The following is a 72,089-nucleotide window of genomic DNA, read 5'->3' as shown; positions in this document are numbered from 1 at the left end:
TGGGGCCCTGGGCTCTCGGCTTCTCTGGACTGGAGACTAGGAGGCCGCCATTTTCATTCCTGTCCTCCTGAACTCTACGGAAAGCGTTCAGGGAACAGAAGCTCCCAAAAGCAAACTCAAGCAGATTACTTAGTCCGGCCCCCGGTAAGGGCAGTGCAATTCCACCTCTGGCAAAGACACTTGAGAGTCACTACAACAGGCCGCTCCCCCAGAAGATCAATAAAAAATCCAGCCAGGATGAAGTTCATCTACCAAGGAAAGCAGGTTCAATACCTAGGACAGCAGTGGAATTCCAGAGGAGGAGAAAGCAAAGCACGGAACGCATGGCTTTCTCCCTGTGATTCTTTAGATTTGTGGTTAATTTAATTTTCTTTTCAATTTTTTTTTCTTTCTCTTTTCATCTTCGGCTAAATTATTTTTAGCTTTTACCCTTTTCTTTTTTAACGTTTTTTAACTAGTTTATCTAATATATATATTTTTTCTTTCTTTTTTATATTTTTTCTTTATTTGTTTTATTTTTAAACTTTTTCTTTTTTTTTCCTGAACCTCTTTTTATCCCCTTCCCCCCCCCCACAATTTGGGATCTCTTCTGATATGGTTAAAGCGCATTTTTCTGGGGTCTTTGCCACCTTTTTAGTATTTTATTTGATTCTTCATATCCTCTTATCTGGACAAAATGACAAGGCGGAAAAAATCACCACAAACAAAAGAACAAGAGGCAGTACCAATGGCTAGGGACCTAATCAACACAGACATCGGTAATATGTCAGATCAAGAGTTCAGAATGACGATTCTGAACGTTCTAGCCAGGCTTGAAAAAGGTATGGAAGATATTAGAGAAACCCTCTCTGGAGAGATAAAAGCCCTTTCTGGAGAAATTAAAGAACTAAAATCTAACCAAGTTGAAATCAAAAAAGCTATTAATGAGGTGCAATCAAAATGGAGGCTCTCACTGCTAGGATCAATGAGGCAGAAGAAAGAATTAGTGATATAGAAGACCAAATGACAGAGAATAAGGAAGCCGAGCAAAAGAGGGACAAACAGCTACTGGACCATGAGGGGAGAATTCGAGAGATAAGTGACACCATAAGACGAAACAACATTAGAATAATTGGGATTCCAGAAGAAGAAGAAACAGAGAGGGGAGCAGAAGCTCTATTGGAGAGAATTATTGGAGAGAATTTCCCTAATATGGCAAAGGGAACAAGCATCAAAATCTAGGAGGTGCAGAGAACCCGCCTCAAAGTCAACAAGAATAGGTCCACACCGTGTCACCTCATAGTAAAATTTACAAGTCTTAGTGACAAAGAGAAAATCCTGAAAGCAGCCCGGGAAAAGAAGTCTGTAACATACAATGGTAAAAATATTAGATTGGCAGCAGACTTATCCACAGAGACCTGGCAGGCCAGAAAGAGCTGGCATGATATATTCAGAGCACCAAACGAGAAAAACATGCAGCCAAGAATACTCTCTCCAGCTAGGCTATCATTGAAGATAGAAGGAGAGATAAAAAGCTTCCAAGACAAACAAAAACTGAAAGAATTTGCAAACACCAAACCAGCTCTACAGGAAATATTGAAAGGGGTCCTCTAAGCGAAGAGAGAGCCTAAAAGTAGTAGATCAGAAAGGTACAGAGACAATATACAGTAACAGTCACCTTACAGGCTAATAATGGCACTAAATTCATATCTCTCAATAGTTACCCTGAATGTTAATGGGCTAAATGCCCCAATCAAAAGACACAGGATATCAAAATGGGTAAAAAAACAAAACCCATCTATATGTTGCCTACAAGAAACTCATTTTAGACACGAAGACACCTCCAGGTTTAAAGTGTGGGGGTGGAAAACAATTTACCATGCTAATGGGCATCAGAAGAAAGCTGGAGTGGCAATCCTTATATCAGATCAATTAGATTTTAAGCCAAAGACTATAATAAGAGATGAGGAAGGACACTATATCATACTCAAAGTGTCTGTCCAAGATGAAGATCTAACAATTTTAAATATCTATGCCCCTAACGTGGGAGCAGCCAACTATATCAACCAATTAATAACAAAATCAAAGAAACACATCAATAATAATACAATAATAGTAGGGGACTTGAACACTCCCCTCACTGAAATGGACAGATCATCCAAGCAAAAGATCAACAAGGAAATAAAGGCCCTAAATGACACACTGGACCAGATGGACATCACAGATATATTCAGAACATTTCATCCCAAAGCAACAGAATACACATTCTTCTCTAGTGCACATGGAACCTTCTCCAGAATAGATCACATCCTGGGTCACAAATCAGGTCTCAACCGGTATCAAAAGATGAGGATCATTCCCTGCATATTTTCAGAACACAATGCTCTGAAGCTAGAACTCAATCACAAGAGGAAATTTGGAATGAACCCAAATACATGGAGACTAAAGAGCATCCTTCTAAAGAATGAATGGGTCAACCAGGAAATTAAAGAAGAATTGAAAAAATTCATGGAAACAAATGATAATGAAAACACAACAGTTCAAAATCTGTGGGACACAGCAAAGGCAGTCCTGAGAGGAAAATATATAGCGGTACAAGCCTTTCTCAAGAAACAAGAAAGGTCTCAAGTACACAACCTAACCCTACACCTAAAGGATCTGGAGAAAGAACAAGAAAGAAACCCTAAACCCAGCAGGAGAAGAGTAATCCTAAAGAGCAGAGCAGAAATCAATGAAATAGAAACCAAAAAACAATAGAAAAAATCAACGAAACTAGGAGCTGGTTCTTTGAAAGAATCAATAAGATTGATAAACCCCTGGCCAGACTCATCAAAAAGAAAAGAGAAAGGACCCAAATAAATAAAATCATGAATGAAAGAGGAGAGATCACAACTAACACCAAAGAAATACAGACAATTATAAGAACATACTATGAGCAACTCTACGCCAACAAATTCGACAATCTGGAAGAAATGGATGCATTTCTAGAGACATATAAACTACTACAACTGAACCAGGAAGAAATAGAAAACCTGAACAGGCCCATAACCAGTAAGAAACAGTCATCAAAAGCTCCAAACAAACAAAAGCCCAGGGCCAGACGGCTTCCCAGGGGAATTCTACCAAACATTTAAAGAAGAACTAATTCCTATTCTCCTGAAAGTGTTCCAAAAAATAGAAATGGAAGGAAAACTTCCAAACTCATTTGATGAGGCCAGCATCACCTTGATCCCAAAACCAGACAAGGATCCCACCAAAAAAGAGAACTACAGAACAATATCCTTGATGAACACAGATGCAAAAATTCTCACCAAAATACTAGCCAATAGGATTCAACAGTACATTAGAAGGATTATTCACCACCATCAAGTGGGATTTATTCCAGGGCTGCAAGGTTGATTCAACATCCACAAATCAATCAATGTGATAGAACACATTAATGAAAGAAAGAACAAGAACCATATGATACTCTCAATAGATGCCGAAAAAGCATTTGACAAAGTACAGCATCCCTTCCTGATCAGAACTCTTCAAAGTGTAGGGATAGAGGGCACATACCTCAATATTATCAAAGCCATCTATGAAAAACCCACCGCAAATATCATTCTCAATGGAGAAAAACTGAAAGCTTTTCCGTTAAGGTCAGGAACACGGCAGGGATGTCCATTATCACCACTGCTATTCAACATAGTACTAGAAGTCCTAGCCTCAGCAATCAGACAACAAAAAGAAATTAAAGGCATCCAAATTGGCAAAGAAGAAGTCAAACTATCACTCTTCGCAGATGATATGATACTATATATGGAAAACTCAAAAGACTCCACTCCAAAACTGCTAGAACTTGTACAGGAATTCAGTAAAGTGTCAGGATATAAAATCAATGCACAGAAATCAGTTGCATTTCTCTACACCAACAACAAGACAGAAGAAAGAGAAATTAAGGAGACAATCTCATTTACAATTGCACCCAAAACTATGAGATACCTAGGAATAAACCTAACCAAAGAGGCTAAGAATCTATATGCAGAAAACTATAAAGTACTCATGAAAGAAATTGAGGAAGACACAAAGAAATGGAAAAATGTTCCATGCTCCTGGATTGGAAGAATAATATTGTGAAAATGTCTATGCTACCTAAAGCAATCTACACATTTAATGCAATCCCTATCAAAATCCCATCCATTTTCTTTTCAAAGAAATGGAACAAATAATCCTCAAATTTATATGGAACCAGAAAAGACCTTGAATAGCCAACGGAATATTGAAAAAGAAAGCCAAAGTTGGTGATATCACAATTCCAGACTTCAAGCTCTATTACAAAGCTGTGATCATCAAGACAGCATGGTACTGGCACAAAAACAGACACATAGATCAATGGAACAGAATAGAGAGCCCAGAAATAGACACTCAATTCTATGGTCAACTAATCTTTGACAAAGCAGGAAAGAATATCCAATGGAAAAAAGACAGCCTCTTCAATGAATGGTGTTGGGAAAATTGGACAGCCACATGCAGAAAAATGAAATTGGACCACTTCCTTACACCACACACAAAAATAGACTCAAAATGGATGAAGGACCTCAATATGAGAAAGGAATCCATCAAAATCCTTGAGGAGAACACAGGCAGCAACCTCTTCGACCTCAGCTGTAGCAACATCTTCCAAGGAACATCGGCAAAGACGATGGAAGCAAGGGCAAAAATGAACTATTGGGATTTCATCAAGATCAAAAGCTTTTGCACAGCAAAGGAAACAGTTCACAAAACCAAAAGACAACTGACAGAATGGGAGAAAATATTTGCAAATGACATATCAGATAAGGGGCTAGTATTCAAAATCTATAAGGAACTTAGCAAACTCAACACCCAAAGAACAAACAATCCAATCAAGAAATGGGCAGAGGACATGAACAGACATTTCTGCAAAGAAGACATCCAGATGGCCAACAGACACATGAAAAAGTGCTCCACTTCACTCGATATCAGGGAAATACAAATCAAAACCACAATGAGATATCACCTCACACCAGTCAGAATGGCTAAAATTAACAAGTCAGGAAATGACAGATGCTGGCGAGGATGCAGATAAAGGGAAACCCTCCTCCACTGTTGGTGGGAATGCAAGCTGGTGCAACCACTCTGGAAAACAGCATGGAGGTTCCTCAAAATGTTGAAAATAGAACTCCTATGACCCAGCAATCGCACTACTGGGTATTTACCCTAAAGATGCAAACATAGTGATCCGAAGGGGCTCGTGTGCCCGAATGTTTATAGCAGCAATGTCTACAAGAGCCAAACTATGGAAAGAACCTAGATGTCCATCAACAGATGAATGGATAAAGAAGAGTGGTATATATACACAATGGAATACTATGCAGCCATCAAAAGAAATGAAATCTTGCCATTTGCAATGATGTGGATGGAACTAGAGGGTATCATGCTTAGTGAAATAAGTCAATCAGAGAAAGACAACTACCATATGATCTCCCTGACATGAGGACTTGGAGATGCAACATGGGGGGCTAGGGGGATAGGAGAAGAATAAATGAAACAAGATGGTATTGGGAGGGAGACAAAGCATAAATGACTCTTAATCTCACAAAACAAACTGGGGGTTGCTGGAGGGAGGTAGGGTTTGGAGAGGGGGAGGGGGTTATGGACATTGGGGAGGGTATGTGCTATGGTGAGTGCTGTGAAGTGTGTAAACCTGGTGATTCACAGACCTGTACCCCTGGGGATAAAAATACATTATATGCTTATAAAAAAAAAAAAAAGAAAGGATGAATACCCAACTTTTGTAGCAACATGGACGGGACTGGAAGTGATTATGCTGAGTGAAATAAGTCAAGCAGAGAGAGTCAATTATCATATGGTTTCACTTATTTGTGGAGTATAACAAATGACATGGAGGACATTGGGAGATGGAGAGGAGAAGGAAGTTGAGGGAAATTGGAAGGGGAGGCAAACCATAAAAGACTATGGACTCTGAAAGACAACCTGAGAGTGGGAGGTTGGGGGAACCAGGTGGTGGGTAATAGGGAGGGCACGTCTTGCATGGAGCACTGGGTGTTGTGAAAAAACAATGAATACTGTTATGCTGAAAAAAATAAATAAGTTAATTAATGTACTGTTGGATCCTATTGGCTAGTATCTTGGTGAGAATTCTTGCATCCATGTTTATCAGGGATTTAGTCTAATTCTTTATGATTAATGGTGAGGTCTTTGTTTGGTTTGGGGATCAAGGTAACATTGGCCTCATAGAAAGAGTTTGGATGTTTTCCTTCTATTTATATTTTTTGGTAACAGCTTCAAAAGAATAGATATTAGTTCTTATTTAAATGTTTGGTAAAATTACCCTAGGAGGTCATCAGCCCTAGACTCTTGTTTTTTGGTAAATTTTTGATTACTGTTTCAGTTTCCTTGCTGGTTATGGGCCTATTCAGGTTTTCTATTTCTTCCTGTTTCAATTTTGCTAGTTTATGCATCATATGTTCCAGCTTAAGGTAGCCATCCCAGCAGGTTATAAGAACTAGATAAAAATACCCCTATGAGAACATAAATTTTAAGTTATGTGTAAGGCCCCCATATCAATATAAATTAATTGTCTCTTATCAGTCTTATGTCTCATCTATCCTTACAGCACATAACTCCATAGATGATATTCCAGTTACTGCCAAGCCCCATAGTTTTGTTTTGTTTTGTTTTACCACATAAGCTATTACCTCTCAAAACAAATGCTATTCATCTCTATTTAGATTATGCTTTTGTCATGTGGAAGTCATCATCTGGACACAAAGACAGTAAGGGGAAGACTCATTCTGTGAGGTACCTGCTTAAGGTAAGATCATTAAATGATTTTCAGTTGTAGGAAGATTATTATTCTCTGGCAAAGGATAAAGAAACATTATCATTTTGAGGGCAGAGAGGAATTTTGGAATCTAAGATTTGCAGACTCATCTGACCAAATATTCCTATGTCAGGTCTCTGGAACATATTTTTTTTTAGTCAAGGTTGATATTTACTTACAGATGCACATGACTTTTATAATTGAATTATAAAAAGTGCATCTGGGTGGCTCAGTGGGTTAAAGCCTCTGCCTTCAGCTCAGGTAATGATCCCAGGGTCCTGGGATCAAGCCCCACATCGGGTTCTCTGCTCATCGGGGAGCCTGCTTCCCTTCCTCTTTCTCTGCCTGCCTCTCTGCCTACTTGTGATCTCTGTCTGTCAAATAAATAAATAAAATCTTTATTTTGCACATGACTTTTTTTTCCATTTTATTTATTTTTTCAGCGTAACAGTATTCATTGTTTTTGCACAACACCCAGTGCTCCATGCAAAACGTGCCCTCCCTATTACCCACCACCTGTTCCCCCAACCTCCGACCCCTGACCCTTCAAAACCCTCAGGTTGTTTTTCAGAGTCCATAGTCTCTTATGGTTCGCCTCCCCTTCCAAATTTTTTTTTTTAATAAACATATAATGTATTTTTATCCCCAGGGGTACAGGTCTGTGAATCGCCAGGTTTACACACTTCACAGCACTCACGATAGCACATACCCTCCCCAATGTCCATAGCCCCCTCCCCCTCTCCCAATCCTACCTCCCCCCAGCAACCCCCAGTTTGTTTTGTGAGATTAAGAGTCATTTATGGTTTGTCTCCCTCCCAATCCCATCTTGTTTCATTTATTCTTCTCCTATCCCCCTAACCCCCCATGTTGCTTCTCCATGTCCTCATACCAGGGAGATCATATGATAGTTGTCTTTCTCCGATTGACTTATTTCACTAAGCATGATACGCTCTAGTTCCATCCACGTCGTCGCAAATGGCTTTTATAATTGGATTTTGGGACAGATTCTTATCACACTCTACCCTGAAGATCCAAAACATGCAAATTTTCATAAGCTGCCTTAGAAACATTCCAAATTTCATGTAATTCATTCAATTTTCAGCTAGTGACCAGACTTTCATTTTCTTTTACTAAGTTTTCTATTAGCCAGCCCTTACTACAATGCCTATGATTACTCCATACCAATGAAGGACCACACTATCATATAAACTCTACCTTCCCTGCACTCAGAGAAATTGATTACAAGTGAATACTTTAATATTTTGTTAATCCATGTACCAAGGGTCAATACTGTTTTATCTGCTTCTAGTGATGGAGTGCCCACTGTCCTCAGCCTAACTGACAAAATCCCATTCAGAAAATCTACTTCTTGAAGCCACTCAGTTACCAGTTTTTCTAGGAAGTGTGGTTCTTAGAAAATAAAGCCTGAGTGTAAGGCATTGAATGCTTTTTGCAGAAATGCAACACAGGGAAACAGGAATGAGTTAAAAGGGAATGAGATAGGAAAGAAGAAAGAGTAAATGTAAGTTGAGCATTACTCAATATCAAGGATGACTTTTTATCTCACAGAATCATCTTTAGAAAAGTCATTTAGATTACTTTGTCTCGGGAGCAAGAGCAGAACAAGGGAGAAAAACTTATCCATTGCTCTAGTCCTTACTTTGGTAAAAAGCTTACTCTACATGGCACTACTTTCACATTTGTGCATTGTGCATGAGTGTACACACATGAAAATGACTCTTTCAGTGGCAACTGGTAAGTGATAGGCTGTAAGGTGAGAAGCACATAGTAAGGTCATGAAAAAAGTTTATATCAGCCTTCCTTTGAATTGGTTGTCTTAACAATTAGCTTAAATAATTGTCCAAAATCCTTGAAAGAGGTATAGCCACAATGGTCTGAAGTGGTTCTCAAGATATGATCATTAACAAAACAATTACAGTGAATGTACTATAATTCCTTGCATCTCTAGATGATGGGACTGCAGAAGATCTGTGGGTACCAAGGCAAATCCATTGTATTGGAGTATTAGTCTACCTTATAAAACATAGTGTTGCCTCATTCAGTATGATAAAGTGTCAATGTAATTAATCTCCCACCAGGCTACTCAGCTGTCCCCTCCCTGATTTGGTGTTTTTTCTGAGACTTATATTCAGCCTCTGTATTTGGCAGGTTAGGCATTAATTAATTCCATTTATCCTTGGGTAGTAGAACTAGCATATCAAGCAACTACTTAGTCCACCCCATTTCTAGGAGTCAAGTCCAAAATCAACTACCCATTGTCACAATCAAAACTCTGATTACCAGTAAGTTCCTTTGGCTTATTGCAGAAATTGAATTCACTTGACCTTTAAAACCAGTGATATCAGAAATCTGATTCCACTGTAGCAACTTCCACTACATCTCTATAGAGAACAGTCATCACAATAGGCCATCACCAATTGACTTTGACGATGCATTCTTAAGGTTTTATTATAAAGCATGCCCTCTGGGCCCTCTGGGGAAATATGGTTAAAATGTGGTTGAGTAATTCGCACAGATTAGATTCATTTCAGCATAACCATTTCTCTGAGCCTTAAGAGTCTATCCATACCTTGTGCTATAGAATTTTCAATGTTTAGGGGCACCTGGGTGGCTCAGTGGGTTAAAACCTCTGCCTTCGGCTCAGGTAATGATCCCAGGGTCCTGGGATCGAGCCCCACATAGGGCTCTCTGCTCATCGGGGAGCCTGCTTCCCTTCCTCTTTCTCTGCCTGCCTCTTTGCCTACTTGTGATCTCTGTCTGTCAAATAAATAAATAAAATCTTTAAAAAAAAAGAATTTTCAATGTTTAAGCATCATTAACTATATCCAGGTTTTTGGTAGCCAAGCTAGATAATCATTAACTCACCTCCTAGATGATGAAGCAAACATTAGTCCTAATCCAATGTCAAAAAATTAATCTTTGCCAACTCATCTATTTTATCCCATTGCAATGACATTCTTAGAATTCACCCTAATATATGGTCTCATGTTCTTACCAATACAGATTAGCTAATCACATGATCCTATTTCTTAAACAAATTATTCTTTTCTCCTCTCTATCCAGGCTATGTTGATATCTAATTCTCTAACTATGATTCTGATCGTAGTAGGAGTTGATGGATTTGAATGTTGAGATAGCTCAGAGATATCCAGTTGAGAGATACTTTGATTTGAACATGTCTACAACTCATACCATAGTTTTTACCCCAAATTTAAGCTGTATCCAGTGTTTTCTACTCAATTAATCATAACATCCTGTCAATTTAATCCCTTGCACATTTCCCTAGTCAATTCACAACTGCCCATCTTAAAAGCTCTCATTTTAGTGCAACCTCCATTTTGGTCAATGTATAATTTATTTCATCATGGCATTTGGTCTACTTTTGCCCTGTCCTCTAGTTGACCCATGCAAGACAAAGACAGTAACTTTCTACTAAATGTTATGTGAAATCAATGTGATGACAAAGAAAAGAGAATAAAAAATAAAGTATTGAAAATTTTTACCTTTTACAAAATTCATATCACCTACGAATAAGTTAATAGAAGAAAGTCTTTATTCTCCCCAGAAATGTTATAAATATACTCCCACTGAAATTGAAGTTTTACTCACATCCATGCCAAATTATCACTTTACTTTTACAGGCCCATTTTTAGTCTTATTGATAAGCTGTTTTATTATACACTTTACATTTCTTGGATTTCCTTTGACATCTTTGGATACATTTATTGATTATATTTCTTTCATTATCTGGGTAAACTATTGATTCCTTTATTTTTTTCCCAAGTTTATTGAGTGATAGTAAAGTTTATTGAGCAATAGTACAAAGACCCAAAGAGAGAGGGGACCTGAGAGGGCTGCTCTATTTTTTGTTGTTGTTGTTGTTCATTTTTTACTAACTTCTTAATGATCATTTTGCTATACATGTTCATCATATATTAATTTAGTCCATGCATGCCAACAAAAAATAATATGAAGAAACAGTGAAAGGATAGCCATCAGCAAGCAAGGAAGAGTGGTTTCATCAGTTTATCAATTCTCTGGTGCTTTGATCTTGGACCTCCAGACTCTAAAACTGTGAGAACATTTATTTCTATTATTTAAGTCACCCAGCCAGTGGTACTTTGAAACAGCACCCTGAGACAATCAATGTAAGTCCCTTTGGGATTGGATTGAGGGAATCATTTTGATTTATGCTAGCCATGTGATCTTCTTTCTGAAGACTTGCCTTTTCCTTTAATAACTGGGTCAAAAAACAGGCTCAGGCAGAAGTAGGATGAGGTAATAATTTATAACTTTGGGGGAGTGGTTTTACTTAGTCTACTGATCATCCATTTTTGGTTTATTTCTGTTGTAGGTGTTGAGCAGAACCCGGTGGTATGTTTGCAAGATTTGACTATTAAATTTTCAGGACTTTGTGAGCCAATCATTGAACACAGTTATTGTTAAAAATTACATTATCTAAACCTAAAATTAAATAAATTATATTAAAAACAAAGGTCATAAATACTTGGCATAACTCAGTTTCTGGTTATTTTTTTTTTAGAATTTACCATTATCTTCACGTGAAGTGTTTTTTTACATCTACTATATCCATATGATAGAAATACTATATAATCATCCACTATTTCTCATCTCTTTTCAACTCTGGCATTTAGTGATGTCACATTGGTAACTTGAAATCAGCTATGGTGAAAGTGATTACATCACAGGAATCAGATTTAGAATATAAACTAAGGTTTTGGCGGTTGTTCTCTTTTTCTCTGTTGCACCAGGTTAAAGACTAGCACGTAAGTAAAATATCCTTTTCAGCTATCTATCCTTTACCTCAGAGACATTAAGATTTCTGTAACTTTCTCTTGGTCAGGAATCTAGATGCTGCTCCAAATTCAGCCGTTATTACAGGATTTGTTAACCTGTTTCAGAGTTGAGTGGTGCCGCGGTTTAACCTCTGCTACTCCACGATCCTGTCAGTCTCAATGCTATCTGTAAATCCAATTCTGTGAAGGCATCTCCTTTTGTAAATCTTGGTCTAGAGAGGAAATCTGCAGTAAGCTTCTCAGTGATGCTTATGTTCTCCTGTCACTGCATACTTTATTTCTTTCCTCATAGGGTGACCATCATACCATCCCACTACCATATCATGCTCTTATCCATAAGAGTATACCCACTACAGAATGCCAAGTGCTGTGAGTACTTTTGCATTTTTATCTTCTTTTTATCTTCCACAGCAATTCTGGTATTTTACTCTGCTTAGCATAGGCTATTACATTCTTCAATCTTCTTGGAGTTATTTTAACAGTTTATCAGCACCTCTCACAACGTTTTGCCAAGTTATTAATTGTTATGCCGTAAGAGAGTACTCCAATGTTGATAAAATCTCTCTTATCCAGCTCTGTGTTTCTCTCTTAATCTAAGGCCCTTGGAATCTGATCACACTGTATACTCTGTAGGTTGCCGTTACATGTTGGTCAGATTAGAATTGCTCCTGAGTATTAAGATTAATAGCTAATCTTAGTTACTGGCTTTATGATCAGGAGGGGAAGGAAGGGATAATCGTAAGGAGGGTGTGTAGTTTCTTTGATGGCAGAGGATTCAGCATCATCTTTAAGCAAGGATAAATGTTAGACTTTAACAATGGGGAATATGCCACTTTCAAAAGTCTAGAGAGCTCGACATTTAGAGGGTTCTAGATTTCTGAGGGTTTTGAGAAAGCTTTTAGGAAAAGACACTCTACAAATGGTAGAAAATATTTGTAATATATATATCTGACAAAGGAATTGTTTCCATATTGTTTATATATTAGTTTACAACTCATTATATATATTTTTATAGGATGATTTGTCTTCTTTTCAAAGAGTTGTAAGACATATACATAAACATAACCACATATAACAAATATAAGATATGTATCTTACAACCCATTAAAAAGAAGACAAATCATCCTATAAAAATTGGCAAAATATCTGAATAGAGAGTTCACCAAGAAGGATATATTGGGGTGCCTGGGTGGCTCAGTCTGTTAAGCGTATGCCTTCACCTCAGATCATAATCCCAGGGTCCAGGGATCTAACCCCACATTGGGCTCCCTGCTCAGAGGGGAGCCTGCTTCTCCCTCTGCCTGCTGCTCCCACTGCTGGTGTGCCCTCTCCCTAACAAATAAATAGAATCTTTAGAGAAAAAGATATACTAATTGCCATAAGCACATGAGACAATACTCAACAGATTCTTAGAGATTAAAACTACATTTAGATGCCACCACATACCTACTAGAATGGTGAAAATTAAAAAGACTGACCCTATCAGATGCTGCTGTTGACATGAAGGAAATGCAACTGTTCTACTTGGAAGAACAATATCCTTGGAAGATATATTGTGTTTATAAAATTAAAACATCTATTTTCTTTTTAAAAAAACAGCTTTATTGAGGTATAATTGATATACAAAAAAACTACACATACTTAATGTGTACAATCTGATGTGTTTTGACATATGCAAACACCTACGGTACCATTACCACAATTGAGATAATAGACATATCCATCATCTCCCAGATCACATGTTGAGTGCTCTTATCACAAAAAATACAAACATATTTTCTATTTGACCTAGCAATTCCCCTACTATGTATTTCCTCAAAAGATTAGAAAATAAATGTCCACAGAAAGGCTAACAGAAATATTGATGCTGATTTTATGATAGTCAAAAATTGGAAACAACCGAATGCAGTAATGGATAAGCAAATTATTATATAGTCACACAATGAGATTCTACTCAACAACAAAAAGGAATGAACTACTGGTCTATGTCACAATCTGGATGAAACTCCAAAACATTTTACTGTGCAAAAGATACCAGATCCACAAGGGTGAATGACTCCATTTAAATAAAATTCTAAACCCAGCAAAACTCATCTCTGTTGATATTAGATAAGTGGCTGCCTGGTTCCTGGGATGAACTGCAAAAGTTCATCAGAAAACACTTTGAGGGCGCCTGGGTGGCTCAGTGGATTAAGCCGCTGCCTTCGGCTCAGGTCATGATTTCAGGGTCCTGGGATCAAGCCCCGCATCAGGCTCTCTGCTCCGCAGGGAGCCTGCATCCTCCTCTCTCTGCCTGCCTCTCTACCTACTTGTGATCTCTCTCTCTGTCAAATAAATAAATAAAATCTTTAAAAAAAAAAAACACTTTGAGTTGATGGAAGTGTTGTATATTTTTCATGAAATTTCATATATTAATTGCTGCTCCTTAGAAACAAAACTAAATTTCATTCAACTATGATAGTGGAATCCCTAGAATATTTTGCTGATGACATAGAAGGATAGGTTCATTTCCGCCCAAACTTTTAGTCTTCTTTCTGTTCCAAAATGGAACAATTTTGTTATCGGTATTTTATCTCACGTAATTTTGTTTTGCGTGATGATAAAAGTGACCAGAGCTGTATATTCGAGGCCGTCTGGAAGAGTTTAATCCTGTATTAAATGGGACTATTCTCTTGACATTTTTTTCCTTTTCATTTCGTTGCCTTCTACTTTCCTCTCCATTCTCATTTCCTTTTCCCTTTACAGAGTCCTTGTCAGAACAAATATGGTGTTAATCCTGAAGGAACTTGTAGGACATCAGCTGCATCTCTGTAGAATCTGAATATATTTACTGAAAGAGCATATGAAATCATTTGAAAATTCTGATGAAGAGAGATTTGAAAAGGAAATTTTTTTCCTGATAATCTAACACTAGCTTCATAGTATTACCATCTTGAATATTGATAATATTTTGAGTACCTTTTATCTTTAGTTTCCTTTTTCTTTGTTTTCTTTTTGTGTAGGACTGTGGGTGTGCGTGCCCCCGTGATAGCTTTCCTTTTTCTCTTTCTGCTTTCTGTTTGTGTAGGAGTGTGAGGGTGTGCACGTCGCTGTGATAGCATCTGAGAAAGAGAGAAAATTGTTTATATTCTTGTTTCAGTAGCCAGCTTGAAACATAGCTTTCTCATAATTGATTTCATCACCTTTAAAATTGTCTTTCTAAACATGATTGCTGTGTCTGAGCACATGTCTAAACACACGTCTTAAATCATGACTTTTAATTAGTTAATGTTCTTATCTCCTATGGCCCTGGAAGGACACTAGTTATATACTACTCTTGAAACAATCGAAAAAACAGCCTCTTGAATATTTTTTTTTTTGTTCGACGGGGCTCCCCTATAGAGAAAATAAGAATCTACAAGCTTGTTATTTCCTACGTTTTAGGGAACTTCCCCTTTCTTCTGCACATTTTTTGTTTTGTTTTGTTTTGTTTTACAGGAGGAAATTGTGTTTAGGCAGTAATTTCATTCGATCAGACAAAATTGCTTTCATTTTGAGAAATACTGCTTAACATTATTCTGTTTTTCTAAGGTAGAATAACTCTAGTTTGGAGTTGTTTTTAAAGAGACTAATAACATTTTTACATTTAATTTGCAAATTTGAAGAGAAGTTTTTGAAAAGATGACACAAAGCCCCCTGATACTTACCCAGACTGATCACAAGAATCAAGGAACCGATGAAAAGAAACAAGGTAAGGACATTTATAGTTGTTAAGAATGAAAGATATTGATGGAAATTATGACATTATGTTAAAAGCCTTCCAAGGTATGGGACAGGTTTTGTTGGTTTTTTTTTTTTTCATCAAACAGAAAAATCCTTTTTTGAATTAACATCTCCATAAAATGAAAATTGTGGCAATAAAATTCAGATTTGGAATTGGCTATTTTGTCTTATGAATGGAGATTATCTTAACTGATGGTGGAGAGAGGTTAACCACAGCTTAAAACTGTTCAAGATTTAATTTCATTTTTTACAAAGTGTTTAATAAAACGAATACTGGAGAAGATGTTAAATTTGCTCCACATATTCATTCAAGGCCCAGAATGCAGACAAAGTATAAAAAATTTGGCCAATATTTCTAATGTTTTAAAAGGTTGTTTACGGACAGTGAGTGGAATCAAAATAAGCCAGACTTTGGGAGTACATAATAGCAGAAAGATTATCTCCCTATCTTCCTCTTATCTAAAGAATCATAAGTACTCTGATGTCTTGAGGATGTTTCTGTCAACCTCAAGAAGGATAAGAAAAGAAAATGCACTTTAAAATTAAAACTAGAAACTAGACGGGGTGCCTGGGTGGCTCAGTGGGTTAAATCCTCTGTCTTCAGCTCAGGTCATGATCCCAGGGTTCTGGGATGGAGCCCTGCATCTGGTTCTCTGCTCAGCATGGAGCCTGCTTCCCTTCCTCTCTCTCTGCCTGCCTCTCTGCTTGCTTGTGATCTCTGTCTGTCAAATAAATAAATAAAATCTTTAAAAAAAAAAACAACTAGAAACTAGAAAACAGCTCAGTAGCTTTAGACCTACCAACTAGCAAGTTCAGAATATGTATGATCCAAATTCTAAATCAAGCAGAAAAATCTTTCAAAGTTATTTCAACAGGGGTCTTCTTAATCAAAATATAGTGAAGAAGAGAGGCTAAAATGCATTAAATACAATGATTGATTTAGGGACTCTGGTGAATTTTAGACATTTGCCATTTAATTCTTTTCAATTTATTAGTGCATGCAACAGTTAAAAGTTTTTGTTACTACAGTTCGTATTAGAACACATAGATACTTATTCCTCATTTTTTGACAATTAATAATTCTGTCTAAGGTTAGATCAAAAGGTTTCAGGACAGTGGGATCAAATATTTTATTTAGTTTTAAATTCATTGGTCACCCTGGATTTTTCTTCTTATCTCTCTTTGGAGATGATTGTCAATTTTAGTATATGTGCTGCGGAATCAAGCACGGAGATCAGAGCCAGAAACGGAGAGAAATTACTTGAGTCAGCTTTTCTATCGGGAAAGTAATTGGAATCCTTAGCTGTCTAGATTATCACAGGGATGAGTTTAGAACCATTTTAGTTACATTATTAATTAAATAGACTTTTATTGAGCTACCCAGGGATGTTATCTGTTTTTACATTCCTTTGTTGAACACAGTACGAGGCTTGAGCAACTTCTTTGAAATTCATCTCTCACTAATTCACAGTGGGAAAACAACAGGTTCTGTTCTTTTTGTTTTTTGGATAATTTTGCAATGTACAAGTGTTGATCATTGAGTATGGAGTAAAGAGAAGGAACTTATAAAGTGGAAGCTATTTATATTGAATGTAGAAAAGTAGATTTTAGGGCTCAGGACAGATTAGAGAATGAATATGTCGCATGCTTAAATGTGTATCTGCGTATCAGAAATGCAGTAAATGTCCAATTCATTAGTGTCCTGTATCAAACTAAATGTCACTCCAAGTCTGCATCCCACTGAGCTGACAGGACATTGAATCTTTGCTGTTTGGTGATATTGAGAGTGTGGGGGAGGGGGTTCTTCCGGGTTGTATGACATTTCCTAGCTTTATTGTGCCATCGAAACATCGAGAGAGTCTTAGTCATCTCTTTTCTCTGATTATTTGTGAAAACATACATCCCAACATCAGTTAGCCTTTCGGTTCTAGTCCCGCTATGTCTGTGCTACAGTTATAACAACAGCCACACTGTTTCTTCGCCCCACCAAGGGCAGATGCATCTTTTTGAGTCTGGTGTTGGATGCATACAGGATCTAGCATTCTCAACTGCACCACGGAATTAAGTGACCTAATATCTTGTCCACTTTGCCATGGAAAGGACTCGCTGTTTCTGTAATGCAAGGGAGCGTTTCTCACATTGTCAGGAGGTAAGCATCTTTCCTCTTGTTGATTTTGGAGGCATTTCCTCTTTTTAAAACACCTCCACGATTCTTAGAATCATCCCTTTAATAAGCTATTTTTTTTTTTAATAAAGGGTCATTGATTCTAAGCAGTTTTGGGTTTTCTTTCAATAATCATCCTGGAGGAAAGGATTACAAAGAGGCTCATTATATACTTAAAATAATAAATAGAAACATTACATTTAAAAAATTCCACTTAATATTACAGTAAATGATCTTCATGTTCCCTTCCCCCCGCACACACACACACAATAATTAAAATATGGAAAGATGGGAGAGCTATAACACAAGAAAAAACAATAGCATAAGCTTTCTTTTATTTAATTACTGTTATATGCCAGAACTTCTGAAAACATAGCACATATATATTCTCTAATTTCAAAAAAAAAGAGATGGGGAGGGGGCCTGGGGATTCAGCCCTTTAAGTGTCTGACATCCTCCCATCCTGATCTCAAGGTCCTGGGATGAACCTTGAGTCAGGCTCCACGCTGAGCAATGAGTCTACTTGAGGTTCTCTCCCTGTCCCTCCTGTCACTTGCATGCTCCCTCTCTCTCAAAATAATTAAAATTTAAAAAATGTAAAAGAGAGAATGTTATTTAGTGGATGAAGAGATTAACAGGGTCAAAAGAGGTAAGAGAATGAAGTTAAACACTATAAAAATATGATCAAGATTTTGACCTGTAATATTTGTAACAATAATGTTCTTTTGTTCACACTGCCAATTCACGGACAAATAGAATGTCATAATAACACATTGGCTTGAATGATGCTATAGAAAAAGAAGGAATGTGCTTGTGTTCTTGATACCTGATATTTGAAGAAACTAATAGGGAATTAGAGAAATTAATATGATGACACTTGAAAAGTGATTAAAACCCCACTAGAAAGAGCATGAACTGAAGTTTGGAACCAAGGCATATACAGAACCAAAAGGCTGAAAAGACAGGTGTATGCTTTGTTTCTCCTCTTTTTGACTTTTGCTGTGTTGGAGGAAGTGTCATTTCTCTTACATAGGAATACCCCTTCCTTTTGTACTTCAGACCACATCCCCTGTAGCCAGTACAAGAATTCTTCTTCTTAATTTAATTATTCTCTCCCTCTTTTGCCTGTATTGGCAATCTATACCTTCCATATTAAATCATCCCCAAATGAACAAAAGAAACTATGTGTTAAATGTTTAAAAAGAGAACCTCATGATAACCACTCCTCTCATTTTAACTACCTCTTTGCTTGCCTCAATACACACAGCACAAGGTTCTCTGAAATGCTGATTTTACTTCCTTATTCCAACAATGTACCCTTATTCTGTGTGACTGAAGGCACTCTATCAAGGATACCAGTGCCCTCCAAGTGCTCCACTTGATTTTTCTATCTCCACCCCTACCACCCTTGTTTACGAGATCCCCATAATTAGATTTAATTAGAGTTATAGCTCCCTAAATGACCTCTCCACTCACTAGTCACAAGGAACTTTTAAAAGCACAAATTTGGCAGTAGCAAACACCCACCTAAAACAATTCAGTGGCTTCCCGTTATACTTTGAAGAAAGTCAAGTTGTTTCCCGGGGCCTTCAAAGTTTAGCATCATTTTGTTCCTAACTAGTCACTATTCCCTGCTACTTTTGACCGAATCAAACTCCTTCTACTTCGCCATGTTCTTTTCCATTCTTTCCTGATTTGGCACTTGAAGTTGCTCTTCTCTTTGCTTAAAATTATTTCTCTGGTTTATTTCACATAAATGGCTACTGCTCATATTTTAGGTTTGGTTTTAATGTCAGTTCCATAGAATTCCACCTCCCACCCACAATCTTTTCTGGTTATTTGCCTTTATCAATCGCACAGCTTATTGCCTTCCAGCTCTTGTTGCAATCTGTAATTTTTAAATTTTTTTCAGGTGACTGTGTCTTCTCCACCAAATATAAGTACCAGGAAAGCTTTTGCTTATTATTATGTTTATGGGAACTAGCACATAGTAGATGATTAGTAAATATTTGTCAAAGAATGAACAAATAAACACGATGCTGGCTCACAAGTGAAGCACTGTAGCTCATGATTATTATGTAGCTTTGAAATTCCAGATGGTTAGAAGAAACGTACAACTAATGACAGGACTTTTCAGAAATTTGGCAGAAACACGCAGGTTAGACATGATTTCTAATTATATTTATAAAATAACTGAAATAACCATCTGGTGGCTCAAAAACAATGCTAGTTTTCTCTAGATGCATTCCCTCTCCCTCTTTATGGTACTTTTGAACAATTTTATGAATTTTTATAAGTAGGAATGTTTTCATATGTTGTGCATGATAGTGTAGATTGCTACCATACTTTTGGAAGAATATCTATTTGATATATGCCAATTTATTTATTTTTGAGATTTTTTTTCTTAAGAAGATAATTAGACAAGTATGCAAGACATTTAAACTATAATTCTATAAACTTCATTTAAACTATCACTTCATTTAAACTATAATTCATTTAAACTATAATTCTAATTATGGTTAAAACTCAAAAGGGTGGGACAGCCTAAATACCCATTAGAAGAGGACTTTTTTTTTAATCTGTCATTCAAATTCTTATGTCAAATTATTCTTCTACATGATGTGTAAATTTACCTGTTTCTCTGAATGAACAACCACCTCCAAATTTTAGTGGCTATTGCTTATGGTTCTAAGGTTTAGGGATAAGGACAGATTCAGTAGGAATGGCTCATGTCTCCTCTGTTATGTGGGGCTCAAAAACAGTGAAAGTAGGAATTACAAAGTCTCTTAAGGCTTGGGCTCTAAAGTTTCAGTGTCACATCTGCCACAGTCTCCTGGCTAAAGCAAGGCATAAGTCAGTTCATATTCACGTGTTGGGGAATACAGTGTATCTCTTGATGGGAGGAGGAAGAGGATCATGTGTCAAAAGGGTGTTGGATGTAGCAGGGGGCATGATTCACTGGGGGTCATTCTTAACAGTCAACCAAACATGAGAAGAACAAATTGTTAACTGAAAACATTAGAATATAAAATAGTGGGTACTTGATGATTGCACTGATTTAAAATCATGTGTATTTGTAGGGGAGGTTATATGTGTGAAAAAAGGATTAGAGATATATGGATGGAAGGATGTTAACCCAAATGATAATGCTGGTAAGGTTGAAGGAGCAGAAATTTAGACGTGTTTTAAATTTAATACCTTCCGTACATCCACAACGGAAAAACATTTATTCAACAAAAGAATAGCTTTTCACCAGGAAAAAGATAGGAATGATAAATGCCCTCAATAAGTTTACTGTCTATCTTAAAGTATCATAAAATTTTACAATAAGGATGTTTATAATCACATAAAATAACAAAATTGTTGAGGGAGTTGAGGGAAACTGGAAGGGGAGATGAACCATGAGAGACTATGGACTCTGAAAAACAACCAGAGGGTTTTGAAGGGGCGGGGGGGGTGGGAGGTTGAGGAAACAGGTGGTGGGTAATAGGGAGGGCACGTACTGCATGGAGCACTGGGTGTGATGCCAAAACAATGAACACTGTTATGCTGTAAATAAACAAATAAACAAATAAAAAAAATTAAAAAAAACACACACAAAAAATTGTTTTATTTCAAAAAAACTTATGTTCAAAAAAACTTACAGGGAAAAAATTTTTTCCCCAAATGGGCACTAATTTTTCTGTTCTGCTGACTTTGTAGATGAAGAACTACCATGCCAGGAAAAAAAAATTGTAGTGTCTTGTTCAAGTTCCTTTGCTCATTTGCAGCAAAAATTTCAATTCCAAATCTTTAAATTATTTATGAATTTTCAAATATGCTATGCTATCTATCCTTTAAAACAAACTTCTCATTAATTAAAAAGTAGATTATCTTAGGGGAGCCTGGGTGGCTCAGTGGGTTAAAGCCTCTGCCTTCGGCTCAGGTCATGATCCCAGGGTCCTGGGATTGAGCCCCGCATCGGGCTCTCTGCTCCGCAGGGAGCCTGCTTCCTCCTCTCTCCCTGCCTGCCTCTCTGCCTAGTTGTGATTTCTCTCTGTCAAATAAATAAAATATTTTTTTAAAAAAGTAGATTATCTTAGAAATATTCAAGGAGTGTTAAGATGTGCTGATATTGTACCATAGAAGTGGTATGGGAGTGGCTCCAGATCTTAAGAAATTCTACCCTAAAGAATTATACATATTTGATTCCTTGGACTATGACAGCAAGATCAATGGTAACACTAGATTGAAGGTAAGGATAAACTGAGAAATTTCCCAAAAAAGCAAGTTTTTTTTTCCATATAATGAACAGAAATCGTACGTTTGTGTTATCTGATGAAATATTGGAATAAATTGCTAAAAGGAGTTTGTTAGTTATGTTATGAATGCAAATTTAGTCTTTTACCTGTTTCTAAATTTAATTTTTTTCAGGTATTAAGAACAACCATAAGATGATTATCAAATGTATTTTGCTTGCAATATCTATCACTGTCATTAATAGCCTAATTATTGGAATAGGTGAGTAAATTACATTTTTTATTTCTTTACTTATTATTTTTTACTTTTCTATGGCCTCCATTGAATGATAATTTTCTTTTCTGCCTCAATCATGATCTTTTCTTATTATTTTCACTCTTTTCTCATTATCCATGATCTATTTAATGGGTATCAATGAATGGATTATTATTAATTACATGACCTATGTAAAGCATTGGGAGATGCAAAAATGATTAAGACAAAATCATTCACCCTAATAATCTCACATTCCACCATCATTCGCATACCAATGGCAATCACTATTTTGATTTCTGTTGAATAGTTTAGTTTTGCCCATTTAAAAATTTTTCCATAAATAAGATTATACAATTTTTATTTATTCTTTGCATCTTGTCTTTTTTGTTCCACATCATGTTTGTGTGATTCTTCCACATCATAACATGTAGCAAAATTTCATTGAGTCATTTTTGAAAGGGGTTGGAAAAATTTTTATGCAAAGAGCCAGGTAATAAATAAATTTATCTTTGTTAGCCACGCAATTTGTGTTGTAAGTACTCCATTCTGCATTTGTAGTGAAAAAACAGCCACGTGTGATATGTAAACAATCGTGCTTGCTGTGTTTCACTGAAATTAAACATGGAAATTTGAATATTTTCATGTGTCACAAAATATTACTGCTCTTTTAATTGTTTTGATTTTCTGTTATTTATTATTTTATTGATGATTTTTAAATTGTAAAAACATTTTAGCTCTGATTTTGGCCTCAGGCTGTAGTTTGCAGATCCTCGCTATAGAATATCTCATGCTATATATTAATTTATTAATCACTCTACTCATGATGGACATTTGGATAGTGCCACATTTTTACTACTGCAAATTATGCTGTTTTGAACATCCTTATGCTTTTAGACTTTTAGTGAATAGTGGGTATCATTTGGGATACACTTATGAGAAAAATTATTAAACCATGCAGTATGTATATGTCAACTTTAGTAAATAATTCCATAGATTGTAGATAACCCAGCCCAAAATTTATGACATATTGGTTGTTTAACATACTGGTCAACACTTTATTGTCAGTTTTACCCATTTTTGCTATTCTGATGAGTGTGCGTTACTTGTCACCACTTTATAGTGACTTTAATTGACATTTTCTTGATGACCAACACTGTTAAGCTCCTTGTCATATTTAACTTAGCTCACTTAGTTACAGTATTTTGTGATGGGTATATTCAAATACTTGGTCCATATTTTTATTGAGTTAGCTCTTTGTTTTTTGTTAGATTCATAGGCATTCTTTAATATAATTGATAAAAATGTTTTGTATTTCTGTTGTAAATATCTTCTGATATTTAAATATAAGTATACTAAAAATCCTTCTGAAGTTTACATTTATTTTCTGTAATGTTTTTCAATGAAAGGAAGTTCTTAATTTTTAGATAGTTTGAATTTTTTAAATTTTTTTCTCTATTTTTACTATGTTTTACATTCTTTTTAGGAAATTTGCTGTACTCCACCTGCATGAAGATACTACTCTAGAGTTTCCATTGTAGCATTCATTATATTTCTATTAATTTCACATCCAGAACTATAACGCTTTTGAAATTGATTGTTTTAAGTGTTTGGGTATAATGTCAAGTGTGTTTTTCTTCATTAACAGTCTTCTGATCTGAAGCAATTTATTGAAAAGTACATAGTTTACTTTACAGTTCATTCCTGGTTTTGTGCATTCTGAATTTGGAAAAATGTATAATGACATGTATCCTTCATTCTGTTATCCTACAGAGCATCTTCACTGCCCCCCTAATCTTCTATGCCCCACATATTCATCTCTTCTCAAACTCCAGCCACTGGCAATCACTAATCTTTTTACTGTCTCCGTTGTTTTGACTTTTCCAGAATGTCATACAGTTAGAATTATATAGTACATAGTCATTTAAGATGGGCTTTTTTCACTTAGTAATATGTATCTAAGGATCCTCTGTGTCTTATGGTTTGAGAGGTTTTTGTTTGTTTGCGCTGAATAATATTCCACTGTTGGATGTATCACAGCTTATTTATCTATGCACTTAATGAAGGCCATCTTGGTTGCTTAAAAACCATGTGTAGGTTTTTGTGTGGACAAAAGTTTTCATCTCCTTTGGGTAAATACCAAGGAGTGCAATTGTTGGATTTTTGGTAAGAGTGTTTAGTTTTGTGGGAAACCTCCAAACTACATTTCAAAGTGCCTTACCATTTTGCATTCCTACTGGCAATGAATGGAAGTTCCTGTTGCTCCACATCCTCACCAGCATTTGGTATTGTCAGTGTCCTGGATTTTGGCCATTCTAACAGGTGTGTAGTATCCCATTGTTGTTTACATTTGCATTTTTCTGATGACATATGATGTGGAGCATATTTTCTTATATTTATTTGCCATCTATATGTCTTCTTGCTGAGGTGTCTGTTCAGGTTTTAGGTTGTTTCTTTTCTCATTGTTGAATTTTAAGTGTTCTTTATATGTTTGGATAATAGTCCTTCATCAGATGAGTCTTTTGTAAGTATTTTCTCCTGGTCAGTGGTTTGTTTTCTCATTTTCTTGACATTGTTTTTCACAGAACAAAAATGTTTAATTTTAATGAAGTGCAAGGAAATCCTGCTCTATGCCTCAATATGGTTGACCCTGGAGGGGATTACACTAAGTGAAATAAGCCAATCACAAAAAGGATAAATACTGCATGATTCCACTTACATGGGGTACCTAGAGTAGTCAAACTCACAGAGACAGAAAGGAAATGGTAATTGCCAGGGGCTGAGGGGTGGGGCTAGGCATCAGGGCGCTGCTATTGAATGGATATAGAATTTCAGTTTAGAAAGTTAAAAAAGTTCTGGAGATTGGTTGCACAACAATGTAAATAAACTCAACACTGTTCAACTGTACTTAGAACTGTTAAGATGGTTAATTTAACATTATGTGCTTTTTGCCACAATTAAAAACTTTTTTTTTTTCCATTGTTTTTTGTTTTATTCGTTTTTTTTTTTTTTTTGGTTTTTTTTTTTTGTTTTGTTTTGTTTTGTTTTTTAAATTAATTTATTTATTTTTATTTGCTTATTTACAGCATAACAGTGTTCATTGTTTTGGCATCACACCCAGTGCTCCATGCAGTATGTGCCCTCCCTATTACCCACCACCTGGTTCCTCAACCTCCCACCCCACCCCACCCCCTCCTGCCGCCCCTTCATAACCCTCTGGTTGTTTTTCAGAGTCCATAGTCTCTCATGGTTCATCTCCCCTTCCAGTTTCCCTCAACTCCCTCTCCTCTCCATCTCCCCATGTCCTCCATGTTATTTGTTATGCTCCGCAAGTAAGTGAGACCATATGATACTTGACTCTCTCTGCTTGACTTATTTCGCTCAGCATAATTTCTTCCAGTCCTGTCCATGTTGCTACAAAAGTTGGGTATTCGTCCTTTCTGATGGAGGCATAATACTCCATTGTGTATATGGACCACATCTTCCTTATCCATTCATCCGTTGAAGGGCATCTTGGTTCTTTCCACAGTTTGGCGACCGTAGACATTGCTGCAATAAACATTGGGGTACAAATGGCCCTTCTTTTCACTACATCTGTATCTTTGGGGTAAATACCCAGCAGTGCAATTGCAGGGTCATAGGGAAGCTCTATTTTTAATTTCTTCAGGAATCTCCACACTGTTCTCCAAAGTGGCTGCACTAACTTGCATTCTCAAAATGGATAAAAGACCTCAACGTGAGACAGGAATCTATCAGAATCCTAGAGGAGAACATAGGCAGTAACCTCTTCGATATCAGCCACAGCAACTTCTTTCAAGATAAGTCTCCAAAGGCCAAGGAAACAAAAGCAAAAATGAACTTTTGGGACTTCATCAAGATCAAAAGCTTCTGAACAGCAAAGGAAACAGTCAACAAAACAAAGAGGCAACCCACGGAATGGGAGAAGATATTTGTAAATGACAGTACAGACAAAAGGTTGATATCCAGGATCTACAAAGAACTTCTCAAACTCAACACACACAAAACAGATAATCATATCAAAAAATGGGCAGAAGATATGAATAGACACTTCTCCAACGAAGACATACAAATGGCTATCAGACACATGAAAAAATGTTCATCATCACTAGCCATCAGGGAGATTCAAATTAAAACAACATTGAGATACCACCTAACACCAGTTAGAATGGCCAAAATTAGCAAGACAGGAAACAACGTGTGCTGGAGAGGATGTGGAGAAAGGGGAACCCTCTTACACTGTTGGTGGGAATGCAAGTTAGTGCAGCCACTTTGGAGAACAGTGTGGAGATTCCTGAAGAAATTAAAAACTTTTTAATTAAAAAAAATGTAGTGCTCGCTTCGGCAGCACATATACTAAAATTGGAACTATACAGAGAAGATTAGCATGGCCCCTGAGCAAGGATGATACGCAAATTCGTGAAGCGTTCCACATTTTTGGGCCCCTGGGTGGCCCAGTGGGCTAAACCCTCTGCCTTCAGCTAAACCCTCTGCCTTCAGCTCAGGTCATGATCCCAGGGTTCTGGGATTGAGCCCTGCATCCGGCATTCTGCTCAGCAGGGAGACTGCTTCCCTTCCTCCCTCTCTGCCTGCCTCTCTGCCTACTTGTGATCTCTGTCTGTCAAATAAATAAATAAAATCTTTAAAAAAATGTAATGAAGTACAGCTTATCAATTATTGCTTTCATAGACTGTGATTTTGGTATTGTATCTAAAAAGTCATCACCATAGCCATGATCATTAAGGTTTTCTCCTATGAAATCTTACAGAATTTTTTTTAGTTTTGTGTTTACATTTAGGTCTTTGATATGTTTTGAGTTAATTTTTATGAAGGATGGAAAGTCTATGTTTAGATTCATTTTTTTGTATGTGAATGTCTAGTTGTTTTAGCACCATTAGTTGAAAAGACTATCTTAACTCCATTATATTGTCTTTGCTCCTTTGTTCAAGTTCAGGTGACTACATTTATGTAAGTCTATCTTTGATCTTCCTTCTCTATTACATTGGTTTATTTGTCTATTCTTTCATCAATACTACACTGTCTTAGAGATTACTGTAGTTTTATAGAAAGTCTTGATGTTGGGTAGTGTTAGTCCCCCAATTTTGTTCTTCTTCCAAATTGAGTTGGTTATTCTTTACATTTTGCTTCTCAATATAAATGTTAGAATGAATTTGTTGGTATTCGTAGATAACCTGACTAGATTTTGATTGGGATTTCAACAAATCTATAGCTTAAGTTGGGAAAGAACTAACATGTCGACAATATTGTGTCTTCCTAATTATGAACATAGAATGTATCTCTAAAGAGTCTTTTGTTCTTTGATTTTGTTCATCAGAATTTTGTACTTTTCCTCGTATAGATAATATTATATATATTTTATTAGATTTATATGTAAGTATTCAATTTTGGAGGGTTCTAATGTAAGTCATTGTTTTATTTTTAATTTCAAATTACACATCTTTATTTCTGTTACAAGGGAAAACAATTGACTTTTGCATGTTAACCCGTATCCCCCAAACTTGCCAGGATTATTTATTAGTTCGAGGAATTTTTTTGGGTTTTTTTTTTTTTTTTTTTTTTTTTTTTACTTCTTTCAGATTTCCTACAGAAGTGACCATGTAATTTCTGAACAAAGGAATTGGGTTTTGTTCGTTTTGGGTTTTTTTAGGTTTGTTTTTTTTTCAGATTTTCTATAGAACGATCATGTCATCTCTGAACATCTCTCCTTTCCAATACGTATGCCTGTCATTTTCTTATCTTGCATTCTTGCATTACATGGAACTTTTAGTATGATAATAAAAAGTAGTGTTGAGAAGGGAAAGCTCATTTCAGTAGGGAAGCCTCCAGTTTCTCACCATTAAGTATTATATTATCTGTAGGGTATTTTTGTAAATAGTCTTTTTAAAAAAATATTTTATTTATTTATTTGACAGAGATCACAAGTAGGCAGATAGGCATGCAGAGGTGGAGTGGGGGAAGCAGGCTCCCTGCTGAGCAGAGAACCTGGTGTGGGCCTTGATCCAGGACCCTGGGATTATGACCTGAGCCAAAAGCAGAGGCTTTAACCCACTGAGCCACCCAGGCACCCCTGTAAATAGTCTTTATCAAGTTGAGGAAGTGCCCCTTCTCTTCCTAGATTATTGAGAGTTTGTGTCGCAAGTGTTAGATTTTTGTCAAATGCTTTTATTCATACGATTGTGTATCACGTCACTTTTCTCTTTTAGCCTGTTGATATGATATATGACATTAATTGATTTTCAAATGCTGAACCAGCTTTACAGATATGAGATAAATCCCACTTTGTCAAGGTGTATACCTCTTTTTATATATTGTTGGATTGAATTTGTTAATATTTTGTTGAGGATTTTTGTGTCTATGTTCATGAGATATATGTAAGAAAAGTTTCCTTTTTTTATCTTTGTCTGGTTTTGGTATTAGGGTAATGCTTGCCTCATAGATTGAGTTAGGAAGTATTCCATCTACTTCTATCCTCTGAAAAAGATTGTAGAGGACTGGTATAATTTCTTCCTTAAATGTTTGGTAGAATTCACCAGTGAATCCATCTGGGTCTGGTGAACAGAAGTTTTGAGATATTACTAATTATTCATTCAATTTCTTTAATAGATATAGGCCTATTCATATCGTTTCTTCTCATTTGAGTTTTGGAAGATTGTGTTATTCAAGGAATTGGTCCATTTCATTTAGGTTAGCAAGTATTGGGTCATTAAGTTATTCATAGTATTTCTTTATTATATTTTGATTTCCATTGATCTGTAGTGATGTCTTCTCTTTCATTTCTGATATTATTAATCTGCATCCTTTCTCTCTTTCTCAATCTTTTTTTTTTTTTTTTTTGCATAGTTAACCTGGGTAGAAGTTAGCTGATTTTGTTTTTCCTCAAAGAACAAACTTTTGATTTTTTTTAATTTTCTTTGTTAATTTCCCACTTTCAATTTCACTGATTTTTGTTGTATTTCTTATTATTTCTTCTCCTCTGTTTACTTGGGTTTATTTTCTTTTATTAGTTTTTTAAGATGAAAACTTAGATGATTGATTTTAGATCTTTTTCTTTTCTTTTTTCTTAATTTTATTTAATCATTTGACAGAGGGAGAGAGAGATCACAAGTAGGCAGCGAGGCAGACAAAGAGAGAGGGGGAAGCAGGTTCCCTGCTGAACAGAGAGCCTGATGCGGGTCTCTATTCCAGGACCCTGAGATGATGACCTGAGCCGAAGGCAAAGGCTTAACCCACTGAGCCACACAGGTGCCCCAGATATTTTTCTTTTCTAAAGTATGTTTTCAATACCATATATTTTCCTGTAAGCATTGCTTTTGCTGCATCCCACAAGTTTTTATAAGTTGTGTCTTTATTTTTCCTTTGTTCAAAACATTTTAAAATTTCTCTTGAGATTTCTTCTTTGGTCCATGTGCTATTTAGACCTGTGTTGTTTCATCGACATGGTTTGGGAAATCTTTCAGCTATCTTTCTGTTATTGACTTCTGGTGTAATTGCAGTGTGATCTGAAAGCAGAAATTCCATTGTGATTAATGTGATTAATTCCATTGTGATCGGAAAGAAAGATTTCTTTTCTTCTCAATTTGTTAATGTGTGTTTTATGTTGATTATTAATTTAAATAACTATCAGTCTTCATCTGGAAGTTTATGTAAGCATTCAGATTATCAGCAAATAGAAATGTTTTTATTTATTCTTTTGAAATCTTTATACCTTTCAGTGTATTGCCTTCTTTTACTGGCTTGAACTTCCAGTACAGGGTTGAAGAAAAATAGGGTTGCATTATTACCTCATTCTTAAATCCATGAGAAAGTTTTAAAATATTTCTCCATTAAGCATGGTACTTTTAGGGGCACTTGGCTGGCTCAGTCAGTTGAGCAGCCAACTCTTGGTTTCAGCTCAGGTCGTGATCTTGGGTCGTGAGATTGAACCCCACATCGGGGCTACACACTCAGCATGGAGTATGCTTCTCTTTCTCCCTCCACCGCTTCCCCTGCTCATGCTCTCTCTCTCTCTCTCTCTCTCTGTATCTCTCTGTCTCAAATGAATAAATAAAATCTTTTTTTTTCTTCCCATTTTATTTATTTTTTCAGCGTAACAGTATTCATTCTTTTTGCACAACACCCAGTGCTCCATGCAAAACGTGCCCTCCCCATTACCCACCACCTGTTCCCCCAACCTCCCACCCCTGACCCTTCAAAACCCTCAGGTTGTTTTTCAGAGTCCATAGTCTCTTATGGTTCGCCTCCCCTCCCCAATGTCCATAGCCCGCTCCCCCTCTCCCAATCCCACCTCCCCCCAGCAACCCCCAGTTTGTTTTGTGAGATTAAGAGTCATTTATGGTTTGTCTCCCTCCCAATCTCATCTTGTTTCATTTATTCTTCTCCTATCCCCCTACCCCCCCATGTTGCTTCTCCATGTCCTCATATCAGGGAGATCATATGATAGTTGTCTTTCTCCAATTGACTTAAAAGAAAAAGTGTTAAACTACATCAAAATAAAAAGCATCTGCACAGTGAAGAAAATAACAAAACTAAAAGGCAAACTATGGAATGAGACAAGGTATTTTGCAAATGACATATTCCATTAAAAGTTAGTATCCAAAATATATAAAGAACTTATAAATCTCAACACCCAAAAGACAAATAATCTAATTTAAAAATGGGCAGAAGACATGAACAGACATTTCTCCAAAGAAGACATACATATAGCCAACACACACATAAAAAGACGTTCAGTATCACTTATCAAGGAAGTATATATCAAAACTATAATGAGATATGCCCTCACACCTGTCAGAATGACTAAAATCCACAACACAAGAAACAACAGGTGTTGGTGAGGATGTGGAGAGAAAGGAATTTTCATGCATTGTTGGTGGAAATGCAAACAATGCAGCCACTTTGGAAACAGTATGGAGGTTCCTTAAAAATTTAAAAATCAAACTACCTTATGATCCAGCAATCATGCTCCTCGTATTTACCCAAGGAATATGAAAACATTAATTCAGAGGGGTATATGCACCCTTATGTTTATAGCAACGTTATTTTTAATAACCAAGGTATGGAAGTCGCCCACGAGTCCATCAGTATACGACTGGGTAAAAGAGATGTGATATATATTTACAGTGAAATATAATTTGGCATGACAAAGAATGAAACCTCACCATTTGTAATGAAGTGGATGGAACTAGAGAGTATAATGCTAAGTGAAATAAGTCAGTCAGAGATAGACAAATACCATACGGTTTCACTCACATGTGGAATTTAAGAAACAAAACAAGCAAAGGGGGAAAAAAGAGAGACAAATAAGGAAACAAACTTAATTACAGAGAACAAACTGATGATTTTTTTTAAAGATTTTATTTCTTTGACAGAGACACAGTGAGAGAGAGAACACAAGCAATGGGAGAGGGAGAAGCAGGTTTCCCCAGGAGCAGGGAGCCCAATGTGGAGCTCAATCCCTGGACCCTGGGATTATGACCTGAGCTGAAGGCAGACGCTTAACAGACTGAGCCACCCAGGCACCCCACTAACAAACTGATGATTATCAGAGGGGAGGGAGGTGGGAGATGGGTTAAGTAGGTGACGAGGATGAAAGAGGGCACTTGTGGTGAGCTCAGGGGATATATGGAAGTGGTGAATCATGATATTTACACCTGAAACCAGTATAACAATGTATGTTAACTAACTGGAATTAAATTTAAAAAAAAAAGAAAAAGAAAAAAGTGGGCCTCCTGGGTGGTTCAGTCATTAAGCATCTGATCAGGTCATGATCCAAGGGTCCTGGGTTTGAGCCCCTGAATCTGGCTGCCTGTTCAGTGAGAAGTCTGCTTATCCCTCTCCCACTCCCCCTGCTCGTGTTCCCTCTCTCACTCTGTCAAATAAGTAAATAAAATCTTTTTTAAGAAAGAAAAAAAAGAAAAAGAAAAGGGTGTTAAAGGCTTTACCTTCTATAGGTACTTGGTATCAGGTTTACTGATAATTTGTTTTATGTTCATATACCATATATCACCAGCATCCCATTTATGACTGGTGTTTGAATCAATGCCTTTAAAGTGAATCATGTGGACAATCAATACCATAGCTCATCCTTAAGGTTTTGCTCCTTAGACCCACTTTTGGTACCCAGAACTGATTCATTCTGGGTGCCTTCAGGAAAACAGACACTGAAAATGTTACAAGAATAGGACTTTAATATGGGAATTAGGAATAACATGACTGTGGAAGGAGCTGAGGAGTATTGGTCTGAAAGCTGTGTAGCTGGAGGAGAAATAGTCACTAATGATTTTGGCTTAAAGCACTAATGAGTTTGGAGAACCTAAAGATTAAAGTCTAAAAAGACATCAAGCTGCCAAGACTACCAAGAGCAAACTCATTAAAGGCCTGTGAATTCCCTATGCCCTAGGACTCTAAGAATAAAAGTTTTGGCTTTACTTCCACCTTCAAAAATCTCATTTGGGTTCTTTTCAGTGGCTAACTCAGAGCCATACAATGATGGTGGTACCTAGCTGACAATAAACAAACACACATATTGTTAATTATATATTCCATTTTATTCTTTTCATTGCTTCCTTAGAAATTAAAATATGTGTTCTAGATTATAACAGCCTAACATAAATTAGTATTTTTTTACCCCCAGATAATGCTAGGATTTTGTTATGTTTCACTTACCCAAACATGGTATAGGTGACTTAACTCAAGTAAAAATCACACTGGTAGCCCGATGACGGATGATGGACCACTGGGGTTTGAGTTGAAAAGAATATCAGCATCCTATCAAATCCTGAACTGCTGTCTTTTAATATAACATGAAATTTGTCTTTCAATTTGTTGCATGACAGATATGCAATTCTGGTCATAATCAAAATCTTACATCACAATCTTGTCTTTCCCCATTGATCTCAAAATACAGTGGCATATTATTTCTACTGGCCTTTAATAAATGTGTTTGTCTCATTTCCAGGTTTAGTATGTAAGAGTACTCAGGATTCCTGCCCGAATGATTGGATTGGTTTCCAAAACAAATGTTATTATTTCTCTAAAGAAGAACAAGATTGGAATTCAAGTAGACACAACTGTGTCACTCAACATGCTGACCTAACTATGATTGACACTGAGGAGGAAATGGTGATTTGATACACAATTCTTATGCAATTTCTTCAGTAGAGGCATTGGAAATATTCAAATGATATTATGATTTTAAAATTTTTTCACACATGCCTGTCTTTGCCAAATACTTTTAGAGCTTGCCATGTGAGATACAGTTGAAAAACTTGGTAATGTTTGGTTTGAATAGTGTAAGACTTATATCAAGGAGTAGACTTCACAGATATTTTTGTATTTTAAGTATAAATCAAAGAACTTGATATTATTTGGAATCCCTTTAAAAGTCAGTACTATAGGAAAACAACTGTTTTAGGAAGGATGGGATTCTCCACTCCAATCTACTCTCTTTGAAGAAACTTCCTCTGACTTCTCAGTCTTGCTTTGCTCTCTCTGAGATCCCATCACGGCTTCCATCAGAGCACTCACTACCAGTAGCAGAATAGGTATGTAACTGAAAGTCTTCTTAGACTGAAGCATGAGCTTCCACTGAACACACACTATGTCTTATTTAAATTGTTGCACTTGCTGTACCATAAAGGGCAGGTACAAATTAAAAGCTTAATGGACCATTTTAAAATAAATATTGATTTACATGGCAAAATCCTATGAATAAAGGAAATCTCCTAGAATTTTAACAGAGAATTTTGCACTACATACTTCTGCACTTGTGAAATTTGTTCTTTCCCTCAATCATTTATGTGATAACTTATGTTTTTACTTTTATTTTATTTTATTTTATATTTATGCGATAACTTATGTTTTTACTTTTTTTACGAAAACTTATGTTTTAACAGAAGTAAAACTTATGTTTTTACTTCTGTCTAGTCTCTTTAAAAGTTAAGGGTCAGGGACGCCTGGATGGCTCAGTGGGTTAAAGCCTCTGCCTTCAGCTCAGGTCATGATCCCAGGGTCCTGCGATCGAGTCCCACATTGGGTTCCTTGCTCATGCGATCGAGTCCCACATTGGGCTCCTTGCTCAGTAGGGAGCCTGCTTCTCCCTCTGCCTGCTACTCTGTCTGCCTGTGCTCACTCTCTCTGACAAAAAATAATAATAATAATAATAAAATAAAAGTTAAGGGTCAAGATATGGTTTACTCAAGTATGGTCTCAAAAAAAAAAAAATGAATAAACAAACAAAAAGCAGAATCAGACCTAGAAATACAGATAACAAACTGATGGTTGCCAGAGGGAAGGGGGTGGTGGGATGGGCAAAATGGGTGAAAGGGAATGAGAGGTACAGACTTCCAGTTATAGAATGAATAAGTCATGGGGGAAAGAGACACAGCATAGGGAACAATCAATGATATTGTAATAGCTTGTATGGTGACGATGGTATCTACACGTGTGATGAGTATGCCGTAATGCATAAATTTGTTGAAACGTTGTACACCTGAAACTAATGTAATATTGTACATCAACTATACTCAAATTTTAAAAATTAGGTAAAGGGTCACTATAAGAGGTAAGATGACTTGAATAATTTGCAGTTAAGAAGTGTTTAAAATGTTAAGCAGCACAACACAGCATTTAAAATGGTTAAAAGAGAATTTTCTTAATTCTGTGGTCAATAAAATATATTTGGGCAATCTGCATGAAGGTTGGTTCAAATTTAAGTGGATGTGAACTGGATGGGGGCAATTTATAGACCAGTGCAAGAAAACAACTATTTTGGTTGCAGCAAAAGGTATAGAAATCCAAGGTATGTTAAGAGGAAGACACAGCAAATCAACAAGTAAGATGCAAACTTGAGTTAATAGAAGATCTTCTGTATGTAGTCAGTGGTTTCATTGTTAACTTTTGCAAGACTTTTGCAATGAACATTCTGAGAAATTCTTAAATTGTCCTTTACAGTTCCTCTTGGGGGAAAATGTCTAAATTAGCAGCAAGATGGAAAAATATGGAGTGCTAGTAAAATTTTTGAGAGGTAAAGAATTAAGGTAAAATATTTAAAAAATCTTCACTAGTAAGACTCTTGTCAGCAAAAGCTGACAAAAATAGAGAATATCATAGAACACAAAGATCAGAGCATACCAAAATAATTAGTTTTGAACTTAAGAGACATTATTAAACATATCAGATAAAAATGATTGTACTCTTTGGATCAAGAAAAGAGACTTTGATCTTAACAATTTCCTGATATATTTTGAAGGTCATAAATGCCTATATTTACTATATAATCTGAGCAAAATTTAAGTAACAAAATGAAGTAAAGCTATCCGTGAAGGAGTGATAAAAATAAAGGACTGTTTATTTAAAATGGTTTAATTAAAATATCATATTTGTTTACTTAAGTTACAAAATGTTTTCCTTAGTTAAAATGAAATGCAGCTTGTTTCATGAAATATTTTTCATACTTATTTCCACCTATGTAAAGTTATCTTGCATCTTTAACAAGAAACCACATGGGTATTCTTTTAGTGAGCAAATAATAACATTTTTCCTAGGAGAGGATTTAGGAAATGCCCATCCCTGTTCCATGTCACTAAGACCACAACTACTGAAACTCATCCAATTTTCCCAATTATCCAATAACATACATACTGTGATTGTGAACACATTTATCCTTTCGCAAATTTTTTTTTTTGCCTTCAAGCAAGCTCTTTCTAAGCCTAGAATATGAATTGCACTCATCTTCCTTATCCTCTGCTTTTATTATGGAATATCCTATTCTTCCCTTCCAGATACACCTCTAAGCACACCTGATTATGCAATTGCCTTATAAAGATTCAGATACTTCTTTCTTGTAAACTAAAATTTCACTTTGTATTTATTACAGTGACATTCTTCTCCTTATCCAGGAAGATATTTTCTAACCCTATGTTTACATTAGTTTCTTCACTATAAATGAAACTGTGAATTCAGACACAGTGTTTGACTAATCTGTTCTTTCACAAACCCAAAGCTTAGCTCAGTGCGTTAATTTTTTTTCAAATAAATTTATTAAATTCTGCAGAAAAATGGTATATTAAAATGTCAAAGGTTATTATTAGTGTCACTGTTATAGACAGGAATGGACCATAGTGTTGTGAACTGTATCCCTTATATTTATCATAAAATTGAAACATAGAATGATACAATGTCAAGTTTGTGGTTTCCCAGCTATTAAGTGATGTAATAGGTTCAATGACTTTCTGTATATAACTGTATGGTTAAAAAGGTTCCAAGGCAGCAAGAAATTTCAACATGGAATGAATAAGGAGAAAAGGAGAAATATGAGGATAAAGTTATATTTTTCTCCTGAATAATCTCTTTACAAATAGAAATTTTTGACTGAAAAATAAAATTTGAGAATTAAATTCTAAAAGAATTAGATATATGAAGGGTGTGTGTGTATGTATGTGTGTATGTGCATGTGTCCATGCAATACTTTTGGGAGAGAATATGAAGTAAAATATAATATTAAAATCAATATACTAGTATTTACTGTGAAGTGGAAAAACATTATAATAAATATCCGATGATTAGAAAGGCTGTGTAAGAAGTCAGTTGCAACGTTTGGTTTTCCAGGCGTTTACAATATTAAAATCCTGGAGGAATAGATTTCCATATTGAGTATTTATCAATTTGGAATCAAAAATTATCTTAAAGAAAACTTACCTCATATCTTTGTTTACAAGTAAGAAAACTAAGGGTCAGAAGGTGAAATGCTTTTTCAAAATCCCATAGCTATTTTCTGGTGAAGTGGGAGTTGAACATTTGTTGCCTTGCCCCTCAAAACCTCCAAAGCAGGGGGGACGCAATAGGTTGTAGCAAAAACTAAAAAACATATGAAATCTATTTTGTCTCTAAAGGGATTTCTTAAGCGATACAAATGCACTTCTGATCACTGGATTGGCCTGGAGATGACAGAAAATCAAACAGGACGATGGGTAAAAGGAACCATATTTAACAAACGGTGAGTTTCTTTCTTTGGGGGATTATTTAAATTTAGATAGCACAGCCTTCTCCAGAAACTTTGCTTTAGCTGCCTTTCTCTAGAGCCCAAGGTTTGGGTGTGTGTTGGAAAAATGAGATAGGGAAAATTGTATCATGTATTACGATTAGTTCTAAGAATCAACCAGGGAGGTTGGAAATCAAGATATAAGAAGGAAGATCTTTGCTGGTTATTTTGAAAATAAAGAGCAGTGATTCATAAACACGGACCAAAAAAAAAAAAAATTCCAAGAAACATATGCCTGATTTTAAACTATATTCTCCAATTTGTATTTATTCTTCAAACTTCACGCTATCTGTTTGCTGACACCTTTTACAGTTCAAGTTAAACTTCCTGTTCATTTTAACTTGATTTTATCTGGGCTTCCTATCTTCCATTTTGCAAAATTTACTGCACATATGACCTCCACATAAATACCTTAAATGGTGACCGCCAGCCATTTAGCCACTTAGTTTATATTAGGATTTCTCAACAGCAACACTACTGACATTTTAGGCTGAATAATTCTTTGCTGTGGGGAGGGAGCTCTGTCTTGTGCATTTTAGAATGTTAGCAGCATCTCTCGCTTCTGCCTATTAGAGAGTTCCACCGTCCACTTACGAAAATCCAGAATGTCTCCAGATGTTGCCAAGTGTCACTTGTGTATGTGTGTATTGAGGGGGTGGAGTGGGGAACACAAAGCAAAAATCACCTTGTGTTGAGAACTATTGGTTCATATAAACTGGTAGTTCTGCTGATTACACATAACTCTCTTAATGTCAGTTTAACAGATATAAATTCTTGGAAGAGAAACTTTTATGGTCTAATTTGGTACAGGTATCTTCCCCTTAACAAGAGAGCACTGTGCCACAGCACACTTTTCAAGACGCTGGAAAGATAATTTTTTTTTTAATGGGGTCACTGGGCAAGCGAGAATTCACAGGATTTTTTCATACATGGTGTTTAATCCCTTTATCGTAGGTTTCCTGTGAGAGGAAGTGAAAAATGTGCTTACTTAGACGATGATGGTGCAGCAACGGCTAGATGCTACACAGAAAGAAAATGGATTTGTAGGCGGAAAATGCACTAACTGAATGTTTCCATAGTGGAATTGCAACATGGATACCTGATTTTTGTCATTCTTTTTTTCTTTCCCTCTGTATAATTTAATTTTGAACACTTCACTACTTTAATGTTTGAACCTGATAATACATCTCGATAATTGTCAAAATAACTTACTTTGATTTATTTTTGTTCTTTTCAAATTGCCTGGATTTTTTTTCCGTGTCAATTTTAGAAAATGCCTGTAATTAATTTCACAGGATCTCTAGGTCAATTTGGAGAGTGCTATATTTAAAATATTATTTTTTATTAATTTATATGTTGTATTGGTGTTTATCATCTTGTATGATTTATAGTTTTTCTAATAAGTCATGTTATTTATTATATGTGTCCCTATTAAATGTATCTGAAGTTTATGCTATTCGAACTATGTAATTTTATTATTTTTTAAAATAGTTACTTTTTTATATAGAAATTTAATTGTTTATATTATTCTAGAGAACTAAAATCTTTGAAACAGAGGACAGCAGTGTTTTGCAGAGCTAGGGTCGGAGGGGGCGATCCTACACCATATGTGTCTGCCAACTTTTGTGGGTCTTCATGATAGGAGAGAGTTTTACAACTCTTGTTTTTTAATTTGTTTCACATTTTAAAGAAAATGCTTCTAACATTTGGTCCTTTCTCTTTTTTAAAGATTTTATTTATTTGAGAGAGAGAGAGCACAGCAGGAGAAAGGGAGGAGCAGCAGGCTCCCAACCAAGCAAGGAGCCTGACATGGAGCTTTTGCTCTGTACCTGTAATGTTTGTTTTACAACTTGGATCTAGGTGTCCACTGAAGTTAGCCTCCTACCTTCCCACAGAAACTAAGAAATAAGGTGCCACTTTTCTTGATGATTACATTTCAAAGGAATGACTCTCTGGTCCTTAAGATAGGCACTAATGGGTTGTAAAGCCTTTAAAAAGCTCTTCTCAAAGAAGCAGACACAGAATTTCCAATCACAAATTTCCTGAAGTAAATGGTCTAAAAATGAGAAGTCAGGGATTCATAAGACAGGAAGAACAAAGCTTGTCTAAAATTTAATCAAGCTGAAGGGAATGTTAAAGCCATCTTTGTTATTTCCACAAAATATTAACTAATTACAAAGGGAAAGAGAAACTTTACAGTGAAGTCTGATAGATATCACATTAAGCATGTGAACAAAGTCAATGGCATCAACAGTGGAACAAATAAATACGTGTGCCTCCTGGCAGGATGCAGTAAGAACTTCTCACTGTTTCTTGCCAAGGAGCAGTTGAATATGACAATGAGAAATAATCAGACAGATTGAGATTAAAGAGCATTTTGCAGAAAAACTGGCTTGCAGTATTCCGAAGTGTCAAGTTGTGAATAACAAGGAAGGCTAAAGAACTCTTCTAGAGGGAAGGAGATTAAAGAGACATAATAACTAAATGCAGAAGATGATTCTGAGCTGGATCCTTTACAGACAATTGGCAAACCTTAAAGAGAGTCTGAGAACTAGATGGTAGCACTGTGTTGATGCTAGTTTATTAATTTTGATCACTTAATTGTGATTAAGTAGAGGATTTTTTGTAGAAAATATGCACAAAAGTATCCAATGATACTTGAAATTTTCATAATAAAATGTATCAATCTGGCAAGTAATTCTCAAGAGGTTCGGGAAGAAGGAAAGTGCTTTTGCTCTGTACCTGTAATGTTATACTTTTATGATAGTTTCTAAATTTAGATGAAAATTGCATAAAATCTAAAGCAAACAAAATATTTAATGCTTTTGAGTTACAAATCCAGTTTTAAGGTTTATATCAAAGAAATAAAGGGTACTACTTTTTAAAAAGATATTCAGAATGTTTATTGCAGCATAGTTTACAGCAGAAAAAACTTGAAAACAAAGTTAATGCTTATCAACAAACCAGTAAAAAAAATATATAAATCCACACTATAATGCAACTCAGAATTATATGAAATTTGCATAGGATATTGTTACAAATTAAACAAGCACAATACAGAAAAGCAGATGTAATTTGATCACAGTTGTTGTAAAATAAAAGTGAATAAAAATCCTGAGTATGAATGCATGGACTCATATTTTATTATATTACCACATAAAACATTGAAAGGTCATATTTTAGATTGTTTACATGATGTACTCTAAGGTTAGGATCCATTAGATGATGGAGGGAAAATAGAGAAGACATTTTGTTGTTTAATCACAGTTCTATTTTTTAATTGTGCTTTTAAATTCTTACTCTTTAGTATTAATATAAGAACTTAATTGGCAAAAATCTTTGATCATTGATTATTGATTGATTGACAAATCCACCTGAAAACACTGCTGCAGGTTTCAGAATAAATTTTGTTTTCCTTGGTGGCAGCACAGCTATTTTCTTTAGTTGGCCCTTTTATGGAAAATCTGTAGAAGAAGGAATAAATACATTGTTAATCATTGTTGCTGAAGACATTCATTTGTGTTTGCAGCTAATACCCTCCTTTAGTTAAAAGGCCGGTCAGATTTCAGGGCATTTTCAAATCCCTTGATTTACTAGAAGTTACAATATCTCTGTGACTTAGACTTACTCTGTGATTGGCACCGAGTTCACAAAGAATGTTAGAAATGACAGAGCTGGGGCGCCTGGGTGGCTCAGTGGTTTAAGCTGCTGCCTTCAGCTCAGGTCATGATCTCGGGGTCCTGGGATCGAGTCCTGCGTCGGGCTCTCTGCTTGGCGGGGAGCCTGCTTCCTCCTCTCTCTCTCTGCCTGCTTCTCTCCCTACTTGTGATCTCTATCTGTCAAATAAATAAATAAAATTTAAAAAAAAAAAAAAAAAAAGAAATGACAGAGCTAAGAGTAAATCTGTGTCCATATCCCTGTTCTAGTCTTTTTTCCATTGTTCTATATGGTATAGTCTTTAAACAATAAATGCAAAATAATTACTGTTTTCAAATCTTTTTGCTTTGAAAACAAACCAAAATATCCATCATTACTCCAGTGAACATTAAATTGATTTTCATCCTTTCAAATTCATTAGTATCAAGAATTATTTCAGATGAGATTTTGGTGAATTTAGAGGTACTTTATGAAGATAAGTTCTACAATAGACAGAAAGTCAGACAATGTTTTTGGAAAGACTCACATCTTTGAATCTAGTGGAGAACCATCCACCCAGGTCCATGTCCTCTTCAGGGATGTAAAGTTAAGCCCAATCCACACGTAATTTGTTTGTTTTAGATTTTTCTGTATAAAAGTCTAAGAAGTGAGTAAAGAGTAACTCAATGAACGGAATATTTTAATGATGTAGACATACTAAGTAAGATTTAGAATTTTATTGGACGGTTAGCATCCTACATGAACATTCTTATACTAGTCAATTCATAACTTATTTACATACAATATATATTACATACATACATATACATACATATATATCACTTGTAAATCGAATATAAATATTCAGCCCAGGATTAGCATGAGCCAAGTGAGGCACTGGCATTAAGCACAAAATTTAGGAGGATGCAAAAACTCAGTAATCAAGATAAGTGATACTTCAATGGAAGGATGGGAAGAAATTTGAGAAAAGCCATTTTTAAAAAAGATTTTATTGATTTATCTTAGAGGGACTGAGAGAGAGGGTGTGTGTGTGTGAGTGAGAGGATGGGCAGAGGGGAAAAGAAAGAGGGAATCCCATGCACCCTCTGTGCTGAGTGGGGAGCTGATGGGGACCTTGATGTCAGGACCCTGAGATCATGACCTGAGCTGAAATCAAGAGTCAGATACTTAACTGATTGAGCCACTAAGGTACCCCTTGAGGAAAACCTTTTTTTTTTTTTTTCATTCATTTAGCATAATATTTTCTTTTTTAATTCAAGTAATTAACATATAGTGTATTATTAGTTTCACAGGTAGAGTTTAGTGATTCATCAGTTGCATATAACACCCAGTGTTCATTACATCATGTGCCCTCCTTAATACCCATCACCCAGTTACCACATCTTCCCTTCCAGCTCCTCTCCAGCAACCCTCAATTTATTTCCTATAGTCAAGAGTCTCTTATAGTGTGTCTCCCTCTCTGATTTCATCTTTTTTTTTAATTTTTCCCTCTTTTCCCCTATGATCCTCTGTTTTGTTTCTTAAATTTCACATATGAGTGAAATCATCTGATAATTGTCTTGAGGAAAACCACTTTTATCTGTAGAGACTAATGCCATAACCCTGACACTAAACCACTTACCATTTCAAGTTGGTCCTGAATGATTGGTAGATGAGATTTCCTTCCCAAACAATACCCATAACTGTCACTCCAACTTTTCATTTCATTAGAGAACCAATAACACTTTTTTTGATATTTGAGCCACTCTGATGGGCACAACCCTACAGGGAAATGAAGGGAATAAAGAAAATTAAGTTATGTATGTATCTCTGAAAATTGAATACTTCTGTGTTGTATAAATAAGAGTGGAGCTGTATGATAAAATCGCTCACAACAAAGTGTTCAGATTTACAAGATGTCCAAATTGCAAATGATAATTCTTGGTTATTAAAAAATTAATTTAGGGGTGCCTGGGTGGCTCAGTGTGTTATGCCGCTGCTTTCGGCTCCGGTCATGATCTCGGGGTCCTGGGATCGAGTTCCGCATTGGGCTCTCTGCTCAGCAGGGAGCCTGCTTCCCTCTCTCTCTCTCTCTCTCTCTCTCTGCCTGCCTCTCTGTCTACTTGTGATCTCTCTCTGTCAAATAAATAAAATAAAATCTTAAAAAAAATTAATTTAGCAAGATGAAGAAAAACTTAGACGGGATTTCTTTTTCATTCTCAGATCTAATGTAATTACTAAAATAACATCAGCCCTTTAAGCTGTAAATTGCATTAATGCTACTTGTGAGAGTAAATATTATTTATACCATTCACTTAGAATTTAATTATAGAAAGCTTTAAGATTTATCTCATTTTGTATGCATAAATCTTACTTAATAACTCCCTTTTGATATTAAATAATATTGAGCATAATAGTTTTTTGGCCTCTATATAATTATAAGTTCAAGTTCTTTGATTTTCTTAAATTAAATTAAACCTGGGTCTTTAATTGAAAATATCTGAGACTTTGGCATAATAATGAGAGAAATTGAATTGAATGAATAAATATGAGTTCAGGTCAGTGTAACTATTTAAACTTCCTGCCATTAAATTCTCCTTTCTTTGTTGAAGTAAAATTCATATGACATAAATTCACCATTTTAATTACCTTAAATTGGAAATGCCATGGCTTTTAGTACAGCTACAATGTGTAAGCATAACTACTATCTAATTTCAAACTATTCTCATCACCCCAAAATAAAATCCTGTAAATAGCAGCCACTATTCATTCTTCCCATCCTATTAAGTTTTAACATTGGAAAATATGAATCTTCCAAGTTAATTCTTCTTTTTCAAGATCGTTTTTGCTATCCAAGATTTCTTTCAATTTCACGTGAATTTTAGGATCACCTTGTCCATTTTGAAAAAAGGCCATTGGAATTTTGATAAGAATTCCTTTGAATCTGCAGATCTCTTTGATCAGTATTGCCATCTTAAGCAAATTGTGGATGTATATTCAGAGGAATATTCTCCAGTCATAAAAGGGAATAAAATGCTGATATATGATAAACATGGATGAATCTTGAAAACATTATGCTAAGTGAAAGAAACAAAACACAGAAAGTGAAATATTCTATGATTCCATTATATGAAAGTCTAAAATAGGTAAATCCGCAGAGACAGAAAGCAGATTCATGGTTGTTAAAGGCTGGGGGAGAGGAAATTGGCAATTGTTTACTGGGAATAGAATTTCTTTTTGGGTGATGAAAATGTTTTGGAACTAGATAGATATAGTTGTTGCACATTCAAATGTCCTAATGCTATTGAATTGTTTTATTTTATTTTTGTAAAGATTTTACTTATTTATATGACAGACAGAGATCACAAGTAGGCAGAGAGGCAGGCAGACAGAGAGGGGGAAGCAGAGATCCCAATGCAGGGCTCGATCCCACGACCCTGGGATCATGACCTGAGCAAAAGACTCACTGAGCCACCCAGGCACCCTGTTTTATTTTAAATGGCTAACTTCATGTTTGTGGATATTTCCTCATTTAAAAAAGAAGAAAAAGCTAATGGAAATTAATACCTTACAGCTCGATATACAGTATTTAGACTAATTTTAAGAAAAATTTAATTTTATCAATATGATTCCACATTTACCTATCAAAGTTTCCTTATCTCTGAAAATGTTCCATTATAATACCCAACATAATGATAAATTAAATAGTCATGGTCTAAAATACGTGTTAAAATTACAGTATTTCAATTAGTTTGGGACTTGTACATGTAAAACAGATAGATAATCCAAAACAAAACAGTATGAATAAATAAACAATAATATATATGACGTTTTCATATGTGATCAAGAGAACAACATAAACTAGTGGATTAGAGAAAATCCTTTTTTTAAAAGATTTTATTTATTTATTTATTTAGAATAGAGGGAGGAACAAAGAGAGAGGGAGAGAGAGAAACTCCAGCAGACTCCCCACTGAGTGTGAAGCCCTACTTGAGGCTCTATCCCAGGATCCCAACATCATGACCTGACCAGAAAGCAAGAGTCCAATGCCTAAGTGACTGAGCCACCCAGGCACCCCTAGGGAAAATTCTTTGGTAAATAATCATAAAACAAATTAATCTACACATTTTGCACATTACTATAAAACAGATATTGAAGGCCCCAAAAGTTAAGCACTTTAAAGTGAAACTAAAACAAAATTGAAAGTAGAAGGCATGGTTTTTCCAAAATTTTGTATAATTGGAAGTCCTAAGCACAAAATCATAATGAATCATTCATTATTACTCTTATTCATTTTGTATTTCAAAACAGAATAAATAAGAGACAAAATATAGTTATTTACATACTGCCTTATAATCACAACTAGCTTGACATGTTTGTGTGTTTCAATTGATTTTAAACTCCTACAGGGAAGAACCTCTTTGTTATTTTTTCACTGATACTATCCTCCCACTGCAAAAAAGTAATAAATTTTATACACATATATACACACACACACACACATATATATGCATATATAGATATATGAAATTTTGAATGAAAAGTAGATTGATATCAAATCTTTGTTAATGTAAATCTGCATAACTGTTAAATAAGATTTTTTAAACTTAGAAAGCCAAAACAATTAAAACAAATACAGGCCAAAATCTTGAGAGATACCTGTATGGCCTGTAGCTTTTGAACCACAGTAACTTGTGTCCTTATTACTTATATTTCCTCTTGTGCCACTGTTCATAATCAGGTTTCCAATATCATCATGTTGGGTGATATTTGAATTCTTTGCTTCTTGGCATTTTAGCAATATTCCCTGAGAAACTTAAAAACAGAATTATTTTAACACTGGGTAAATATCTTTTCCCTGTACAGTGCTCCAGACAGAAATTCTTTGGAATGATTCTGATGATTGGAACAAGAAACAACTGAAGAGATAACTAGAAAGTTTCTTTCTTATTTTCATGTTTATTTAATGAAAAATAATTTCAAATATTACATAATTAATTCACTTACAGAATACATATTTGTTGAGGAACTATTCTGTGCCAGGCATTGTGCTAAGAACTGGTGATACAGTAGTAAATAAAGCAAAATTCCCTTTCTAAAGAATATACATGCCCTTTCCATGCTTTCTTGATGTCATGTTCTTCTGAAACCATGTTTTTCTGACACTGTGCTTAGCCCATTCTACCATAATTACTTATCTAAAAATCTGTTTATTTCATTAGAGATTTCTCACCATGTTTATTCATTTTTTGTTTTGTTTTGGTTTTTTTTTTTGGTTTTGAGAGTTTTTTTTTTAATTCTGGAAATTTGCAGTAAACCTTGGGATATAGTAGTACATAGTATAAATTAAATACAAATTTACATACAACATATAAAAATTTCTAAAAAATCATGGAATTCTATCTATTCACAAGTTTCTAAGAAATCAAAAAATGTGGTTTCCTAATATACATCTCTCTCTCTCTCTTTCTCTCTCTCTCTCTCTCACACACACACACATTTTCTTCCTTTTAGATTGTATACCATTTGAGAACAAGATACTTACCTGGTTTGATTACATACTAAATACATCGCTATGGAGTATAATATACAGCTTTATACATAGTAGCTTCTTTTTAAGAGTTTGTTAACAAAAAATGAACAAATGAATGAATGAGTATGAAAAGTCATAAGAAAAGAGTAAAGATTTTCCATATTTTTATTTAAGATCTTTTAACTTACCCAATAAAGACAAGGAGATCAAAGTCAAAACCAGTATACCGTTTACTGTTCCTGATATCCCCAATAAGATTTTATACCAGTGTGACATCACAGAACCATCTGAGAGATTAATCACATAAATTAGCTCAGAAAAGTGCATTTCCAAGTAGTGAAAGCAACTGTAATAATAGGATTGCATATAATATTGGGTTTGAATTTTAAAGAATGTTAAGCAATCAAAAGCTTAAAAAATAAATAGAAAAACGCATACCTATTTTATTTAGTAATGGTAACACTGCATGGGGAGAGCTATGATGCATGTTATTTTTGCATCTTAAGAAATTGCTAATATTTGACATAATTGACTAGAGGGATAAAGAAATTTAACGTACACACCTAATAATTCCCCAAGTGTCATATGTATGCACACACACAATTCATGAGCACTTACAGATACACACATATATAGTCTCACAAATATATACTTTCTAATTAATAATTCATTTTAATATAATATTCCCAAGTATTCAACCTATTTAATTTACTGAGGATGTAATACAAACCAGAACTAAATATGACTCCTGATACCTGCTATTTTAACCTAAAAAAATCCTAAAATCTTTTCTAACCAATGTAATAATGATGTTTCAGCTTCTCGTTAAATGTTAAACACTTTAAGAGTGATGACTGTTTCATTTTTCATATGCCTATGCTACTACATTAGAAATGAGATGTGCATTCTGTGATGGCTATTAATGAACAAATTGATATCATAATACAGAAAGGAAGTAGTCTCACCCAGGCTTCAAGTATATATGTTGCTATTTTTCTCAACCTCATTAAATAGGACATGTGTTGGTGGACATTAGCTTATGGAATTGTATGAGTAATTAGTTTATACTGAATAAATGAACATCTATATTTTGCATAATAGTTTTGTCATCCAAGATAATTTTTATAAATGCATCACAGTAAGGAGCCACTCCCCATAACTATTATTATCATTAGAGTTCAGTCAATAAATTGAGTTACTAATACTGAACTTCATGTTCCAAATGCCCCTTAAACCTGTGGGAATAAAAAAAAAAAAAGCACATTTGAAGATGCTGAAATCTGTCAAGAAAAAGCATAATAGGGGTGCCTGGGTGGCTCAGTGGGTTAAAGACTCTGCCTTCGGCTCAGGTCATGATCCCAGGGTCCTGGCATAGAGCCCTGCATCGGGCTCTCTGCTCAGCAGGGAGCCTGCTTCCCCCTCTCTCTGCCTGCCTCTCAGCCCACCTGTGATCGCTGTCTGTCAAATAAATAAATAAATAATCTTTAAAAAAAATCTCTTAAAAAAGAAAAAAGCATAATAAACCATATAAAACAGTATGTCAGAGAAATAGTACACAGTTTTTATCTTATGATAATGCCAAAGATCATAAAATAAGATTTATTGAAATTCAATTCATGAATACCCTACATTCCCCAGATATTTTTCTAATATTTTAATATAATAAAATTTATAATCAACAAATCCAAAGTATTCAATACATGTAAAAAATGTTATTTATTCATTTAAAAAATAAAACACATGACTATCAGAAAACATTAGGAGAAAGGGTGTGGAAGCCTTTTCAAATTCAATTCAAATTCAATTATTTCTTCTAAGTATCATGAGTTGAGCTTCACAGTATGAATTTGAGGCAAATAAGGCTTACAGTTTTGCAGGAAATAACATTTTCATTACCCTGTGTTTTCTCCTTTAGAGAAGTTGTAGAGAATTCTCCATACGGACTTTAACTTATAAGTCATTTAATATCAGAAAATGAAAATAAAAATAATTTTAAAATAAGAAGCCCTACGATCAGTCACTCCTAAGTGTCCATACAAAATTCTTAAATATATTATTAGTAGCCAAAACATACCTTGACCATGATGGGTTTATTCTAGGAATACAAGTGTTGTCCAAGAGTAAGAAATTCATTTTATCTTACAATAGAGATAGAGAGAAATGTATCATCATCTTAATAGATATAAAAAGGGCAATTGATAAAATCCAACAACTTCAAGCTAAAAAAATGAAGCAAGAATCGATGGATACTTGTTCAATAGGCAAAGTTTTTTGTCTAATTAAGTTAATTGAGAAATGCCAGAAGTTTTTCACAAAAGTTTGGGAAAAAATTAACTCTAGTATAACGGTTAAAAGAAAATATTCTTGAAAGTAACTATAGATACAGTAATTTGCTAATGAATACACAATATAAAAAGAGGTAAATTTCATGATATCAAAAACATAAAAGATAGGCATTTAAAAGGTAGAGTTTTTGCATGCAATTGTAATTAGTTGTTATCAGTGTAAAATAGACTGTTATATCTATAAGATGTTTTATATAAGCCTCATGGTAATCACAAAGCAAAACCTACAGCAGATGCACACATTAAAAGAAAAGGGAATCAAAGCATACCACTATGAAAAGTCAATTCCCAAAGGAAGGCCGCAAGAGAAGGAGAAAAGAATAAGGGAATTACTAGTGCCATCTTATTACCTGATATTTGGCTGTTTTATGTCTTTTCATATGAAGAATTAGAATTATTCTAATTCTTAACAGATTCAATACTCTAATCAAAAGATATGGAGTGGCTAGATAGATTACAAAAACAAAAATGGGACACAACTACATGCTGCATACAAGAGACTCACTTCATCTTTAAGGATACACATACACTTGAGAGGATGGTCAAGATGGCGGAGAAGTAGCAGGCTGAAACTACATCAGGTAGCAGGAGATCAGCTCGATAGCTTATCTAAACATTGCAAACACCTACAAATCCAAGGGGAGATCGAAGAGAAGAAGAACAGCAACTCTAGAAACAGAAAATCAACCACTTTCTGAAAGGTAGGACGGGCGGAGAAGTGAATCTAAAACGACGGGAAGATAGACCGCGGGGGGAGGGGCCGGCTCCCGGCAAGCGGCGGAGGAACGGAGCACAAAATCAGGACTTTTAAAAGTCTGTTCCACTCAGGGACATTGCTCCAGAGGCTAACCCAGGGTGAAGCCCATGCAGGGTCAGCGTGGCCGCAGGTCCCGCAGGGTCACAGAAGGATCAGGGGTGTTGGAGTGTCGGAGAGCTCGCAGGTACTAGAACGGAGAAGCCGGCTGCAGAGACAGAGCCGAGGGCTGAACTCTCAGCTCAGGGTTACCTTGAACTGGTCACGGGCTGGGTGAACTCGGAGCACGGCTAGAGGCTGGGGATACGGGAGTGATTGGGTGCTGTCCTCTGGGGGCGCACTGAGGAGTGGGGCCCCAGGCTCTTGGCTCCTCCGGGCCGGAGACTAGGAGGCCGCCATTTTCATTCCCATCCTCCGGAACTCTACAGAAAGCGTTCAGGGAACAGAAGCTCCGAAAAGCGAACCAGAGCCGATTACTTAGTCCAGCCGCCGGTAAGGGAGGTGCAATCCCGCCTTGGGCAAAACACTTGAGAGTCACTACAACAGGCCCCTCCCCCAGAAGATCAACAAAATATCCAGCCAGGACGAAGTTCATCTATCAAGGAAAGTAGGTTCAACTCCTAAGAAAGCAGCGCAATTCCAGAGGAGAGAAAGCAAAGCACGGAACTCAAGGCTTTCTCCCCATGATTCTTTAGTCTTACGGCTACTTCAATTTTTATTTTTTACTTTTTTCTTTTTTCAATTTTTTTTCTTTTTTCTTCTTCTGCTAAATTTTTTAAAACTTTTACCCTTTTCTTTTTTAACGTTTTTTGACTAGTTTATCTAAATATATATATTTTTTCTTTCTTTTTTATATTTTTTCTTTACATGTTTTATTTTTTAAATTTTTTCTTTTTTTTTTTTCTGAACCACTTTTTATCCCCTTTCTCCCCCCCACAATTTGGGGTCTCTTCTCATTTGGTTACAGCGCATTTTTCTGGGGTCTTTGCCACCCTTTTAGTATTTTATTTGCTCCTTCATATCCTCTTATCTGGACAAAATGACAAGGCAGAAAAAATCACCACAAACAAAAGAACAAGAGACAGTACTGAAGGCTAGGGACCTAATCAACACAGACATTGGTAATATGTCAGATCAAGAGTTCAGAATGACGATTCTGAACATTCTAGCCGGGCTCGAAAAAGGCATGGAAGATATTAGAGAAACCCTCTCTGGAGATATTAAAGCCCTTTCTGGAGAAATTAAAGAACTAAAATCTAACCAAGTTGAAATCAAAAAAGCTATTAATGAGGTGCAATCAAAAATGGAGGCTCTCACTGCTAGGATCAATGAGGCAGAAGAAAGAATTAGTGATATAGAAGACCAAATGACAGAGAATAAGGAAGCCGAGCAAAAGAGGGACAAACAGCTACTGGACCATGAGGGGAGAATTCGAAAGATAAGTGACACCATAAGACGAAACAACATTAGAATAATTGGGATTCCAGAAGAAGAAGAAACAGAGAGGGGAGCAGAAGGTCTATTGGAGAGAATCATTGGAGAGAATTTCCCTAATATGGCAAAGGGAACAAGCATCAAAATCCAGGAGCTGCAGAGAACCCCCCTCAAAGTCAACAAGAATAGGTCCACACCGTGTCACCTCATAGTAAAATTGACAAGTCTTAGTGACAAAGAGAAAATCCTGAAAGCAGCCCGGGAAAAGAAGTCTGTAACATACAATGGTAAAAATATTAGATTGGCGGCAGACTTATCCACAGAGACCTGGCAGGCCAGAAAGAGCTGGCATGATATATTCAGAGCACTCAACGAGAAAAACATGCAGCCAAGAATACTCTATCCAGCTAGGCTATCATTGAAAATAGAAGGAGAGATCAAAAGCTTCCAGGACAAACAAAAACTGAAAGAATTTGCAAACACCAAACCAGGTCTCCAGGAAATATTGAAAGGGGTCCTCTAAGCAAAGAGAGAGCCTAAAAGTAGTAGATCAGAAAGGTACAGAGACAATATACAGTAACAGTCACCTTACAGGCTACTAATGGCACTAAATTCATATCTCTCAATAGTTACCCTGAATGTTAATGGGCTAAATGCCCCAATCAAAAGACACAGGGTATCAGAATGGATAAAAAAACAAAACCCATCAGTATGTTGCCTACCAGAAACTCATTTTAGACGCGAAGACACCTCCAGATTTAAAGTGAGGGGGTGGAAAACAATTTACCATGCTAATGGGCATCAGAAGAAAGCTGGGGTGGCAATCCTTATATGAGATCAATTAGATTTTAAGACAAAGACTATAATAAGAGATGAGGAAGGACACTATATCCTACTCAAAGGGTCTGTCCAACAAGAAGATCTAACAATTTTAAATATCTATGCCCCTAACGTGGGAGCAGCCAACTATATCAACCAATTAATAACAAAATCAAAGAAACACATCAATAATAATACAATAATAGTAGGGGACTTGAACACTCCCCTCACTGAAATGGACAGATCATCCAAGCCAAAGATCAACAAGGAAATAAAGGCCCTAAATGACACACTGGACCAGATGGACATCACAGATATATTCAGAACATTTCATCCCAAAGCAACAGAATACACATTCTTCTCTAGTACACATGGAACCTTCTTCAGAATAGATCACATCCTGGGTCACAAATCATGTCTCAACCGGTATCAAAAGATTAGGATCATTCCCTGCATATTTTCAGACCACAATGCTCTGAAGCTAGAACTCAATCACAAGAGGAAAGCTGGAAAGAACCCAAATACATGGAGACTAAACAGCATCCTTCTAAAGAATGAATGGGTCAACCAGGAAATTAAAGAAGAACTGAAAAAATTCATGGAAACAAATGATAATGAAAACACAACAGTTCAAAATCTATGTGACACAGCAAAGGCAGTCCTGAGAGGAAAATATATAGCGGTACAAGCCTTTCTCAAGAAACAAGAAAGGTCTCAAGTACGCAACCTAACCCTACACGTAAAGGAGCTGGAGAAAGAACAAGAAAGAAACCCTAAACCCAGCAGGAGAAGAGAAATCATAAAGATCAGAGCAGAAATCAATGAAATCGAAACCAAAAAAACAATAGAAAAAATCAATGAAACTAGGAGTTGGTTCTTTGAAAGAATCAATAAGATTGATAAACCCCTGGCCAGACTCATCAAAAAGAAAAGAGAAAGGACCCAAATAAATAAAATCATGAATGAAAGAGGAGAGATCACAACTAACACCAAAGAAATACAGACAATTATAAGAACATACTATGAGCAACTCTACGCCAACAAATTGGACAATCTGGAAGAAATGGATGCATTCCTAGAGACATATAAACTACCACAACTGAACCAGGAAGAAATAGAAAACCTGAACAGGCCCATAACCAGTAAGGAGATTGAAACAGTCATCAAAAATCTCCAAACAAACAAAAGCCCAGGGCCAGACGGCTTCCCAGGGGAATTCTACCAAACATTTAAAGAAGAACTCATTCTTATTCTCCCGAAACTGTTCCAAAAAATAGAAATGGAAGGAAAACTTCCAAACTCATTCTATGAGGCCAGCATCACCTTGATCCCAAAACCAGACAAGGATCCCACCAAAAAAGAGAACTACAGACCAATATCCTTGATGAACACAGACGCAAAAATTCTCGCGAAAATACTAGCCAATAGGATTCAACAGTACATTAAAAGGATTATTCACCACGATCAAGTGGGATTTATTCCAGGGCTGCAGGGTTGGTTCAACATCCGCAAATCAATCAATGTGATACAACACATTAATAAAAGAAAGAATAAGAACCATATGATACTCTCAATAGATGCTGAAAAAGCATTTGACAAAGTACAGCATCCCTTCCTGATCAAAACTCATCAAAGTGTAGGGATAGAGGGCACATAACTCAATATTATCAAAGCCATCTATGAAAAACCCACCGCAAATATCATTCTCAATGGAGAAAAACTGAAAGCTTTTCCATTAAGGTCAGGAACACAGCAGGGATGTCCATTATCACCACTGCTATTCAACATAGTACTAGAAGTCCTAGCCTCAGCAATCAGACAACAAAAAGAAATTAAAGGCATCCAAATTGGTAAAGAAGAAGTCAAACTATCACTCTTCGCAGATGATATGATACTATATGTGGAAAACCCAAAAGACTCTACTCCAAAACTGCTAGAACTTGTACAGGAATTCAGTAAAGTGTCAGGATATAAAATCAATGCACAGAAATCAGTTGCATTTCTGCACACCAACAACAAGACAGAAGAAAGAGAAATTAAGGAGCCAATCCCATTTACACCCAAAACTATAAGATACCTAGGAATAAACCTAACCAAAGAGGCTAAGAATCTATACACAGAAAATTATAAAGTACTCATGAAAGAAATTGAGGAAGACACAAAGAAATGGGAAAATGTTCCATGCTCCTGGATTGGAAGAATAAATATTGTGAAAATGTCCATGCTACCTAAAGCAATCTACACATTTAATGCAATCCCTATCAAAATACCATCCATTTTTTTCAAAGAAATGGAACAAATAATCCTAAAATTTATATGGAACCAGAAAAGACCTCGAATAGCCAAAGGAATATTGAAAAAGAAAGCCAAAGTTGGTGGCATCACAATTCCGGACTTCAAGCTCTATTACAAAGCTGTCATCATCAAGACAGCATGGTACTGGCACAAAAACAGACACATAGATCAGTGGAACAGAATAGAGAGCCCAGAAATCGACCCTCAACTCTATGGTCAACTAATCTTCGACAAAGCAGGAAAGAATGTCCAATGGAAAAAAGACAGCCTCTTCAATAAATGGTGCTGGGAAAATTGGACAGCCACATGCAGAAAAATGAAATTGGACCACTTCCTTACACCACACACGAAAATAGACTCCAAATGGATGAAGGACCTCAATATGAGAAAGGAATCCATCAAAATCCTTGAGGAGAATGCAGGCAGCAACCTCTTCGACATCAGCCGTAGCAACATCTTCCTAGGAACAACGGCAAAGGCAAGGGAAGCAAGGGCAAAAATGAACTATTGGGATTTCATCAAGATCAAAAGCTTTTGCACAGCAAAGGAAAGAGTTAACAAAACCAAAAGACAACTGACAGAATGGGAGAAGATATTTGCAAACGACATATCAGATGAAGGGCTAGTATCCAAAATCTACAAGGAACTTAGCAAACTCAACACCCAAAGAACAAACAATCCAATCAAGAAATGGGCAGAGGACATGAACAGACATTTCTGCAAAGAAGACATCCAGATGGCCAACAGACACATGAAAAAGTGCTCCACGTCACTCGGCATCAGGGAAATACAGATCAAAACCACAATGAGATATCACCTCACACCAGTCAGAATGGCTAAAATTAACAAGTCAGGAAATGACAGATGCTGGAGAGGATGTGGAGAAAGGGGAACCCTCCTACACTGTTGGTGGGAATGCAAGCTGGTGCACCACTCTGGAAAACAGCATGGAGGTTCCTCAAAATGTTGAAAATAGAACTACCCTATGACCCAGCAATTGCACTACTGGGTATTTACCCTAAAGATACAGACGTAGTGATCTGAAGGGGCACGTGTACCCGAATGTTTATAGCAGCAATGTCTACAATAGCCAGACTATGGAAAGAACCTAGATGTCCATCAACAGATGAATGGATAACGAAGATGTGGTATATATACACAATGGAATACTATGCAGCCATCAAAAGAAATGAAATCTTGCCATTTGCGACGACGTGGATGAAACTAGAGCGTATCATGCTTAGTGAAATAAGTCAATCGGAGAAAGACAACTATCATATGATCTCCCTGGTATGAGGACATGGAGAAGCAACATGGGGGGGTAGGGGGATAGGAGAAGAATAAATGAAACAAGATGGGATTGGGAGGGAGACAAACCATAAATGACTCTTAATCTCACAAAACAAACTGGGGGTTGCTGGGGGGAGGTGGGATTGGGAGAGGGGGAGGGGGCTATGGACATTGGGGAGGGGAGGCGAACCATAAGAGACTATGGACTCTGAAAAACAACCTGAGGGCTTTGAAGGGTCAGGGGTGGGAGGTTGGGGGAACAGGTGGTGGGTTATTGGGAGGGCACATTTTGCATGGAGCACTGGGTGTTGTGCAAAAACAATGAATACTGTTATGCTGAAAATATAAATAAAATGGGGGAAAAAAAGAAAAAAAAAAGGATACACATAGACTTAAAGGGTTAGAAAAAGATACGCCATGCAGATAGAAACTAAAGAGAGCAGAGGTAGCTATACTTATATAAGACAATGTAGAGGTTAAGTCAAAAACTGTAACAAGAGACAAAGAAGGTTATTATGTAATGACAAAGGGCTCAGTTTATCAAGATAATATAACAATCATAAATATATATGCACCCAACATCAGACTAGCTAAATACATCAAACAAATATTAACAAATGGGAAAGGGAGGAATAGACAACAATGCCTTAATAACAGGGGATTTCAATACCTCACATTCAACAACAGATAGATCATCCAAACCAAAAATCACTACAAAAATCTGGGATGTGAACTATTACTTTAGACAAAATGGACCTAACAGACATACACAGAACATTCCATCCAACAACAGTGGGAAACACATTCTTCTCAAATGCACACGGAACATTCTCCAGGATAGATCATATGATAGGCTACAAAAGAAGTCATGGCAAATTTAAGAAGACTGAAATGATATCAAGGATATTTTTCTAATGACAATGGTATGAAACTACACATCAAGGCAGCAGGATAACTGGAGAATTTACAGATACGTCAAATAACGCAACACACTCCTGAACAACTAACAAGTCAAAAAAGAAACCAAAGTGAAAATTTTTAAAAATCTTGAAACAAAGGTGGAAAATACATTGAACTTAAAGGATGGAACAAATGCTCTTTTTTTTTTTTTTTTTAGATTTTCCAAGGACACTGGCAAATTTTTTTTTAATTAATTTATTTATTTTTTCAGCATAACTGTATTCATTGTTTTTGCACAACACCCAGTGCTCCATGCATTACGTGCCCTCCCTATTACCCACCACCTGGTTCCCCCAACCTCCCACCCCCCCCTTCAAAACCCTCAGGTTGTCTTTCAGAGTCCATAGTCTCTTATGGTTCACCTCCCCTTCCAATTTTCCTCAACTTCCTTCTCCTCTCCATCTCCCAATATTTATAACCATAAACAACTACATTTTATATTAAAAGAAAAATCTCAAATAAACCATCTAATTTTTTTTTTAAGAATTCATTTATTTATTTATTTATTTATTTATTTATTTGACAGACAGAGATCACAAGTAGGCAGAGAGGCAGGCGGGGCGGGGGTGGGGGGGGAGCAGGCTCCCTGCTGAGCAGAGAGCCCTATCCCAGGACCTTGGGATAATGACCTGAGCCAAAGGCAGAGGATTTAACCCATTGAGCTACCCAGGCACCCCTCAAAGAAACCATCTAACTTTAAACATTAAGGAACTAGGAATAAAAACAAAATAGAGGGAGAAAACATTGGAAAATTACGTAACTATCTGATAAATGGTCAATATCCAAAATATATAAGGAATGCATATAACTTATACAACTCAGTTAGGAAAAAAATCATTAAAAAAATGGGCAGAGGATATGAATAGACAGTTTTCCAAAGAAGGCCTACAAATGGCCAAGTACATGAAAAGTTGTTCAATGTCATTAATCATCAGGGAAACGGAAACAAAACCATAATGAGATATCACTTCACGTCTGTCAGAATGGCTACTACCAAAAAGAGTTAACAGGTGTTGGTGAGGGTGGTGAGGGTGTGGAGAATTTTGAACCCTTGCACACTGTTGGTGAAAATGTAAGATGGTGCAGTCACTATGGAAACCAGAATGGCAATCCCTCAAAAAATTAAAAATAGAGCTATCATATAATCCAGCAATTGCATTCATGGGTATATCCTAGAGAACTGAAATCAGTATTTCAAAAAGATGTTTGCATTCAATGATCATTGTGGCATAGAATGGTACAACCCTGTGGAGGATATTTGGGGTAAAACTAGCAAAATTATATAAACATTTACATTGACATCCAGCAGTCTGTCTTCTAGGAAAACATCCCAGTTACACATTGGCAATATATGAAAAGATATATGTGCAATGCATTGCAATGCTATTTGTAACAGGGGTAGAATAGAAAAAGAATGTAAACATCTTAAGTGTCCAGTAATGGAACTAGTTGAATGAAGTATGGTATACCCATTTAATAGAGAAATATTAGGCTGTATATAGGATTGAAATGTATGGAGGGAGAGAGCAGGATGAAGGCAACAAGACAGAAGCTGGATCTTTGGGAGCTGAAGATCTCTGGAAGTACCTTGTTTTAGAAATATATGTTTTAAATAATTATAAAATGATTCTAATTATATAATAGACATCATGTATATTGTTATGATTGCATAATATGTATGTTTATACATAATTATAATTACATCAAAATGAAAAAAGTGATCCCCCAAAATAAAATGGAATATGAAGGGCACTAACCCATAGAAAGGAAGTATTTCAAGCAATTTCATTTTTCTTATTTTTAATTTTTTAAAAGATTTTATTTAGCTATTTGAGAGAGAGAGTGCACATGTATGCACAAACAAGTGGGGAGAGGCAAAGGGAGATGGAGAAGACCCCCTGAAAAGGAAGCCCTGACTGTGAGGCATGGGGAGGCTTGATCCCAGGACCCTGAGACAGTGAACTGAGCTGAAGGCAGACCCTTAACTGACTGAGCCACCCAGGTGCCCCTCAAGCAGTTTAACATAATTTTTTTTTCATTTCTAATTTATTCATTTTTTCAGCGTAACAGTATTCATTGTTTGCACAACACCCAATGCTCCATGCAAAACGTGCCCTCCCTATTACCCACCACCTGTTCCCCCAACCTCCCACCCCTGACCCTTCAAAACCCTCAGGTTGTTTTTCAGAGTCCATAGTCTCTTATGGTTCGCCTCCCCTTCCAATTTTTTTTTATAAACATATAAGTTTAACATAATTTAACTGTACTTGCCTAATAGAATATATTCTAAGGACAAAAAGCCCTGCAAAAAACATTTCAATCTGCTTTAAGTACCTATATTATTAGTAATTCTATTTCTATAGTGATTCTGAAGCTTTAGATAGTAGCAAAAAAAAAGTAATTTCTTATTTCCATTAGCGCCAAGACATGAGAAAATATATACAAATATATAATCACAAAGTTAAGTAAAATCTCTGTGTATAATGACAGGGCTTAAATTGTCAACGAGATTTAAATGTATGTCATACCGCAAGCTTTACTAAATATTAGCAAACTTTACTCTTAGTGAAGGATACATTGGTAAAGGATAAGTATCAGTATATGCCACTTAAATAGCTAGGAGTTGCACATTTATCATTGGGAGCCTCCTGAGCTCCTTTCCTCAACCAAAACACATTCTGGTTTCAGAGTGGCATCTACAAACTGAGTGTGAAAAAAAAGTTTGCACAGAAGAGCCATTACATTTGTGGTCTTTCCCGTTAATATCTCTATTTTCCAAAACAAAATTTTCCATCTGGTGAAAAGCATATTTTAAAGTTTTTGACACACTGAATTAAAAACTGGTATTAAAGATGCCATTTTTATGAATGATAAAGAGGTTGATGAGTGGCACTAAATATGCATTTTAATTTTATTAATTTTAACTTATTTGTATTTTTCCTGAGAATCCTTAGGAAACTATATGATGCAAGGTGTTACTTTATTTTTTAAAGATTTTTATTTATTTGACAGAGAGAGAAACAGTGAGAGAGGGAACACAAGCAGGGGAACCAGGAGAGGGAGAAGCAGGTTTCTTGCTAAGCAGGGAACCTGATGTGGGCCTGGATCCCAGGACCCTTCAAGGTGTTACTTTAAAAGAAAATACCTTGGAGCACCTGGGTGGCTCAGTTGGTTAAGCGGCTGCCTTCGGCCCAGGTCACAACCAGGGTCCTGGGATTGAGCCCCACTTTGGGCTTCCTGCTTTGCGGAGACCCTGCTTCTCCCTCTCCCTCTGCCTTTACCCCTGCTTGTGCTCTCTCTCTGCATCAAATAAGTAAATAAACTCTTTAAAGTTTTAAATTAAATTAAATAATAAAATAAAATAAGTAAATAATTGTTAATCCTCGCCTTGATAAATGAGACAGAGAGAAAGAAAGACAGAGACAGAAAGAGAAAAACACCAAAAAATAAAATAGTCCAAGAACAGTAAAAAATAGAATATTGGAAATTATGGTCCACATTCATATTCATATTAATATTAACCCATATTAAATCCATACTCATATTAACCCACACCAATTAAAAAAAAAACAATTGGGGGCACCTGGGTGGCTCAGTGGGTTAAGCCTCTGCCTTCAGCTCAGGTCATGATCTCAGGTTCCTGGGATCGAGTCCCGCATCGGGCTCTCTGCTCAGAGGGGAGCCTACTTCCTCCTCTCTCTCTCTCTGCCTGCCTCTCTGCCTACTTGTGATCTCTCTCTGTCAAATAGATAAAATCTTAAAAAAAAAAAGAAAAAAAAAAAAAAACAATTGAATTCCATACCTTTAAATTTAACTTGGGATGTTTGGCCAGAACTCCTTTTTTTCAATTGTAAATTCAGTGTCATATATCTGTCTTCATCTTCCATCTTCGATGTGGGTGAATGTATGTGTATATATGTGTGCGTTTTATTTTTAAGTATGATATGTAATAAAAAAAATAAAATCTGCTGTTAATCAGAGCTAGTCCTCAAATAGTCCACTCAGATTATAAACAAGGGTGCAGAATTTTTCATCTATTGGTGAAAACCACAAAGGAAGTGTTTTCTTTTTTTGTTGTTGTTTCAGTTTATTTCTCATGACCTAGATAACATGTGATTTTCTCAACTGTCCACCACATATTGAATTTAACATCATATGTGGTTCTTCATTTTTTAAAGATTTTATTTATTTATTTGACAGAGACAGAGAGAGAGAGGGAACACAAGCAGGGAAAGTGGGAGAGAGAGAAGCAGGCTTCCCGCTGAGCAAGGAATCTGATGGCCTGGATCCCAGGACCCTGGGATCATGACCTGAGCTGAAGGCAGGTTGCTTAACAACTGAGCCACCCAGGAACCCAGTTTGTGGTTCTTTAAAAATGCTCCCTGATTAACACATAAAGTCAGGCAAATGGAAATTGTACACCTTTTAGAGTTATATGATATGTAGATGTCTCCTGGTTTAGCCAAAATATGTGAATTTTCAATTACACTTCCTAATATAATAATGTTTGATTTAATATAATAGCTTGCAATTACCTAACAGTTAAATTTCCTGATCCAAAAACTACATTGCTTACAAATCATGCTAATAATTTAATAATACAATTTGAAAAAAATAAACACTGGCAATTTTTAGCATTCTAAAGTCATCTTAAATTAAAAAAAAATTAAGGGGCGGGGAGAACTTGGGAAATAAACCATATTTTTCAGTTACCTTTTCTGGTATTTGAAAAGAATGCCCAATATTCACAGGACAGGCCAGAAATTTCAGATTTTTTTCCTCAGCTTTAGTGAGGTTTAACTTTATATACCATAAAATGCACTCATTGTAAGCACATGATTAGCTGATTTTTATCAGCTATACAGATTTGTGCAACCACCACTCAAATCTAGTTTGGGAACTTTCTCATCACTAAAAAATTCCCTCAAGGCCAATCTCAAAGGAGTAATAGAATTCTGGAAATATTAATTTTGTAAGTTGAGATGAAATTTAAAGTTTGACACATAAATCCCAACTCTTTGGTAGCAAATCGAGAACAGAAAGTGAAAGCTTTGCACTTGAAGACTTGACTGGTGAGGCAGAAGACTGAGGAAAGATTGCTGAGTAGATCAGGCACCCCTGCCTGGAGCACAGCCAGTCCTGCTCTCACAGAGGGAGCCCAGGCCCATTAGCCCAACTCTCATCTCATTCCTCTGCTTTCCTGTCCTGAAATCAGTAAGTTGAAAGCCCAGGGCAAGTTTGTCTCCATTGGTCAATCTTCCAGGGCAAAGAATGAGCTGTAGAAGGTACACAGCAGAGCTGGAGGGACAAAAATCTGCCTTTTAAATTTAGGAGTGACTTAATGATAATTGCATTTGACATTTTCACAGATACAGTAGCACAATTTTGGCTAAAAATTCCAGTTATGTTCCTGCTGTACATTTTTCACCAAGAGTCTTCAACTTTTGATGTTATTTACCAATAATTGGGTGGACAAAGTGACCTCTCCTGTGGCTATCAGTCAGCCTCTTTCCTCAGATATCCTGGAACTTATTAAATGGGCACTTGTAAAATGATCCAGGACAGTAAGAATGGAAGTTACAAATGCTCATACAATAAGGCCCTCTGCCATCACGGCTGATTTTGCTAAAACCTCTGCCAAATACCCAGCCTGTTAAAGGCAAAGACCAAAGATTTCCGAGGGAAGCCAGCCAACCTCGATGGCAGACCTATTACATAAGGATCTTCCATCATGCCCCAGATAGTGCTCTGTGTTCATGGAAATAATCACATATTTTAGGAGTCGATTTCACTTCTCTACCTGCAATGCTTCTGCTAGCATCACCATTCACAACATTATAGAACACCTTCTTTGTTATCATGATTTTCCACACACTCTTGCATTTGACATTTTGCAGAACATAAAGTTTGGGAGTCAGTTCCCCCTGAAGAATTTACTTCTCCACAAGCAACCTGCTGGGCAGGATGCCGAAATGACTTTCTGAAGGCACACTAGTGACACCAGCTGGTGCCAGACAGAATGTAGAGGTCTGGGAATCCAAACATGGAGTTAGAATTCAACTACAAAGTGCTCCCCTCCCATTATTATACCTAATAATCCACATGAAGAGGGGCGCCTGGGTGGCTCAGTGGATTAAGCCGCTGCCTTCGGCTCGGGTCATGATCTCAGGGTCCTGGGATCGAGCCCCACATCAGGCTCTCTGCTCCACGGGGAGCCTGCTTCCTCCTCTCTCTCTGCCTCTCTGCCTACTTGTGATCTCTCTCTCTCTCTCTGTCAAATAAAAATAAAAATAAAATCTTTAAAAAAAAAATAATCCACATGAAGAAAACTGCTTCCCTTACCCAAGATATGGTGGGGTTTTTTTACATTGTTTAAAGTTTTTATTTAAATTTCAGCTAGCTAATATACAGTTATACATTGTAGTGATTCACCAGTTCCAACATCACACCATGCTCATCTCAAGTGCACGCCTTAATCCCCATCACTTATTTCACCCAAGATCTGTCTTTGTCAGGTTTAGAGCTTCCAGTGCCCAAAAGAAGACTGTTCTAATAAAGAACATGATCAAGTTCCTCATGAACTGGAAGCCAGTAATTATAATAAATATGCAAATCACTGTGGGAGTAAAGAACGTGGTCACTGAACTTCCCCTCGTGCTTTTTTCAGCCTCTGTAAATTAAGGTAATTCTCCCCACCCCATTACTTTTTCGGTTTAGGTTTTAAAACAAACTTAAAAGATTCATCTTGTCAGATTCCTCATTTTCTCTGAATTTCAGAGTGTCTGGAGTGTATGACTCTGTCACTCAGTGCATTAGCTATCCAAGTTGTATGCTATTTGCATATTCATTATGTTAATTGAAGCATCCTTAAAATGTGGGACAAGATGGGAGCAAAGACAACACATCTGGCATATAGCTAATGATCTCTATCCCAACTAATGACACCTAATCTGAGTAAAACTTCTTTCATGGAGATTGGTATTATGGCAGATTTTATCAAATATCCCAATCAACACCACATATACTTTATCATGAGTCTTGACAGTACAAAAACTTAAGGATAATGACTAACAATTAAGAAAGGAAATACCAAACATCAGTGATTAGAGTTTCCACTGAGCTAATCTCTACTTTTTTTTGCAGACTATAATTTATAAAACGTGAAGTAGGAAAGAGTCTGTAACTTTTAGGTTTGTATGTCCAGCATCCATCAGTCACTGTCCTATTAGCTTGTATCTGACATGTGTCTGGATAATGCCTGGAGGGGAAACTAAGATTTGGTGATGGGATCCAGCCCGGGGAAGGAAACTACTTGCAAGAGGATGATCACAAAGTAGCAGGTCTTGTTTAAAGCCTCACACAACCACCAGAGAGCACCAGCTGGTTAGCAGAGCTGAAGGTCTGTGAGTGAGAATCCTGGCTGGAATAAGGAAAAAGGAAAAAAAAAAAAAAAGTGGGCACCAGGTGGCTCAGTTGGTTAGGCACCTGCTTTTTGGCTCTGGTCATGATCCCGGAGTCCCTGGATCAACTCCTCCATCGGGCTCCCTGCTCAGTGAGGAGACCGCTACTCCCTCTGGCCCTCACCGCTTCTCATGCTCTCTCTCCCTCTCTCTCTCTCTCTCTCTTTCAAATAAATAAATAGAATCTTACAGATTAAAAAAAAAAAGAATTTTTTTAAAGGGATATGGAAAAAGAAAGCCTGAAGGCAGCCTGTTGTCAGCAGTCTGCAGATCTCAAACCTAAGCAGTCTTTTGGAAGACAAACTCATTATGTAGTGTGTTCTCATGCACTGACTCATGCCTTCTTTTAATTAATCTAATTCTTTTTAAAGCATACAACAACAATCAAGTTACATTTGCTGGATATTTATTAATTATCTACGCTGATCTGGTTGGTCATTGTGCTCAGTACCGTCACCTGCTACGTACTAATATCTGCCTTCATTCAGCAAGACTGTTATACTGGTGTAATGAATTATTCTTTTTTAAAATTTAGTTTTTAGGATTAACTTCCCTACCCAAAAATTAAAAATTATCAAAATAAAATATAGCAATTTAGATTAAGGATTTTCTATATTATTGAATACTTCATGATATACCTGAATATGCATTTCAAGTTTGTGAAAATAGCAACATCTAAAAACAATAAACATCTATGCTATTGATTCATAATTCCATTAAAGTCAATGGCTCTTAAACCGTGATGGAATTATAGTTGTTTTTTTTTACTTTATTATATGAGAAATGTATATGCCACAAATTAACAGATTTTACTGTCTTATAAACATATTTCCTTTTAAGAATGCTAAGTAAAAATGACTTACAAAAAGATTAAGCTGAGGGGCACCTGGGTGGCTCAGTGGGTTAAAGGCTCTGCCTTCAGCTGAGGTCATGATCCTAGCATCCTGGGATCGAGCCCCGCATCAGGCTCTCTGATCAGTGGAGAGCCTGCTTCCCTTCCTCTCTCTCTCTCTCTCTGCCTGCCTCTCTGCCTATTTGTGATCTCTGTCTGTCAAATAAATAAAATCTTTAAAAAAAAAAAAGATTAAGCTGAAATACTCCCAGTGCCAACCTCCTTTGGACACCCTATGTCAAGTATCCTTCAACAGGCCTCACGACTCTAACAGCCTGTAAAATTAATTACTTTTCTTTCTTTCTTTAAGGATTAAAAAATGGAATTAATGAATTATGTGCTAGATATTTTGCCAAAGTCACACTAAGACCTGTGTAAAGCTTTGTTAAAAAGTCACATTTCACAGGGTCCTGGGTGGCTCAGCCATTTAAACAGATGATTCTTGGTTTCAGCTCAGGTCATGATCTCAGGGTCATGATCTCAGAGTCCTGATATCAAGCTCCCAGTCCGGCTCTGTGCTCAGTGCAGAGTCTGCTTGACAGAGTCTTTTTTTCCCTCTCCTTCCCCTTTTGCCCCTCCCCTCATTCATGCTCTCTCTTGATCCCTCTCTCTCTAAAAAGTAAATAAAATCTGGTTTAAAAAATTACATTTCAAAAATTGAAGTGAGGGGCACCTGGATGGCTCAGTCCATTAAGTATCTAGCTACCTTCAGCTCAGGTCATTATTCCAGGGTCCTGGGACCAAGGCCCACCTGGGTCTCCCTACTCACAGGAAGCCTGTTTCTCCCTCTCTTTCTCTGCCTTCTTCTCCCCTGCTTGTGTTCTCTCTCTGTCAAAAAGTAAATAAAATATTTTTTAATTGCAATGAATAAAAACATGATTTTTTTTAATTTTCTGAGAAGTCATTGTCCTAAATGATGTTGACTTCCTGTTTCATATTCTACCAAGAAAACAAAGTGGAACATGCACTTTTTTTTTTTTAAATATTTTATTTATTTGACAGAGAGAAATCACAACTAGGCAGAGAGGCAGGCAGAGAGAGAGGAGGAAGCAGGCTCCCTGCGGAGCAGAGAGCCTGATGTGGGGCTCGATCCCAGGACCCTGGGATCATGACCCGAGCCGAAGGCAGAGGCTTTAACCCACTGAGCCACCCAGGTGCCCCGGAACGTGCACTTTTAACACAGCTCAAGTTAAATAATGGAGTTAGCATTAGAACTCATCCCATGAGAGCCAATTATTTTAATTCATGATATAATAGTCAAAAGACTGATTACCTGTCCTGCCCCACCTCCATCACCTGCTTTTTGAAACAGTAGCCTAATTGTAAACCAAAGCATTTAGGTCCACTAACCCAAAAAAGTGTGGTGGGAGGGAAATTTTGCAAAAGAAAGAAAAAAGTGTATTAGCAGAGGTTTGAAGCCAGCCAATCCAGATGATATTTAAATGTTTTATGTTTTGTTGAACTGAGATCAAATGAGGAGTGAAAAAATAAATCTATCTTATTCAGTATCCTGGAATTAGTCTACTTTCAGTAGGAAAAAATTAAGACTATCCCAGTGAACAGAGACAAATTTTGGCAAAGGACTAATTATATATATGGAAACACTTATTAGAGGATATTAACAAAAGAAATCTCGAAAGTAAGTATGAAATTTCAATGCAGGCTTATGAAAATAACAGTCTATATATATATATCCTTCACTGCCAAATCAGATCACTGAGGAAACTACTTATTACAGCTACAAATATGACTAATTAAAAAAAAAAACCAAGAAAGTCAATATGAAACAAAGAACTTTTACACAAATTTCACATGGGAAGATTAACAGTGGTGGAGTCAGGGGAAGTGCTAGATGTAGTGAAGATGGTGGTTTTGATAGTAATGGTATTGCTAATACTAGTTCTCCAGGAGCTAAAGGAAGGAAGAAAATTGAGTATTGAATACAGAATACAATTATAGATTAATAATGACCTCGATAACATCAGAAAAATAATGTGGAGATTTATCCAGAAGAATACAGCAGAAGAGCCCAGATTTCATTCCCCTAAAGAAAGAATATTGTGGTGTCTTCAATGATCAGAACAAAATAAAGAAAATAATAGCAACCATTTATTAATGATAATAAAAACAACCACCATCTAATTTTCAGCTGAATTTTAAATTTTGGAACAGTCAGACTAGATGTGGAGACAACATTGTCAGTCAGGTGGATCCACCTAAAACCCATGTAAAAGCCAACATAGTCATCCTCACTGTATTTCCGTGGTCTACATACTACTGCTGCTTGAATTTTGGAAACTTAAGTCATGGTGAATGTTTGTTCGTTAACTGACACAAGATGAATCAATTTAATAGAAACTATATGAAAAATTCTGATTGCTCAATCTAGGGACTCCCTCCCAAGCTACTGCCAATTTCATCTACTCAGGGGAGGGAAGATGGGGAAGAGCTGAAGCTTGGTATATAATGAACCATTTGGAAAGGAGGGTTTTGGGAGCTATAAAGTCATGGTACCTTTCAAAGCAAGGTACAGCTGAAAAGAATGTATGATGTCTCAGTGTTATAAGGCTTCTGTGCCTTATTTCTTGGAGTTGGTATCTGCACACCACCTCTGCCTGCTCCATTCTACTCTAGGTACAAAAACAAAGCCTAGAATAAATTTCCAGAATTATTTAGTGAAGTCCTTTCTGAGCCCTTTCCCAGTATGACCACCTTCGATCTACTCACTTTGCTACTCACTATCATACACATACATTGATTTATCCATTAATTCATCAGATAATGATGGAACACCAATTATCTGTGTGTCAATGTTCTCGGCACTGGAGATATAGCAATGAATACAACAAAACTGATGCTGTCATGCTGCTTACATTCAAATAGTGGGAGAGTGCAGTAAACACAACAAAACAAAACAATTATATAAATTCAGATAGTGGGTAAGTACCTTGAAGAGAAACGGAGCAAGATCCAGAGCACTTGGGTGACGCAGTTAGTTAAGCATCTGACTTTTGATTTCAGCTCGGGTCATGAGACCTGGGTCATGAGCTTGAGCCCTGCATCAGGCTCCAAGCTCAATGGAGAGTCTGCTTGAGTTTCTTTCTCTTCCCCTCCCTTTGTCGGTCCCCTGCTTGCTCTATCTCTATCTTTTTCTCAAACAAATACATCTTTTAAAAAAAGAAGAAGAAGAAAATAGAGCAAGATACAGTTATAAAAATAAGGATTGCTTTACAATTTCTGCAAGGTCAAAAGATCTCAATTAAAACCTTTTTAGGAAGACAAGAGTTTGTGTTAGCTTGAAATTCAGTGATAGCAGGGGAGGTGGGTTTTGTATGTATGAAAGAAGAACCCAAGGACTCATAGGAAAGTTCAATGTAGTGTTTAAGGAAAAGAAAAGAGACAGAGATGACTGTATTTTTAGGTTCAAGTACTGGGTTGAAAATACCATTAACTGAGATGAAAAACTGGAGAATAGTTTGGTATGAAGATTAGTTTTGAACATTTTAAGTTCAAGGTGCCTATTTGTTATTGAAATAGAGAGGGTTAATAAATAGTTGATAAACAAGTATGGAATGTGGCAAAGAGATCATAGGTTATAAGAATGGATAGCATTAATGCCAAGGGGCTAGATGGGGTCATCTAAGAAGTTGATGCAGATAGAGTATTGTAAGGAAACAAAGAAGATAGAAAAGTTTCTGCAGAAGAGACAGAAGGGATGTTCAGTTAGTTGGAGAGTCTCATGCAAGCCAAATAGATAAAATGAAGGAAAGGAGGAGAGGAGGTTGGGGGTGGGTAGGGAAGAGGAAGCCAGAGAGGGCAGGGCAAGGGAGGAAGGGAGAAAAAGAGAAATCTTCAGGGTCTTAACCTGCTGATGCATTAAATGGATAAAAATAGAGAAAATCGGTCATTGGTTTTGCAAAATGAGGGTCATTGTTGATCCTGACAGAAAGTTTAAGGTGAAATACTAACAACAAAAACCTATGTAGAGTTATATATCCTTCTATAATGAGACATTTCAACCTGGTTTTATGTTACTCCCCTGCTGGATAGATCTATTCAAGGGCTATTCAGGTATAAGACAACAGAAAAGTAGATTTAAATACGTAGGAATAGTCAATGATATTAATCAAGTCACAGAGCTGTGACAGGAGACACAGATTGCACTATAGTCATGATGCACAGGTGATCTTGTTGTCACTATAAGAATTTTACAATCCCAGGCCACCTGGGACTCTTATAGAAACAACCATTTTAAGAAAAATAATATTTTTTGCTTCACAGGTACATTGAATTCTATATTTATACTCTTTGCTAACGTTCTTTCTTTTTTAAGATTTTATTTATTTATTTGACAGAGAGAGAGATCACAAGTAGGCAGAGAGGCAAGCCGGAGGTGGGGGAAGCAGGCCCCCTGTTGAACAGAGAGCCCAATGAAGGGCTCTATCCCAGGACCCTGAGATCATGACATGAGCTGAAGGCAGAGGCTTAACCCACTGAGCCACCCAGGCGCCCCATGTTCTTATTTTATCTTCTTTAAAATTAATTCAGTTATTTGCTATTTTGATCTATATTTTATGTTAGGGTTTTCTTATACTAATAAGAGTTACAAATGATAACCTTAATTAAGCAATTCTTTTTCTTAAACCTGAAGTAAAATTATGAACTTCCGGTACCCCTAAAAAATACCCCTGAAATTTGTAACTTCTTGTTTCTATGTAAGGAAACCAAATTGACTTCCTATAAATTACGAAGCTTTGATAGTAAAATAAAAGAAATATGTAAAGGAAACAGATGCATAGGCGTTGCTCCCTTACTGAGTTGCAAATGAATTGAGACTTTAATGAAAAGTGAAAGGTGATTTTTCCCAACACCTGGCCAGTTGAAAAACTGTTTCAACATTGAAAGCAAGATTGTTAAGTATATTATCTACAACCAGTTCCATACAAGCCCTTAGCAAGGCTTATTGTTAAATCTTTTCCTTTTACTATCTTGGGTAGTTGTATCATTTTGTAATTATATTTTTCTTTTTCTGTTCTCTATTGAGAAGTGTGGGACACTTAGAGCTTTGCAGTTGAAAACCTGGATAATAAAGATATTTCCTATTTTATTCATTAATTTAATATTGACTAGCTCTGTTGTTCTTCTAGACACTAGGTGCTCATTGACCTTACCATTCAATTGCATTCAATTCAGGACCCCTACCAATTAAGCCTATCAGTCATTTGGTCAATGAAGAAAAAAAACATACATTTAAATAGATATACAGCCTCAGCTATGATAGTCATAATTATAAATTTTGTCTTTACATCATCTTCCTTCCTATTCCATTGGAAAAAATCATTTGCTTACATCATATGGTCTTGGGAGGCTGTCAGCTAGAATATACCACTCCTCTGGTTAAAGTAATTACTTTAAAATGGACAAATGAAGATGTTGTGAGATAAAATATGAATCTATACACTCTGATCTCAGTAAATAGAACCATTTTTGTTTTCCTTTTGTATCAATCATTTTTATGGTTTCTGCAAATATGATAGGTTTCCTGCAAAATATTCATATCCAGGTGTTATTAAAGAGTAAAAATTTTCATTATCATCATTCCTCAAGAATGTCAGATTCAAGGAGGAGTTGGGAAAGCAGCTATCATCAAGATATAGGCTGCAGGACGCCTTGGTGGCTAAGCTGATTGTGTCTGCCTTCGGCTCACGTCATGATCCCAGGGTCCTGGGATCCAGTCCTGCATCAGGCTCCTTGCTTAGTGGGGAGTACGCTTCTCCTCTGTTTGCCACTCCCCCTACTTGTGCGCGTTCTCTCTCTCTAGCTTGGAAAAAAAAAAGATATAGACTGCAGCGAAATTCTACATTTGTTTATTCCTTTATAGTACTGCTCCTAGGGACCAAATATTGCATGTATCATTCAAAAAATAAATAGATCAAGGATGGAACTCAACATTTTTGCTAGAATATATAACCAATATTTCTTCAGATTTTATTGTAGGTCAGGTTCCTCAAGAAACAGACTCTCAGGGGTGCCTGGGTGGCTCAGTCGTTAGGCGTTTGACTTTGGTTCAGTTTATGGTCCCAGGGTCCTGGATCGAGCCCCACATCGGGCTCCCTGCTCAGCAGGAAGCCTGCTCCTCCCTCTCCTTCTCCCCCTGCTTGTGTTCCTTCTCTCGCTGTGTCTCTCCCTGTCAAATACATAAATAAAATCTTTAAAAAAAAAAAAAGAAAGAAAGAAACACTCTCAGATGGGGGTCTGCATAAACATGCTAATTAAGGAGCTATTTCAAAATCAAAACCTGAGAGATACTTCTGTCTGGGCAAAGGTAAACTTTGAACAGTGATTCCATCCCAACAAAAGCTATAGTGGACACTATAGGGAACTTGAGCTGAGTGGACCCTTAATATTTGCTCTGATATAAGGGAGGATGTCCAGGCTTCCAAAGTCTAACATGAACCAGTCATTGGAGTCAGTCAGTCCCAATAGAGTGTGTGACCTTGAGAAGGTGATACTCCTTGACTAAAAGTCATGCCATAGAGTTTCAGCTAAAGCCTTCAGATGCCAACTCCCAGGCAGCTGAAGGATTGGGTACTTAGCCCAGAGTGGGGATACATCACTGCATCCACTGCAGATGGAAAGACACTTTCTAAACCAAAAGATAGGGGTGCCTGGGTGGTTCATTTGGTTAAGTGATCAATTCTTGATTTTTGCTCAGGTCATGATCTCAGGGTCCCGGGATCGAGACCCACATCAGGCTCTGCACTCAGCATGAAGTCTGCTTGTCCTTCTTCCTCTGCTCATCCCCAACTTTCCTTCTCGGTTTCTGCCTCTCTCAAATTAATTAACTAATTAATTAATTAATAATAAAATCTTTTTTAAAAATAAGAAATAAATAAACCAAAGGATAGGAAAGACAGGTTCTTTTCTTGATCAGACTCCTCTGTGTCAGGCTAAAACCATATATCCACCCTCCTCTTAAAATACCTAGTTGAATCTTAATTCTTCATCTTATTTAAGGAATACTGCCCAATGTTGTGTGACTCAAAACATAAGGACCACCTCTGACTCTGACTCTCTCTCATTACCTCCTTTCCTTAAATTCTCTCATCCAATCAGCCAGATGATTTTTTACTAATCACGTCTTTAATTCCATGACTTTCTTTTATCTCTACTGCCCTCAACCTCATCTTGAATACAATCATCTCTCACTCCTAATGGTTATTAGACCTACCCTGTACTATTCAGCCTGATTGATACTTCTAAAAATAAGTATCTAATCTCAATCAGTCCCCAATTTATAACACTTTAGAGATTTTGCCCTGTGTTTGGAATAATTCTAGATTATTTAACTGCATTTATTTCGTTTTTTTTATTGCTTACTTCTCTCTCGAGTCCCACTTTACTGAATTTCTGTCAGTTTCTCTATTGGACCATCCTTCTTCTCACCTCTGAGACTTGTACTATTTGCTCCTATCTAAAAGGCTTTTCTCTTGCCCTAGTCACCTGGAAAA

At 36.4% G+C, this 72,089-nt stretch overlaps 2 protein-coding genes and 1 non-coding gene across 4 annotated transcripts; 2 read left to right on the top strand and 1 right to left on the bottom strand.

The window, feature by feature from the left end:
- Positions 1-15,149: 15,149 nt before the first annotated feature.
- Positions 15,150-40,278, top strand: CLEC2B (C-type lectin domain family 2 member B). The gene is made up of 5 exons (XM_046010769.1): positions 15,150-15,394; positions 22,004-22,090; positions 33,078-33,241; positions 37,012-37,115; positions 38,115-40,278. The coding sequence occupies exons 1-5, from the start codon at positions 15,325-15,327 to the stop codon at positions 38,221-38,223; spliced, it is 534 nt and encodes a 177-aa protein (XP_045866725.1). The 5' UTR covers positions 15,150-15,324; the 3' UTR covers positions 38,224-40,278.
- On the top strand, positions 26,432-26,538 carry LOC123947752. Its single transcript, XR_006819796.1, has one exon. It is a non-coding gene; the product is annotated as a U6 spliceosomal RNA (small nuclear RNA).
- A 135-nt stretch (positions 40,279-40,413) lies between the features above and the next one.
- Positions 40,414-60,176, bottom strand: KLRF1 (killer cell lectin like receptor F1). Of its 2 annotated transcripts, XM_046010766.1 has the most exons (6): positions 60,029-60,176; positions 46,518-46,616; positions 45,456-45,611; positions 42,439-42,578; positions 41,344-41,456; positions 40,414-40,624 (listed from the first exon to the last, which is right to left on the bottom strand). In XM_046010766.1, exons 1-6 carry the CDS (start codon positions 60,111-60,113, stop codon positions 40,504-40,506), a joined length of 714 nt encoding a protein of 237 aa, XP_045866722.1. In that variant the 5' UTR covers positions 60,114-60,176; the 3' UTR covers positions 40,414-40,503. The 2 variants fall into 2 exon arrangements, with proteins under 2 accessions (XP_045866722.1, XP_045866724.1); XM_046010768.1 differs by lacking the exon at positions 45,456-45,611.
- Positions 60,177-72,089: the final 11,913 nt, after the last annotated feature.

This window comes from Meles meles, chromosome 7 (assembly GCF_922984935.1).
Source record: "Meles meles chromosome 7, mMelMel3.1 paternal haplotype, whole genome shotgun sequence".
NCBI classification, from domain to species: domain Eukaryota; kingdom Metazoa; phylum Chordata; class Mammalia; order Carnivora; family Mustelidae; genus Meles; species Meles meles.
The sequence above is the reverse complement of the archived record's forward strand: the minus strand, read 5'-3'. Positions and strand labels throughout refer to the sequence as shown.

Excerpts from the sequence above, each read along its gene's own strand:
- CLEC2B (XM_046010769.1), top strand. The coding sequence starts at position 15,325 with ATGACACAAAGCCCCCTGATACTTACCCAGACTGATCACAAGAATCAA. Across the intron at positions 33,242-37,011 it reads TTGACACTGAGGAGGAAATG|GGATTTCTTAAGCGATACAA; the intron begins GTGATTTGATAC and ends TTGTCTCTAAAG. Across the intron at positions 37,116-38,114 it reads GGAACCATATTTAACAAACG|GTTTCCTGTGAGAGGAAGTG; the intron begins GTGAGTTTCTTT and ends CCTTTATCGTAG.
- KLRF1 (XM_046010766.1), bottom strand. The coding sequence starts at position 60,113 with ATGGAAGATGAAGACAGATATATGACACTGAATTTACAATTGAAAAAA. Across the intron at positions 45,612-46,517 it reads GATCTCCTTGTCTTTATTGG|TTTCTCAGGGAATATTGCTA; the intron begins GTAAGTTAAAAG and ends TCTGTTTTTAAG. Across the intron at positions 41,457-42,438 it reads TTCAGGACCAACTTGAAATG|ACTTTTATACAGAAAAATCT; the intron begins GTAAGTGGTTTA and ends CTCACTTCTTAG.